The following is a 64,113-nucleotide window of genomic DNA, read 5'->3' on the forward strand; positions in this document are numbered from 1 at the left end:
CTACAGCCTACAACAAAGTGTGTTGTGAAGTGCTTGGATTTTTGCCAATATGATCGATAAGAAATAGAACTTTAGAGCAGTTTTAATTTTGCATTTCCTTGTTACGTATTTCTTATGTGTTTAAGAAAAATTTGCCTTTTTTTTCCTTGCTGCCTTTTGCTGGCATAGTATTGATTTTTTTCTTCTTAGTTTTTAGAAGCTCTTTATATTTAGGGATTTTACCGTTTGTGATCTTAGTTGCAAATATTTTTTTCCCAGCTTGTCATTTGTTATTTATTTATTTTTTTGCCACAAGAGGCATTTATTTTTATGTAGTCAAATTTATCAATCTTCCTCCCTCTTATTTTTGAATTTTGAGTCTCGATAAGGGAAGTTTATCCCACTCCCAAGTTATAGAACAATTAACCAATTTTTTTTCCTTTTATTTCTATGGTTTCATTTGTATATTTAAACCTTGCATCTATTTGAATTTCATTTTTGGTTTATGATGTGTTTATCAAGTTTTGCCTTTTTCGATACGGCTGCCCAATTAGTAGAATGTTGACCTTTTCCAACTGATTTGAGATACCATCTTTATCACATATAAAATTTTTATTTTATTACATCAGTATTAAAACATGTGCTTCTAATTGCTACTGATTTTATTTTGAGGTGAGGTGATAGAGTTCATTACAAGTCTTCAGTCTTACTGGGTCTTTCTGTGAGGCATTCTTCAGTAGCAGCCCCTTTCTGCCTTATTAGCTTTAAAGTTAAAATTCTGTTTATCCAGTTATCAGGATGTTCTCAGTAAGTAGACCCAGACTCAGGGGTCCCTATGCCATTGTCTAAAACTAGTGCAAAGAGAAAACAATGAATCTAAGGTGGAGGAGAAAAACATAAACATTTGTTAGGTACTTATCACATGTCTAATGCTGGACTAGACACTTTGCCTGTATTCTCTTATCTCATTTAGTCCTTACACTAATTCCGTGTCGTGGGAATTGCTATCCCCATTATACAAATGAGGAACCCGTAGATACAGGAAGTTATTCTATGACCAATACCAGCTAAACACAATTTAGGAATAAGGAATTAGGGAAAAGCAAAAGAAAGAGAGCATCCCCTGTCTTAAAGAGTAATATTTAGGGAATTCCCTGGCGGTCCAGTCTCAATGCTGAGGGCCTGGGTTCAATCCCTGGTCAGGGAATTAAGATCTCACAAGCCACGGCGTGGCCAAAATAATAATAATAATAATAAAGAGTAATATTTAGTTATTGTCTCTAGCAAAGGGGGTAACTTAATTTGAAAATTTCATCTGGACATCTGAGACTTAGTCTCCCTCAAACCACTTTGGAAGGCACAGATTTTAGTATTTTTCTAATGGGACACAATTTTTATTTCACAAATTAGGGCCTGGTTCAAAAGAGGCATCCTGTCTTAATTAAAAATTGTGACCCATTGTTTCAGGGGATTGAAAAAGACCTGGCAGAATTATTTTTTATGATAAATGTCACTTCAAGGTACTCTCACAAAGTTTAGTCTCTACAGTTAGGCAAGATAGCTTTTTAAAAAATAAACTGTGAGGCATTTGGGGAGAATATAAGAAGTTGTTGTTGCCTTAGTTTTGGTTTGTTTCTGTCTGAAAATAAGATGTAGAGCAGAAAAGGTAGGGAAAAATTAGCATATTTGAACAGGTCTAGAGTAGTGATCTATGGTGACAAATTTGCTCATGAATGCATTGCAGGAAGGAGAAGCGCTTCTCTCTTAGAAGGTGTAACACTGTAAAAATAGAACCGCATTTCATCTAGATCAAAACCCCATTATAAATATAGCAAATTACCATGACTTCAGCCAGGGGAAGTAACAGGAGATTATGTTGGGTTAAATTAGTGACCTCGTGGGTGATCAGCAGTTCAAACCATCCGCTTCCTCTGTGGGGAGACTCTCTACTTGATGTGTGCTTAGTCTGTTGGCTAGTATGATTTTTCTCTCTTTTCTTTTTACCTAATGAGAGATGCTTGGAGCCAGAGAATTTTGGTTTGGTTTTTCTTGAGTCGTTTGAGAGGAAGTAAAATAAGCATCTTTCTGATTTCACCTCCAAAAGGTAAAACTAAGAAGGATCATTAAATAGAGATTTCTTGGTTATTCTTTAACTCCATCTTCCAATGAGCAGAAAGAAGTAAGCGTGGAACGCTCTCTTAAGTTATATGTAAGGAATGAGACAAGATCCTACTTTGGTCTCTTTAGGAGGCAGGAGCCCAAGGTTCTAATCCTGTCTCACTAATCAGTTGTGTGGACTTTGATAGCTGACAAAACCTCTCTGGGCCTCCGTTCCCTTTCTAAAATACAAAAGAATTGCTCAAAAATCAGTGTTTCCCAAATTGTGTTTGTTAGAACAATAATATTCCGTAAAACAACTGTTTTGTAGTTTAAAACGTGCTCCATTTAGAAGCTGGAAATAATTTAAAACCCAATTCACCCAGCTTACATAACAACATAGGGATCTTTACCTCACTTAACAAGGAGTTCTGAAATACTCAGCAGCTTAACAAAGTCATCAAGGATGAGTTGTACTCTGTCTCTTTTCTATTGCATCCTCACCACATTAGCTACGATTCCTTGATGGGGAGAAAATAGCTGTGGCAGTTCTAAGCATCACTTCTTGTTATGGCAACATTATAGGGGAGGCAAGATGTTTTCATTCTGAGTGTCTCTTTTTATCATTAAATCTTTCCCAGAAGCCCTGTAGGAACTTCCCCTCCTGTCTCAATGGCCAGCATTATTATTTTTTATTTTATTTTTTTCAAGTATAGTTGATTTACAATGTTGTGTTAATTTCTGCTGTACAGCAAAGTGAGTCAGTTATACATATATATATGCATTCTTTTTCATATTCTTTTCCATTATGGTTTATCACAGGATATTGAGTATAGTTCCCACTGCTATACAGTAGAACCTTGTTGTTTATACATTTTGTATATAGTAGTTTGCATCTGCTAATCCCAAACTCCCAATCCATCCCTCCCCCACTCCCCTCCCCCTTGGCAACCACAAGTCTGTTCTCTATGTCTGTGAGTCTGTGTCTGTTTTGTAGATAAGTTCATTTGTATCATATTTTAGATTCCACATATAAGTGATATCATATGGTATTTGTCTTTCTCTTTCTGACTTGTTTCACTTAGTATGATAATCTCTAGATCCAGCCATGTAGCTGCAAACGGCATTATTTCATTTTTTTATGGCTGAATAGTATTCCATTGTATATATGTACCACATCTTCTTTATCTCAATGGCCAGCATTGTTTTATGTGCCTGAGCTGAAACTGACCACTGGCAAGGGGAGTGGAACCATGGCTGATTCAAACCAATCATAATTCTTCTTTATGGCTGGGGGGCAGGCTTGCCTCCCCTGAAGCACAGGACTACACAGTGGGGGGTGGATACTAGAACAAAAATCACAGATCTACTAGAAAGGAGGAAGCCATTGGCCAATGGTCATTGGGTGGGCAACCGTCACAAATTGCTTTATGTGGTTAAGTGAGTTTGATCTTCGCTGGGTTAAACAAAGCCAAACAGATTCCTTTATAAGAAGACTTTTCAGAGCCTTTACTGTGCTAATGTGCATGATCTCTATGAGGGAGATATAATGTTCAACCTTTTCCAAACTTATTTGACCCCAGAAAACTTTTTTTTTTTTTCACGGAGCATCCATTAACATTTCTAGGTCACCAGTGTTCCTCAAAATTTTAGGAAATGCTTGAGATGAACTCAGAGATCCCTCCTAATGATCATATTCCATGGTTATCTATAAAACTGGATTCAGATTTGTTGAGAGGCAAGAAATCTATACATATAGCTACTGTATTGGTTAGGGTTTCTGCAGCAAACAGGTGATACATTCACACTGGGCAATCTGAGGAGATTTAATAAGTGAACTCCTTCCAAAGCTTTGGGGGAACCACAGAAGACAGTGCAGGATCCCTCTAGGCTTGATGAAGTGAGGGAAGCAAGTAGATTCCCGAACTAGAGAGAGAGAGAATTGCCTGATGGGAGATGTGACCTCCAGTCGGGGGACCCAGTCAGTTCCTAGCAATCTTGCACACACATCCTCTGCTCGCCTTCCGGGAATCCACATTCCCCAGCTGGAAGCCAGAGACAGGGCAAGGCAGCCTGCTGATTGTTTCCGAAGTGGCAATGTTCCAGGGCACCCAGCAGGTAGGAAAGGGGGGGAGAGTGAGGAGGGGCAATTGAAAGATAATGAGCACAGCTACCCAACATCTCCTTTTTTCCTAAATGTCCCCCTGGAATCACCGTCGTATAACAGTTGGAGGGGCATAGCATTGAAGCCAGACAGACCCAGATCAGCATCTGGGCTCTCTCCTTACCTGGTTAAACGCTCGCTCTCGGTAATCTCCTAAGCCATTTTGTAGAGTTTAGAGCAGCTCTTTTGTGTCAGATGTGCATTATAATACCTACCTTGCAAGAATGTTATGATGATTAAATTAGATTACCTATATAAAGTGGCTCATAATAATAGGTCCTTTCAAATGTCATTTTTCTTTTACCTGTCTTCCCTCTGCTATTGGCCAAATATACATTAAGAAACTACCATAGGCTGGGCACCATGAATGTCGACAATTTTTTGTCCACAGAATGCGTTTGGCCTGTGGATTGGGGTGTCGTTCTACATCAGGTAGGACTAGATGACTCATAAGGTCCTTCTACCTCCAGGAAAATATAATATTTCTAAATATTATTTCTAATTCAGCTTTAATGATAATGTTTCAACTTCAGCTATGTTTTGAAAAATTTTGATTTGTGCTACGTCAGGGCACCCAAACCTGTTAGAATCACCTAGGGAGCTTTAAAAAAAAAATGCAGATTCCAAAGCTCTGCCTTTAGGTCTGCTGAGACCAATCTTTCAGGACAAACCTGGGAATCCCTGTTTTTGAAATCCTCTCAGGTAAATCTGACAATCAGCTAAGTTTGCTTACCTCTGCTTCACATGGTATCAATACTATAATGTTGGCATATTCATTTGCCTATTGAGTAAAAGGCCCTGGAACAATGGAAACAGTCGCAGTGAACATCCTTGGGGAGGATTAACCTGCAAACATAGACTCAAAGTAGCACAGTACAGCAGTGTGGTTTGATCAGCCACGACAAGCACCATCACTGAAGCGAAATTGTTTTTCCTCTGGGTTGTTTTCAGTTTAATAGCTTGGTGAATGATTTGTCTGAGCTGCTACAAAACTGTAAATGACATGCCTCATCTTGATGTCTTTGTACATTAAAAAATCTCTTAGAAATCAGGACATCTGGCTCATTTCCCTTCTTCTAACTCCACCACTTCCCTTCTCTTCCAGGACAATTCAGTCCTGAAGTCATTAGGCGGGGTCTAGCAAAGTAGGCATCCGCAGCGGGGGCTGGTGGAGGAGCTGTGGAAGCCCCAGAGAGGGGTCTCTGAGCCCCAGCCCTATGAGGTGGCAGTGCCCCTAGAAGGGCTGCCCAGCATGAAGGGTCTGAGCCTGAGTGGGCGAGGAGGGTTACTATCCAGCACTAAGTGTGTGGCCAGGGCTTCCAGACAGTGAGGGGGTCAGAGCCCATGCTTGGTGAGTAGAGCATCCACAAGGAGAGGTGGGGGGCACAGAGTGGGGAGTCAGAACTCGAGCATGAAGAGAAGGACATCCTCAAGGAGAACAGGATAGTAGCAGAGATGGGAGATGCTCACATACAGGGTATTGAGTAAATCAATGAATATGTTAAGGATAATGAAAGCTGGATTTCTCAGAAAAGGTAGTTACAAGTACAGAAAGGGGGAAAACTAGAATAAACACATGGTTTTCAATAGATAAATTTAAATATATCCATACATGGACATATATATATACACTTGTATGTATGCATTCTCATATATTCCCCGGCTCTGTCTACTGAGATAACTTGAAAACAATGATGCCCCCAAAGCAATGAGTACACCTATTCCCTGGATTTTGGCTTCTAAATACCATTTTCCACTAAAAGGAACCAGGGATCCTTAGAGAAATGGCTGATTATAAGACTGGGGCAGAAAAAGTTTTAGATGAACCTGGAATATTTTGTACCAGAAAGCAAGCAAGTTCTCGAAGCTTGAGGACAAGAAGGACACAAAAGCCTGTTTCCACAGTTTGATCATCAAATTAGCAGCTGATTAATTTGACAGTAACAGAGTATAACCCAGTGACTAACATAGGATAGTAACAGATTGTAGCCTGTTTAATAACAGAGGAAATGATGAGTCCATACAGGTATCAATCAATAAGTAACTTGAAAGTTTGATGAGGAACAGGTTATTTACATAGTTTTAAAGCATCTCCCCACAAAATATTGACTTAGAAAGCAGAAAAGAGTAAGTTTACAATGGAGAAGTTTGGCAGACACCACCTTCATCAAGTGATCAAGGTGGATATCATCAATAATGGGATCGATAAAATGCAATGTGACAAACAAAACATCCCTGACGTGATAGTCCTGTCAAAGTTTGCATAACCTGAATCCAGCCACGAGGAACCATCAGACAAAGCCAAACTGAGGGACGGTCTACAAGATAACTAGCCTGTAATCTTCAAAAATGTCCAGCTCGTGAAAGGGAAGGCACTGTATGCCAAACTGAATAGGATGAAAATGAAACATGTGATTCTGAACTGGATCCCCTGGGAGGTTTGGGACAATCGGAGATAGATGGATGAAGTCTGAGGTCTGCAGTACAAAAACGTCAATGTTAATTTCCTGATTTTGGGGGTTGTGCTGTGGTTATAGAGGTGGGTGTCCTTGTTTGGAGGAAATACACACTAAAGCATTTGTGGGGTGACAGGACATCACGTCAACTTACAGTGGTTTAGAGGGAAAAGTGTTTCGTTCTATCCTTATGCCTTTCAGTAATTTTGTGATTGTTAAAAAAAATGGTATTGTGAGAAAAAAATCAGCCTGGCTGGATCTGGCCCCTGTAACAAATTACAAACTCATAATTTTTATGCGTGTGGTAGAGCAATGGGCGGGGGTGGGGGTAGGTGGTATTATTTTAGAATTAGTTTATTCAGGTCCAAAGAATGAGAAATGTCATAAATGTTAGGGGGGGGGAAAGGACATGTCACATGTCACTTTCACACATGAAAGTGAAGGGAGGAAGTACGACTTGGAACAACCACTAGAAACACAAATACATATTCTGCTCTTTATTAAATAATTTTTAAAAGAGCATCTATTAGGTCAGTAATCGGGAAATTGAACTCATTATTTTCTTTTGTACGTACTTTTGTAATGAAGTGTCCTGGTAAAAACATTGTCTAGGGGGCTTCCCTGGTGGCGCAGTGGTTGGGAGTCCGCCTGCCGATGCAGGGGACACGGGTTCGTGACCCGGTCCGGGAAGATCCCACATGCCACGGAGCGGCTGGGCCCGTGAGCCATGGCCGCTGAGCCTGCGCGTCCGGAGCCTGTGCTCCTCAATGGGAGAGGCCACAACAGTGAGGGGCCCGCGTACCGCAAAAAAAACCAAAACATTGTCTACCAGGTCAACTCTTGTGATTTAGCAAGACAATTAGAAAAAAATGGAAACTTTGGGTCTGCCTTGAACTAGCACTTGTGTGTTAGGGCATCAGTCTTGGGACCTTCACGCTTATCTGACTCACTCATTGTTTTGCATAACTTCTCCCAGACAGGGAATGGGCTGGTTACAGCTTCTTAAAGTGCATCTTGAAAGTAAGCTCCTAGGATTAGAGACCTTCTTTGGGTCCTTTTCATCCCGAAGTTCTTTATTTGGAAACCAGAAAGAAAGACAAAAAAATGTTTTTTTAAATAGTTCCACTAGAGCCCAGCATCTAATATCTCCTGTTCCCTTTACCGTAAGATGTTAGCTGGTCACATTGACCCTGACCCCAAGGTTTAGTAGAATTCTCCTGCTCTGAAATATCACAGGCATAATAGGTTCTTTCTCTTCTTTTTTCTTTTCTTTTTTTTTTTTAACTACAAAGCTTTATGTCCATGGGTTAGTCCTCATTTGTTGCTCTGAGTCCGGGGCAGATTACACTTGGAGGACACCATCTTGCATTGCACTCCAAGGACTTTTTGTTGTTGTTTTCCATGTGATGGTAATTATGCTTCTTCCCACAGGCTTCTCCACTGAGGTGATGATGAGGCTGCCCTGAAATCCCATTTTCTGTTGCAATGAGCGCTACACAATGCTCTCTGGTATATGAGTGAGCGCTCCTTTTAATTTTGACGGTTGTGCCTTTTCCTTCGTCTTTGTTTTCGCCTCTGAGTACAACTGTGTGATGTAGCTCATGCAGCTCTTAGAGCGGGAAGCTGAAAGAAAAACATAGCAAACACGAACTTTTAGTCTGAACAACATTGCACCCGTTTATTTGAAACACGTGGGTTGCACGTGGTATTTGTAGGTCCGAATGTTAATGTGTTAAAAAAATCGAACCTGAAATTCACTGATGTGTATACATGGTCTTGAACGCCCTGTCTAATTTTTAAAATGTCTTCTTATGTAAACTATATGCTCATAAACCTGAAATAAAATATACAGACATCTCTGCTATCAAATAACATATGTATCGCTGGACAAAAGAATACGTTGCCTTTAGCATAATTTCATACTGAAAGTAAGAGGGCTTATGGGGAAAAGAGGATTGGGGCGACCCACTGAAAGCCTATGCAACTCTGTACACGGAGTCTGGAAACAGCTCCAGAAGGTAGCTTTTAAGTGGGCAAAAACAATAGAGTTGAAATGCTGGATTTGAGGGTGCTGAGGGAAGGAGGATGGAAGTGGGGGTCAGAGCCCAGGATAAAGTGCAACTTCCCACAGCTGTGGCAAGCCCCCCACCCCGCCCCAGGGAGTCGGGGTGGGGGCAGACCTTTCTGGGGAGGGAGTCCTGAGTGCAGATGCTCCTTTTGTTTTTTTAATTGTTTTTAAAATTTTATTGAAGCATAGTTGATTTACAATGTTGTGCTCATTTCTTCTGTATAGATACTCATTTTAAACTTTCTTAAAGGTGAATTACAAGGGCTTCTGCTTGTTCAGCAGCTGAGCTGAGGGCTTTTCTTTTCCTGCTAAAGGTTATAACTCTGCTCCCACTCTTCTCTTGCCCTTGCCTGGGAGCATCGGCGTAGGAAACAACCCCAATTACACGTTATACTGACGTCATTCTCCCCCTGCCAGTTGTGGGAGGAGATGGATGTTATAGAAACACGCGTTGTGCTACAACAGCCTGTATGCAGCTGACACACATTTTCCCCTCCCACACCCAGGTCTCGCACAGACCTCTCACTTGTGCCCCTCTTCCTGCTACTACAGCTAGTCTTTCTTTCCGTTTCACACCCTGCTAGGTCAAAACCAGAAAAAAAGCCAGAGGTGTTGTAAAAGAAATGCTTCTTACAAAGCCTCAATAAAACCAATAGGAACTAGTGGAAAAGCTCACTGCATTTTCTTGCAACTTTTGGCAGGTGGAGTAAGTTAAGTTGCATGGAGGAAACAGTGGTTGGAAGGTGTAAGATTCTTGTTTTGCTATATTCCTAGCTTCTTTCTACTGGATCTTTGTCAAGAGTACACACACACACACACACACACACACACACACACACAGTCTCCTTTTAGACTCTTTTCATATTTTGCTTGAAGAATTGCACTGAAGTCATCCAAAAGACCTGAAACATTTCTGCTTGAATTAGTTAAGCCTTATATTCATTTATTCAATACAGATTTATCCAGCACTCCATCTGTGCCAAGCCCCAGGCTAGGATCTGGGGGTACACATAGAGTAGGTCCAGTTGCTCACCACTTGGAGGTGTACTGTGGTAGCTAAATTAACACACCAAACATGAGAGTCTGGCGTGGGAAGTGCTTCACTGTAAAGGTGTATATAGGATACTGTGGCACACAGGAGGATTCTACCTGTGTGTGACAGCAAGAACTCAGGGATGGCTTCCCAAAGGGGCATACCTCCAGCTACCTGAACTTAACTGCTACTTTTTGTTTTTTAAGAAGTATTTCCTCAAGTTCTACAAGATGATTTATGTGATTTGCTTTTTCTTGTGCTAAAAATCAAACTTTGATTTTTATTCTCCTCATTAAAGGCAACAAGTTAACCTCATTTTTCAAATCTCAGGTCACATAGTTGACTTACTCTGGCGATTTTTCTCTTGGGATGATGTTTCTTCATTATTTGACCTCGATCTGTAACTTTCTAGAGTGTGCTCTGAAATTTCATTTTCTGCAGGAAGAGAAAATTGTTATTGATTTCTGGTGCACAGAGCATCATCTGTTTTCAGAACTGTACGTTTTGAGTAAGAGCATACCTGTTTTTATACCATAGTGGGCTTATCACTCGCTCCCCCATACCTCATGTCCTCATTCGTTCAACAAATCATTTTTTATTCTCTACTGCGATTCCTGCAGGCACTGTGCCAGGCAGTATAAGAGCTGCGGAAGTCAAATGACCGCAGATTAGAATCAAGTACTGTCTTTTGGGAAGAAACAATTCCAGTAGCCCTTAAAGAGGTATGGGGGCCGGGGAAATTTCGAAACAATAGGATGGCATTTGCCTATTGTGCAGATACAGCTGGAAAGCCAGACCCTGTGTTTAAGTATATTTATGATGAAAATGTTAGTGCATCTGAATATCTCGAGACATTGATATTAAACTAGGAGAAGCCGTACTTTTAAGAGGGTCATAGCCGTTCAAAGATGTAGTATTTTGCCATGGGACATCATGATTTCTCTGTTACTAGAGGTATTCAAGCCGTACGTGGTTAAATCAGCAGCGTCCACGATCTCACCAGAATGCAAGTCACGCGTGTGATTTAAAAGTTTCTCGTGGTAAAAAAGTAAAAAGAGTAAAAAGAAGCAGGTGAAATGAATATGTTTTATTTAACTAGTAGATTCAATATAGTATTATTAGATGTATTCTTGTGTGTGTGTGTGTGTGTGTGTGTGCTGAGTCTTCAGAGTTGGGTGTGTGTTTTATCCTTACAGCACCTCTCAAGAGCAACCAGCCACAGTTCATATGCTGACTAGCCATATTGTGGCTACTGTATTGAACAGCCCAGGTCTAAATAACCACTCAGAATTAAAGAGGGGATTTAATCCTGGCACACATTTAGGGAATGAATACAGCAGATGGTTATTCTGGGTAACTTCTAAGGTCCCTTCTGTTTCTGATATGTGTTGAGTCTGTATTTTAGTAGATATCTTCCATGCTAGCTAAATAATTTTGTTTTTGTTTCCAGTGAAATAAACTTTTAAATCAGAATGCTTAGGGAAAATTACTAACGTATGGTTGACGGAGGCTGAGTGCGTTCTTACAGTGTAAGAATGGGACCCAAAACAGTCTATTATATTCAACCTTTGACTGACCATTCCTAGAATAGGAGCTCCTTAAGAGCAGGGACTTGGTCTGTCTTGTTGGCAGATGTGTCCCCAGTGCCTGGAAGAGTGCCTGGTACACAGCAGGTGCTCAATGAATGCTTATTGAATGGATGAATGAATGAATATGCTATTTGGTATCTTTTTGTGAGTAGAAGCCTCCACAGTTTAATGCCAATTCCTGGAGCTACTCTAGTTTCTCTTGGTCATGCACTCTTTAACTATAGTTCCTAGAGAATCACATCCTGTGTTTCCTGCAAAACAAACGGTTGCTTATTTGAATGACAACACTCATCAAATAGATTGTACAGCATTGAATGGAAAAGCTTTGACAGAATTTCCCTTTGGGCTGGCCAATTGTTTGAGCATCTTGTAGCGTCCGTCAGGTTCTCTGCCCACTCACCTTTTTTCCATATGACGTGTGCTTTCCGAAGCTTCATGATGAAGAGCTGGACGATGATGAAGAGAATGAAAATGAGGAAGGAGACGAGGCTCAGCAGCAGGATGCCGCTCTTTCTCGTCTTTAGACAGTTCGAGGGTTTTTTTTTTTTTTTTTTTTGTCCCTGAGGAATATACACAGTATTTGCAAAATATAGTAGAGGCTAATACACAGCTGAGAGGAAGAGACAACAGAGAGCTTTACCCTGAAAGTAAAGAGATTCGTGTCATTTATTCTCTGAAAACAAGCAAGCAGGGATACAAACAGACAAAGCAATTGTGTGGGATGATTTGAAAAAGGTGAGTTACATAGATATCGAGCTAGTTATTTTTCATTCCTAGTGGAAACGTGAGAATATTAAATTATAGTCAGGGGATTCAAATTAGATGTAAGGAATGAGTTTTCAGCAAAGTGTAGCTAAGTAGCAAGAGAGATCGTTAAGGAGTTTGTGAAACTATGCAAACAAAATGGAATTTCATTAATCTTGGCTAGGTTAAATGTGGTCCTCCATGAAGGCGTCTGGAGATAAACCAGATGAGCTCTTAAAGATCCTTCTAGAATTCTGATTCTACGGGCTCTAATTTTGCTAAATGTCATTCACGGTCCCTGTCATCTCAACCAACAAGCCATTGAGGAGTGTCAGCTACGCGTAGAACATTGTGCTTAGAGCTGCATAAGGCAGAATCCCTATGTTTTCGGGAGAGTTGTCTATATATGCAAACAAACAAGTTAATAGAAACAAACAGAATTAAGGTATCTGTGCCAAATTCTAGACCCGCGTGTGTTAATATAATGATGTGTTCAGAGATTCTGAGGCAGGAGTGGTGCCTGAGTTGGTCAGGAAAGTGTTCAGTGAGGATATTGGCCTTGAAGGAGGGGTGAGGAGAGGAATGATGCGGATTTTCCTTTCATCAGGGCAGTTATAGGGTAAACAAGGGCAGGGCAATCAAAATGGGATGAGGTTTTCAGAGAAAAATGTGTATTCTGGTCAGGACCTTATAGAGACAGGACTGCAGAGGTAGGTGGTAGAGAGCACCTTATGGAGGGTTGAGGGCTCACATTCCGTGCTGTGGACTGTGAACCATAGCAGTTTTCTGAACATAGGCGTGAAGAGTGCAAAGGGATATTTTGATAGTAGGTGCTGAGAATGCACAGCAAGGGGAGAAACTAAAGTTACGATACTTCCAGCAGGACATGATGAGGCTCCGCCTCGGGGAGGTGGCAGTGATAGTGGACAAAATACCTAAAAGAGAAGACTCCAAAGTCCTTGGGAACCTACTGATTTTATGTGTGTGTGTGTGTGTGTGTGTCCACACACACACACACACACACACACGCACAAGAGGGAAGGATGTCACCAAGGTTTGGGGTCTATGTGATGCTTTGGACAAGCTGATTTTCTGGGAAAAAGTGCTGTTCAGTTTTCAGAAGACTGAAAAGTGCTGTTCAGTGCTGTTGAGTTTGAGGAGATGACAGAAAATTCAGCCAGAGATGTGTGGGAAATGGAATGAAACAGGGACTAATGCTCTGGAGAATGTTCTGGAAATGCAGGTATGGAAATCTTCTGCCTGGTGGCAACAGAAACAATCTTGGGAATGGAAAAACTCTTTAAGCATTAAGGCATTAACCAGGGATGGAGAAGTAAAATCAAATCTACATAGAAGAAGTCAGAAAAGGAAGGGACATGAGCTAACGGACATGAGAAGGAGTGCTTAGCAAAAGTAACAGGAGCAGGCAGAGTATGTCAAGGAAGCCAGGGAGACAACTAAGTAAAGGGCCAGGGAGTGACTGACCAATAGAAAGGTCAAAAATAATGAGGACTGAAAAAGGCTATTGGATGTATTGATTAAGAGGTTAAAACATCAAGTGTTTATGCTAAATAAATGAGTGCTGGGAACACTTACCAGTGGCCAAGTGAGAGACTTGAGTGGTTTGTTCTTCCTCTTCCTTGTAAATCTCTGAGGTACTAGAATCTTCCATTACTGCAACTAAGGTGAAAGTAAGACATGATATATACATATGACTATGTATGTGCCGTGTAGTGTGTATATATGCACAGAGTCATCCCAAAGCAGCTTTGGAAGCCAAATTAAGGGATCCTCATTAAAAAAAACAACAATGAGGTCATTAGTTCATACTGACTTCTTCCAAAAATAGCTGCAAATGGTCAGGATAAGTTTGCCTTTTTTTAAGGTAAATGTTTATTGAACACTACTCTGTGCCAGGCCTTAAACTGACCATTTGGTATATATTCCTTCTCACTACAGCTCTGAGCAAACAGAGGTTTTGAAGAGTTAAGTAAATTGTCTAAAGTCCTACAGCAAATAAGTGGCAGAGCCAATATTGAGACTCAGAACCCCAAATTTCAACCAGTATTTTATGCTTCCTTCCTGAATCAGGCCTATCAGTTGAGACAGTTTTAGGGTGCTTCAGGATAGCAAATAAACACTGAAGAATGGCATCCCAAGCCTGATGGATAGAAAATCCATAGCCCGAAATGCACAAAGCAATGATTTTTATGTTGAAAATCGGCTCAGTTGTCATTCAAACCTATGCTTGCTTCCCCCTTAGAAGTGGGATGTACTATGATGATTTTTGCTAGGTAAGAGAAATTATAAAAATGAGATCGTTTTTTCCGATTTTGTTATCTTCCCTTTTCTTTTTTTTTTTTTTCCTCTGCCATCTCCTGGTTTTTAGCCCATTGCACAGCGCCACGATGTGGACCCCAAGGGGAATGAAACCACCCCTTCTATTGAGAATGGGTATTATTAACAGTAATAAAATTGTAGAAATTGAAAGCTGAAAGGAATTTTAGAAGCCATATTTCTTAAATCTTATATATGAAAAGCAGAGGAGAAAATTGAGTTATTCAGTAGTGGTGTAAACCAATTTAAAGACAACTAGATTCTAAACATGTTTAAAAATATTGGATTATTAAAGCAAGTGAGGTGGCAGTTCCACTTCATAGTATTTTCAGTTTCCATCGCCCTGCAGAAAAAGTATGTATGTATGTGTGGTACATATGTACTTATCAGTGTTTAAAGAACCTAAACATTTGCTTTTCAGAGTTATTCATGATAAACATTTTAAAAATGTGATCTCATACTCAGAACTATGAACATGATAGTGATATGAAAGCACTTCTCCCACCACATGACATTTTTATAGAGACACTATTTGAAACAGAAAGGGGACATATAGGAATTTATGCCTTTCAGGATGAGGCCTGTCTTGCTCAAAGCACCATGACAACGGCATGCATGCACTCATTCATTCATCCATTCATTCATTCACACTGCATTTTGTGAGTATCTGCTATTGCCAGATGCTATGCTAGGTAAAATACAAAGATAAGTTAAATATATGATCATTGCCCAGAGCTAACCATCTAGTGCTTTACTGTCTAAAAAAGCTGGTATTATAATCCAGGTTTTCTAAATTCTTCTCCATTTATAGTTCAATCCTGTTATCAAAAACTATCTGAGTTCTTGACAACCAAGTAAGTGGTGAGCCTTCAAGGGTGATTTTGTTATTCAATGACAACACCAAAATTCCAGATTCTGCTTTTTGCTCTTTGTTGTTACCATGTCTTTATTTTGTGTTTGGTCTGTTCTAGATGGAAAAACAAGTCTCCTATAAATGAATTCAGCATTGCCTTTTACCACAGAGGAATTCAAATGTCACAATTGTGTGTGTGTGTGTGTGTGTGTGTGTGTGTGTGTGTGTGTGAAAGAGAGAGAGAGAGAGAGAACTTACAAGGTGTTAGTTACCCTGAAGCCCATCCCACTAACTGATAGGGTGCTTCTCCAGGTCACCATAACGCTGGAGTCAGTTGCAAGGGGTCCTCTATGGTCTTATGACAAATTAAAAGAAAAAAATGAAAACTTAGAATTGGAAAAGTGACCTTCCCAAAGAGGCATAATTTTTTTTTTAAGTTTTAATGTTTTTCGATACTTACCGGTACTAGTGGACTGCTGAGGGTCTTGAGAGGACGGAGAGCTTGTCTCCAGGGCAGCTGAAACTGTCTCTTGATCAGTAACTAGAAAAGGGGAAAAACAAAATTCTGCAACTACAGAGAGCAATTTTACCCACACTGTGCTCAGTACAATAGGTTGGAGAGTATATTTGACTGCTACCTGTTTGTGGAGGTTCTGCAGCAACCTCAGAATTGTGTGTTCTGCAGCTCTTGCTCTGGTGTTTGAATCTGTGTCCCGTTGATTGTCCACCTGCTAAGCTGCCTGGCTTAGAAGTGCAGCAGGCTGGACCTCCATGGAGTGGTGCCTTCGGCAGTGGTGGGCAAAGACTATTGGCCACCTTTATCTGTATCCATCTACCTATCAATCCCTCTGTCTGTCTGTCTATCTATCCAAGCACATATCTACCTGCTTATTTATTAGGTGGCTTTGGAGTCAGTCTCAGACTGGCTTGAATTCCATTGCCGCTCCTTGCCTGCTGCTGAGTGAGCTTGGACAAGGTTCCTAATCTCTCAGATGCTCAGTTTTCTCTTACCTGTAAAATGGAGATACTAACACATGTGCCTCTTGGAGTTTTTTGGTGAGAATAAATGATTTCATTTGAATAACATGTTTAGCACAACACCTGGCTATTTATTAAACACAGTGCTTACTAAATGCTATTGTATGACATAAAACAATGTTTAGGAATGTTTCCAGAGGTTCAGCTTAGCATAGATTTGACCAGTCAATGAACAGGCCTGTAACCATGGAGCTTATAAAAATGGTGCCTATTCATTTACAAATATCGATACTGATATGTAATATCTTTATGGAATCTACAAGTGTTTCTCAGCCTTTTATTTAATCAAAGAATTTTCTGTGCTTTTGAAAATTATTTTCTTAATCAAACATTAAAATTTTTTGAAAACTATAAATGTGCCTGAATCACATGCCAAGGGCTCTGAGAAAAGAAGAACCACTTAGGAAACACTAGAGAAATAGTAATATAGATGATAAGTAAGCTCTGTGGCCACAAGGAAGCCAGAGAAAACTGAAGAAAGAGTAGAGCTGCTGGCAATGAAAAGAAGGAAAACCTTGAAGGCAAGTCGAATAGAAGTGCTGGAAGCAAATTATAAGACGAGCATAATATAGCAGCTACTGGGGACATGTAGAATAAAATTTGTCAATCATGACTAAGATCTAGAATAATGTATACTACGTGAATTCAGACAACCATATAGTTACGTACAAAACAGGTTATATATATTATATGTACTATATATATTATACACATTGTATACATTGTGTATATGCCATAGTGTATATATACAATTGTGCATATATGTACAATAGTCTGTATGTGTGTGTGTATATATATATATATATACACACACACACACATACACAGACACTGGAGTTTGTATTTACTTTGATTTATCCTCTATTTAGCAAAACTGCTAAATAGATTCATTTAGACTGAATGTTGTTTTGATTAAGTGGATACTGGTACATGATGATTTATCTCCCTGGTTGGTTAGAATGTCATAGACCTCTGCTATCCAATATGGTATCCACCAGCTATATGGATTATTTAAATTTAAATTAATAGCAAGTAATATTAAAAATTTACTTCCTCGGTTGCACTAGCCACATTTCAAGTCAGAGTTTTGGAAAACCTGTATCCACCACTGTGAACTTGACAGGTTCCAAATATTTAGGCTTCTGATGAGATTAGTGATGATATTAATGAATGTGATTTTGTTACTGAAATGTGCCAACATTTGAAAGATTTGTATCAATCAGTGAATTAGTATTCTCCAAATGACCAAGGCATGATGTTAGGAATAGTGCCTGGATCATTTAAATAGCAAATTTGTTCGATGGATTTTAATGTAACAAGAGTATGAAAAGTTCATTGACATGGTTCTAGAGTCCACAGAGCAGCTAACCTTAAAGAAACTACCTCTTGTCGAGTTTTAGTGTAGCGCTGAAGAAGCATATCCACAATTATCTGAAAAGGCTATTCAAATACTCTTCCCTTTTCCAACTTGGTGTGAGGCTTAATATTTTTATATAGTTTAAGCAAAACAACATATTACAAGAGCTTGAATGCAGAAGTTATGAGAACCTATTGCTATTAAACCAGATAGTAAAAAGATTTTTAGGGCTTCCCTGGTGGCGCAGTGGTTGAGAGTCTGCCTGACGATGCAGGGGACACGGGTTAGAGCCCCGGTCTGGGAGGATCCCACGTGCCGCGGAGCAACTAGGCCCGTGAGCCATGGCCGCTGAGCCTGCGCGTCCGGAGCCTGTGCTGCGCAGCGGGAGAGGCCGCGATAGTGAGAGGTCCGCGCACTGCGATGAAGAGTGGCCCCCGCTCGCCACAACTAGAGAAAGCCCTCGCACAGAAACGAAGACCCAACACAGCAAAACTAATAAACTCCTACCCCCAACATCTTCTTTAAAAAATATATATATATATATTTTTAAAATGTAAAACAATGCCATTTTTCTATTTTTTGGCATTGCAAAATAGATTTTTTTCCATAAAAATATGCCATTTCTCTTTATATGAAGTAGGTTAATTCTTTTAAAAATAAATAAGTAAACATTGTTCCTACCATGCAGAGTGTGGAGATGAGAGGGTCAGAATCTTTATTGTAAATATGTCCCTGAGCATCCTCAGCTAGCAAACTTTTACTTGTCGGATTTCTAGCATCTGTTGGTCAATGTAGGAGCTAGTCAAAGAGAAATATTCATAGGCAGTTGGAAGCACCAACAGGTGATCCTGGTGTTGTTCTGTGAACACTTACTGGGGATCTGGCAGTGGTGCTAAATAATTGACAATCAGATCATAAATAAAAGTCAAGTGTTAGCCTGTTATTATTATTAGAAACATTTTATGGCTCTGATTTTTAGTCCTATAGAACTATGACCATCAAGGAGGGGAAACTGTGATTTCCCCTTCAGCAGTAATTTTTGTAGATGGCTTGAACAATTGCTGACAAGTAAAAATACGCTTTTTTGATATTGTTGGTTCTTTTATTTAAAATCCGAAAGTCTTTCAGAAGCATTTAGATAAATAGAGCCTCATTTTCTCTTTGGCGACCCTCTCACATTCCCCACATGCTCCCTTCCACTGATGGGGGTGGAAGCTGGGGACCGGAATGAATGACAAAGAGGAGGGAGGGACTTCCCTGGCGGTCCAGTGGTTAAGACTCCGCCTTCCAATGCAGCGGGTACAGGTTCAATCCCTGGTCCGGGAGCTAAGATCCCACATGCCTCACAGCCAAAAAACCAAAACAGAAAACAGAAGCAATATTGTAACAAATTCAATAAAGACTAAAAATGGTCCACATTAAAAAAAAAAAAAATCTTAAAAAAACCCCAAAAAACAAAGAGGTAGGAATATTTGCGTCAGGTTACAGTACAGTCTGGTCTGTGGGTACTTGAGTCTTCTAAACCCAGCTTCCTCAAGACCTGCTTTTGGTTTGATGAGAAAGTGAACGGTGGCAAGTATGGGGTAGTAAGCGGGGAGCTGTTAGCCACAGCGCCAGCGCCCACAGGGCCACGTGACAGTTTTCCCACAGAGAGGTTCTCCTTAACAAGTGCCTTTCCTCATTGGTTAGTTCATTTGATAAAGAGCTTTTCAACAAATGCACTGTCACCCAACAGCTTCCTCCTTCACTAGTGTGAGTGAATTCTTATCCTCCAGGAATCTCTTTTCTCACTGAGAAGAACTTTTATAAAGTAACGAAGGGTTGGACTCTTATTAATGATAGATGTGTGATTCATGCTTCTTTTCTTTTTTTTAAAGATTTTTTTGATGTGGACCATTTTTAAAGTCTTTACTGAATTTGCTTCTGTTTTATGTTTTGGTTTATTGGCCGTGAGGCATGTGGGATTTCAGGTCCCTGACCAGGAATCGAGCCCGTACCCCCTGCATTCGAAGGCGAAGTCTTAACCACGGGACCACCAGGGAAGCTCCCATGCTGCTTCTTATAGGATACTTCTTGGCTCAAAAAGTTTTATATAGTTTTTAAATTACTTCTTAAACTTTTGGTGAAGGAATCAGAGAAGAGAGATTCTGAAAATGGAGGCAACTCCTTTTCACATTTAATGTTTGATGTTTTTTTCTTTTAGTTTTTATTATTCTTATTTTTCGGTGCTCTGCTCAGAATATTAACATGGGTAAACTAAGATCTCCAAAACGGTCGTAACAAAATAAATCTAAAGCATAATCATGACTTAATGTGACTACATGAGTGTTATATTAACATAAAATGATATTGACAAGTTTAGATTTATTTCAGTTAGTACTGTCTCCTTTTGGGTTAAGTACAGAAAGATAGTATGCTTCACATGATCTCTCCAAACACATGACTGCAATAAAACTGTTTAAGGTCAAGTTATGCCAGCTGTCATGATCAAAAAGCGACCATGACACTGTTTGCATATGGCAGTCTGCTAGGCTTTCTGCACAACGGGGGTTCCTCTCAGTGTTGGAACAGTTGCAACCCTGTTGGCTAGCGGGAGACATTTCAATCATTAAAGGAATTTGCTATTAAAGAAAGCTCTGTTGACCTGAGCTCACTCTGAAGGACCTTTCCTAATCCATTTAATTTTGTTTGATAGTGTAATATAAAGGTAAATTTAAAATAATTAAAGACAGTCATCGGTGGTTCTTACCCAAATCTTCAAACCGGAAAGGGGCTACCAGTTTTCTTCCTTGCAGGCCTTTGTGTCGGATAATGCAGCTCGCTGTTGAGTTTTTGCCGTATGTGTGGACTCTGAGTGTGCTGGTGCTATTACACTTCTTCCCATCAGTTTCATATTCATGGTGGGTTTCACCTATGGAGCAATTTGACGAGGCGTGTGAGGTTGTGGCTGTTTAATGCTGCTGGACGTGTTTGGGTCTCTGAGAGACCAATGGCCTTGACATCTTGGCAAACCTGTTAGTCTTCTAACCTCACTCTAACTTCCCCCAGCTGCCTGGGACATGCTTGACCCTAGTCCCAAAGAGAAGCAGATGAGTAAGAGTGGATAAGTTTCTATAAACCCTGCACTACTGGAAAAAAAAAAATATCCAAAGCTTATCATGTTTACACGGGAAAAGCCTAATGTTGTGAAACACAAAGACCTAAGACCTTACTCAAGTTGAATGAATAAGGCAAATAAAAGGAGAGGTCCAGAATTGGCACTGGACTGAATCTATGGTTACATAAAATCGAATGGAATGTCTGTTGAAATGTAAACAAACTAGAAATAGTTCCCAAGCACCACAGTTGGTTTTCCTGCTTCAGTTAAAAGGCTCAAAGCTTAGATTCCCTGTTACCAAAATATTTTTGTCTGTCGTAGGCAGTATGACATAGTACTCCACGGTATAAGCAAGTTCATATATGTTCCAATTACATGTATTATGTTAAATGTATTTTTTAAATTTTATTTATTTATTTAATTTTGGCTGCTTTGGGTCTTTGTTGCTGCACGCAGGCTTTCTCTAGATGCGGCGAGCGGGGGCTACTCTTGGTTACGGTGCGCGGGCTTCTCATTGCGGTGGCTTCTCTTGCTGCAGAGCACGGGCTCTAGGGCATGCAGGCTTCAGTAGTTGTGGCTCGCGGGCTCTAGAGCGCAGGCTCAGTAGTTGTGGCGCATGGGCTTAGTTGCTCCGCGGCACGTGGGACCTTCCCAGACCAGGGCTCGAACCCATGTCCCCAGCACTGGCAGGTGGATTCTTAACCACTGCGCCACCACGGAAGTCCCTGTTAAACGTATTTTTAATTTTATGCCTGCTACAAAGTTTATGCTCAGAGGTAATAGCTATATTGTACCTTTTATTTTATGAAATGTTATGAAGCCATAATAAATATTCCACTTTAGTTTTCTACCTTGTTTTAAACAAAAACATGTAACCATGTTATTTGTGTAGAGGCTTTCAAGAGTAAGGCACGGTATTGATTGGTTAGTAAGGATAATTTGTCTTGAAACAACTGATGAAATGTTGAATGGTGTTTTCTGGCCCCTTCTGCCACCAGAGGGTGCCAGAACATTGAAAAATTCCTTAGGCATATAAACAGGAAGGAAAACAAAGGAGGAAAGAGAACCATTTCTTCACTTACCTTGGAGCTCCATGTCATCCCCTAAGAGCCAGGTTATCCGTGGAGGGGGCTTACTTCTCACAGTGGAGCATTTCAGTAGGACATGTTCTCCATTTTGCATCCTAACGGAAACTTCCAAGGTTGGAGTGACAGGAGTTGCTAGAAGAAAATTGATTTTTCTTTGCTTAATTAGCTGGTCTATAGATGTCAGCAAAGCACAGAGCCTAATAATCCGCAGGGATCGTTGTAGGGGGTGGGGTCTAAATAATGGGCGTATGTTTTTACTTGACCTTTCTCAGAATATAGTTAAAGGGCTTTTAGGTACTTGTAAAGCTACTCTGGCTGTAATCAGAATGTTCGTCGCCCACTGTGTGATTAGTCTCTAGAAATTCCCAGGCAGACTTTGTTACAACAGTAATTATTAAACGTTATATATGAATGTCTTTGGCTGATAGAACACTAAGTGAGGAATAGAGGCTTGAATTCTAGTCCTGTCTCTGTCACCAACTATTGTAAGCGCTTGGGTAAATCCTACAACTTCTTGGTCTATCAGTTTCCTTGTCTGTGACATGACTGGTTTATGGTCTCGCTGTTTCAGGTCTAAATTTTCATGAGTCTAGGACGCACCTCAACGTACATTACCTCTGTCCCCTTCTAACATCAAAGATGCATTTCTCTTATAAAGGGCCCACCGGCCCTTTTTCTTTCTACTCCTGTCTTGGAAATCCTTTTCAGTTAGGCTTACTTCTTCCTCTTCCCTATTCTACCTCACACTGTGGTCCAGAACTGCACTCTTTCATGTTGATTTACTCATCCATCCGCCATTGAGACATTATGAGGTCAGTTCCAAGTATGCACTAGATGCCTTAGATGCTGGGAATGCAAATAAGGAAAAGGTAAGGCCCGCCAAGGAGATATAGTCTGCTGATAGACTCAGCCCCTAACCTGTTAATTGAAAGGCCAAGTGTTAAGTGCAATGATAGCGGTAGGCATGGGGTGTTATGAGAGCTCAGTAGGGCACACAGTCAGTCTGAGCCCGAGTGGTATTTGGGGTGGCCAGTAAGGTGGGGAGAAGGTGATCCCTGAGCTGAGTCACATTGGTTCTCAAAACCCCTAGGGAGCCACTCCTTCCTAGAGACTTAGTCAACACGCCTTTACTTTATGGCAGGTACCACACTCTAATAATTCAAGCAGAGAAGTCTAAGAAATTCTTTGTGTGATATGTGGATTTATGTTATTTAGAGAGCACTGAAAAGCAATGTTTTTAATTGATCTGTTCTGCCACGAAAAGCAAAAAGGTAAAGAGAGTGAGACTTACACTGAACACAGCTGACCATCTGCAGAACTGAGCAAGTTCCCACTGGTCGGGAGCTGTCCCTTCCTATCCGTGCCTCCCGATCCCACACCCACCCACCCGCAACAGAAGAGAGGAACCTGTTTTGCAGAGGATGTGAGCTGATTGTCCAGTGCAGTTATATCTGAATTCATGCCATCTTAGGATATGCTGTCAGAAGTTTCTGTTTGATGTCCGTATGTGTTTTGTGCCTTCCTAAACTAGTGTGCAAACTCCTTGTGGGCAGACATTGTGCCTAATTCATCTTTGATTCTCTGCAGACTAGTACAGTGCCTGACACAGAGTCGCGGCTCATCCAGTACTAGTTTTCTTTCCTTTTAGTTCCCTGCAGAGAAAATTTAGTTGATGCCAAAGACAGATTTCACAAATTCACATTTTAGTCTGGGGCTTGCCACTCAAAATGCTGTTTTCCTTTCAACAAAAGATGGCAAAGGCACCCAGGAAATGCCTTGCTCTAGGCACCATTTTTTAACCAAAATATTAAGTTTTAAAATGATGTATCTCGTTTCTAAGTATATTGTTCCCAGGCTGGGTTTACTGGCATTCGGACACCTACCTAACACAATCACTTTCACTTCCTTTGTTCTCACGGAGTTGCCGTAATGCAGACACTTGTACACGCCTTCATCTTGCTGTGTTACATTCAGCACCCTGATGGAGAGCTGATTGGAGGAGTAATGAAGAAGCTGGTATTTGGAATTTTTTAAAGCTGTACAGGAGGGGAAAAGAGCTATTATGAGGAGAGATATCAGATGAATGCAGACTCTCAGTGGACTGATTATTCACAGAAATAGCTTTTGATTTTCACACTTTAAAGGAACAAATGTCCCATCTTGAACTGAGTTGCTGTCCAAATTCTGGTGTTGCCAGCTGGAGGCCCTGAATAGTTCGAAGTTAGCTTAGGAAATGAAATATTTTGATTCTAGGATCTGTGAAATAAGCAATTTGCTTTATTTGTGCTTGTAGGAAATTAAGAGCCCTATGCTGGCAAAGGGTTCAGGTTGCAGGAGGATATTAAATAATTTTGGTTTTTACATTATGGAAAACGCCCCACTAGGATTTACGTCTTTGAAATCTGATTCATTTGTGATTGTCTTGTCACAGTGTATGTGAAGAATGGAAAATAAATGCACTGATATTCATTGCTCCAGCTAGGTGCTTGTTATTTTTAATATTTAAAAGTTCATTATTATTTGAAGTTTCCCAAAGATGACAACTTAGTCCTTCCGAATGTTTAAGGAATGGCCAAAACAAACAAACAAACAAACCCCAACAATAAATCCCCCACAGCTCCAGAAAGTTCTAGCCAATAGCAAGTGTTCCCTTTGATTCTATCTTGACCTGGGATTTCCATCTCAGGTCAAAGGTCGCTTAGCAAATCAGAGGCTCCTTAAATGAATGGTTTTATTTGCTTCTTTTTTTCTAATGTTAAGATTTATAATGTGAACAAGCCTAAAATAGTTAAATTGTGAATGGCTGACCAAGGAAGGTTGTTTCTCATCTGGAATAATTGTTATGTGTCCTGGGACACTGATGTTACCTGAGCTGGAATTCAGGTGGTCTCAATCTGAGTACTACGGACATTTGAGTCCATAATTCTTTGTTGGGAGGGGAGACTACGCTGTGCATTATGAGATGTTTAGCAGCATCCCTACTCACTAGAGTCCAGATCCCCTTGCCTCTCCCCAGTTATAACAACCAAAGCTATCTCCAGACATTGCCAAATGTCCCCCGGAGGGCAAAAAGTACCCTTGGTCGAGAACCACCAAGCTAGATGGAGGCACATCCTGTTGCAGAAATTTGAGAAAGTCCATCTTCTCCCAGTTTACCCAAAACAAAACAACAGAAAGCATTATTTAACAGAATTCTCTCTACTTCAAGTTTCCTCTCAGAACCGTTAACAATTAATATCTACTTATTCTATCGGAATTTGGTTGATTTAGCTTAAAATAATATAGTTATTTTACATTGAACCTGTCAATATTTAATAACATTTTCAAAGCACATCAAATTTTTTTAGAGGCTCTGCTTTTATAAAGCAGAATGAAATTTGCTGTGTTGGAGACTTTTCCAAACATTTGACAGTTAGGAGTATTAAATGGAGATACAAAATGGTCTCATAAAGGGGAGGGTTTCATAAAATCCTGCCCAAAGAGATGAACTAAATAGACTATTAAAAATCCTTTCCCACAAGAAAAAAAAAAAAAAAAAAAGTAACGACATGAGGTGACAGATCCTAGCTAAACTTATTGTGGTATCATTTCCCAATGTACACATATATCTAATCATTATGTTGTACACATTAAACTAATACAATGTTGTATGTCGATTATATCTTAATAAAATTGGGGAGAAAAAGAGTCGTCTTCCGTCTCAGGCATCTAAGACTCAATCTGTATTTCTGAGAGAGGAAGATTGCCCTCCTTTTCAAAGTAATACGTCCTGTCAATTCCTATTGCCTGGTGATCTAAAGGTTTTGTTAAGACCAACAAGAGAAGGGGAGCCATCTGGAAGAGGCTTTGAGATGTGGCTTTGGATTGCTCAGATGGAAAACAAAGCAGCTGGCTCCAGATGCGGGGTGATGTGTTGGCTGCCTGAGGACCAAGGGCCCCCAGCCTGTTAGTCTGCTACCCGTCTGTCATCATGCTGTTGGTGGTTTTCATGGTCGCTGAGAGTCAAAAAGTGACATGGGGGTGAGGTGGGTTGATGGAAACGTACTTTGTCATTTGAGCCCCCTTTACCAACCATTTTGGTGGGGTTTCCATTTCAGACTTCCTGTCAAAAAAAGCAGCCACGTGTGAAATAATAGGCTTCTGGGTGCTATTGACATGTCACAGTGGGTAGAGCCAAGCCCACCGTTTGGGTGACTCATGCCCGCTTTCTGTCCCACCAACCTGTCTGTCTGGAAAATCCCTCCGGTTGAGGTCTGGCGGTGATTTACTTTTCCTTCACTTACCGGAATGCTCACTGAAGAAAATGGTGAAGCCCGATGGGGCCAGCCACTGCAGGGAGGTGGTCTCCGCCTGAGAAATGACACACTTTAGAGTGAGTGTCTGGCCTTCCTCCACGGTGACGGTTTCCATGTGGTTGGTCCGAAAGGCTTCTGCAGAGGAAGAGAATTGGGGACAGTCAGGCTGGCACGGGCCACACCACTCCCGAGCTGAGGCAGGGGTTTAGACTCAATGCAACCTCATTCATCATTTGGTCATTTACTACACATCTTAGAGAAACAAAACGTAAGTCAACATCAAAAAATGTGAGGAAGGGTGGGAATGCAGTGTGCAGGGGCAGTAAAGATGTCTCTCGAAAGAGGTCTGAATGAAGGGGTGGGTTTTGATGGGAAGAAAGTTGACCGTCTGTTAGGCATTTGCCCTATGCCGGGAATTGCCCTATGCCTATGGCATCCTGCCATATGCCGGGAATTGTGTCTTCCATGTTACCAATATTTAACATAACTTTCAAACTAACCCTCTAGAGGAAGAATTATTTTGCTCACTTGACGATGAGGGAGTAGAGGCTCAAGGTCATAGAGGTCCTGGGGCTGGCATCTGTGCCCACGAGTGCAGGCTTGCAAGCCCATGCTCACGTAACTAGGTCAGACTACCTAAGTGATGAGATCCCGGAAAACTGAGCCTTTCTGGACTCTGTTTATAAAACAGGCGACTTGTGTCTTCAAGTACAAATTGGGGGTCTTGGATTCTAAGAAAGACTGTTATTTCCCATCGGGCTCTTGCGAATTATGGAGCTGCCCATCACGGTGAGTAGGTACGCCCCACCCGCAGAAGGGCTTCTCCACCAGAGGGAAGATGTTCTCAGATCTCTTCCCATTTAATATTCCACAGCAGCGCTTTCCCCAGGCAAACGTGAGAGTCTAATTTCCCCAAATCACAAACCCCAGAGAATGAGAAACAATTGGTTCTAAGCAGCTACAAAGTTATCCTCCCAAAAAAGAAACTGATAGAAAAATAAATTGGCTTTACTGCCGACTTGGCACATTTATTGCCATTTGTTATTTCTTCAAGTTTTAAATTAAAAAAATTTTTTTTTCCTGAGGACGAGACAATTCTTATCAGTGAAAGTACCAAACACTTCCATAAACAGAAGAATACTGTGGGGTTATAAAATATGAACAGCAAATGCAATGAGTTTTACTGCATCATCTTAAACCTTAAAAAAAAAAAAAAGAAATAAAAAAAGAGAAGCAATAAGAGAGTTTATTTCCTTGTGATAAATTTCAAATATTAGGAAAAGCTCTTTGGAGAGCTCTGGGAATTAACTGGTGCAGACTTTTTAGTTTGTTCCATTCCTAGGTCATTAATTTTAACCTAGCCTCTGGCAATAAGAACCCAGAATTACTGTATTGTATTCATTTTGACTTTCATGGGAAAACAGTTTGTTTGAGTCCTAAGGGGAAAACGCTCATATCATCAGCCAATACTGTGATGAACAACAAGGAATCAATAAAAAGAGATTATTTTCAAAAAAGCATTGAGTCATAGGCCAGAATTCTGCTTAGGCAGGTCATTTGGAAATATTCTCATCTATAAAATCAACCTATAATCGAGTAATAAGGCTAATATTAGTAGAGATGCTTTGAAATGACAATGGAATTTCTTCCAAGGTTAAGCAACTTTTGAACCAAGAATTTGAATCTAGACCTAACTTGCATTGCTTCGTTCTAGTATGATTCTTGCTTTACTCTCTAGTTCTCGTGCATTATCTTGCTTCCCACAAACAGACTGAAGTTTCAAGAGGGCAATAACTATATTTTCTATTTCTCTAAAATTCATTCCTTACAGAAACTATCACAGTGTGAGCTTGGAAAGTAATGGTTTAATGCCAGCTTTCATGATGACACTATAATGCAGGCAATGGATAGATATCTATGCTCATCTATTGTTAGTAAGAATACTGAGAGGCAGGAGGGAAGTTACTACATAAATAAATGATAGAATAAAAACTAGTGTTAAGCAACATCCCCTAATTTCATCCTTCGGGCCAGAAATTGACACTTAGAAGTTTTGCCAATGTTCTTAACCTTTGGTAAAATGATTGTCTAGACAGGAAGCCCACCCACATTTGGGGAGAAGGGAGTGGCGAGATTTGTCTGCTGCCTGTTTATGAATAAATGTTTCCCATTTTAAAGGTGTATATCATCATTGTCTTTTTCTTGGGATGCGTGCTTATGAATTATATAATGTCATTTGATTCTCACAGTGTCTTAAAAATTGTACTAAAAGGTAGTATGGCTTTTTAGCATAAGCTAAAGAATTTTATCTCCCTCTTGCCTTTGAGAGTTCAGGATCAGGCTGCTGACCACAAGAATAGGTGCCTGAGTTCCAGATGGAAGGGGCTGTGTTTGAGGCATAGTCGTTTCCTCTACTCTTGGCTCCTAGCCTTGCTTTTGGCTTTATAAGCCTAATTATCTTGCAGTGCTGTTGTGTAGACCCCGTGTTTGATTCAGAGACAGGAAATCCTTGTAGAAAGGAAGACTAGCCCAGTGAGAAGCCACTGAGCCATATTGCTTCAGTGGTAGTGCTTAAAAATATTGTCTAATGTGTCTAAGTCACGTCAAAGGATAGAAAAGGAGCACAGTGGGTACCTAAGTTTTGACGGCACGTCTTCTAAGAAAAAAGTCCCCCATGATCCTTTTGTTGCCATTGAAAACTACAGTGGAACTCGTCTTTAAAATCTTTCTTCACCTAAGTTTAGAGTCAAACTTTCACGTTCTTTGTCAGAGGGATGGGGTGAGGGGTACCTTCTTTGCTCACCACTTCCTCCCCTACAGGTGCTAAAGACATGTATATCTTTATTCACCCTTAGGCTTTCTAGTGTAGACCCTGAGTGCCCTGTGCCTACTTGGTAGTTCTCCCTTTCTGGGCTTCAGACTTCTCACCCACAAACGAGCCCAACGTGACTCCCAAATGCTGGACATACAGAGCTTGACAGTGAATCGCTGTGATGTCTATCCTGGAAGGTCACCACTCACTGCTGGTACGTCATGTTTACTGAGTGGACTATTGACTGCTGGGCTTGGTCGTTATCTCCACGACTGGGTTTATCCATCCATGCACAGCCATGTGTTACGAGGCCGCTAGTTAAGCCTGGAGCTATAGACTGTGACTGTGTGACTGGTTTATACGTGGAAAGGGAAACTGTGACCTTCAGCATCATCTCCAACCCCCACCGCGTGAACCAGTTGTCCTACGAGTGGAATGGCTTCGCGCCAAAGTACGCGTGACCGACCCTTAAGCTGAAGGGCCAGCGGCAGCCACAGCTACCTACCAAAGCACCCGTGGGTAAAACCTGTGCAGTTCCTAAGAGTCCTTGGTTTTTCCGAAGGTTTGGGGAGTTGCAGTGTGTCCACCCTTACTCTAGGTCATCATGGCAGACTGAAGAAAGAGTAAGATATTCTTTCTTTTTCTTAGTAGCCCAATTATTGCATGCAATAACTTTTAAAACTCTAGAAGGGAGCCAGTCTGTCCTGCAGGGACCCCGAATTCAACATGTCCACTTGGAATTCATCATTTGTACCGTCCCTTGTGCTGCACACACACCAAACACAGACACACCACCTGCTCCGTTCTGGTAGTTCTCTGTAGCCCTCGGTGTCATCCCAAACCACTGCATGCCAGGTATCTGAAAGGCACCCCAGCGTCTTCCCTCTCCAGAACATCTCTTTAATCAATTCATTCCTCTTTTTTTCACTACTATCACTGCCTCCATTGTGTCTTTCTTGGACCATTGCAATAACCTCCTTCTAGCCTCCACTCCCTCTAATTTATCATCCTCGTCTGCTTCAGAATTACAGTTAAAATGTATAAATTTGATCGTTTGATTCCTTCATTAGAATATTTGCTCTGGCTCCCGCTGCCTGTAGGAATCAGGCCAAAATTCCAGATAACTTGACTCCCATCTTTTCCTCCAGTCTCATTTGCTGATATTCCCTTCCAGACGCTCCATGCAAATGGCTACTTGTTGTTTCCAGAAAGTTCCAGGCTCAAGAAGATACTTTGCCTTTGTCCATGCTGTTCTCAGCCTAGAATGCCTTTCTTAGCTCCTTCAAGGCTCAAGTCAAATTACACCACTTTTGTCAAAGCTGCCCAAGCAGCCTTTATCCTCTCCCTCCCCTCAGTAACCTCCTCTCTCCTCCAGATCCCCAAAGGCTTTGAATAAACTTCTCTTACAGCACTTCACACATTACTTTTTTGGTTACAAGTATGTCTCTGTGGATAGATTACAGACTTCTCATACAAAAGTTGTTTGCTAGTCATTCATTTTATTTTCCCAGGGCCTAACACAAGGTAACATGTTAAGTATTTGTTCAATCAATGGCTAATCATGAGTAAATGTATATACTCAGTAATAAATATTTTAATAGGATGCTCATTTTGTTATGTTAAATAATAAAGATGAGCTAGGTTAAAACCAGAGACACACAGTGAGTTCATTCTCAAACCAGAGCTGTATTTGCTTGGCTCTCATGAGGTTAGCAGGCAAAATATGCTGCGATTCAGATCATTACAAAAAGACATTATTATTATTCTTTAGATAGATTCGATAGAGAAAATTACGAGTGTGCAAATGAATCAGACTTTCTCAAAATCAAATTATTGCCAGTATAGCTTTAAAGAATCCGTCTCAACAACATGTGAGTAAATGGATGACTCTTTCCTGGTCAGAGGACCCTACTCAATTTGCAGCTGTTCTTTGTTTCCTGCATCCTACTCTCCACTAAACAGCCAGAATAGAGGGTGCAGACTGGTGGCTTTTCATCATCTACAATATAGGTAAATGGGAAGAATTTGAAAAATTCTCCATTCTTACTGTGTTTTACCCACCCTAGGGGCTGCCAGTAGGAGCCTTGAAAAGAGGGCAGGCTCCAAGATTATGGGACTTTTTTTGGGGGGGGGGGCTATAAGTTTTTGGCACCCATAGAAGTTGTGCAGTGGAAGGAGGTATAGTGATCTTCCCATAATTCAGTTATAGCTAAAAGCAGCTGGCAATTTATGTTGCCCAAACTGCTGATTTGCTGCCTTTTTGCTGATAAGAAAGCAACATGGTCAGCTCCTTTCCTGTTTGGGACTCTGACGGGCACGAGTAAGCTTAGGATAGAGTGGGCAATTGGTTCCCAAATACCATTGAGCCTAGATGCCCTCTGGCTGGCCCTTTGGATGAGGGTTCAGTTTGGGATTTTTCAAGAATGAATCTTCCAAATTGTGTAAATTATAGCTTTTCAAATTTTTGATCCACATTAAGAAACACATTTTCTATCAACCCAATACACACACACTCACTGAAAACTTTCATGAGATAATACTTTTACTATGTGCTTTGCTGATATTTACATTGTCATTTACTAGCTGTGAAAACTTGGGCAGGTTATCTAATTTCTTGTAACCTCAATTTTATCATATGTAAATTAGGGATATGAGTACCTCCCTATTTTTGCTAGGATAAATGAAATAACATAAAGTACTCAGCACGGTGCACGATACAATAAATATGCTTCTCCCCTTTCTTTATAAATAGTATTTGAATAATTTATATCCTAAAAGACTTATCTTAGGTTTACCTCAGGACATGAGTATTGCAGTTTTTTATTTAAAACATTATTTCTGTGAGCTATTTTTTTTTTTTTCCTTCAGTACACGGGCCTCTCACTGCTGTGGCCTCTCCCGTTGCGGAGCACAGGCTCCGGACGCGCAGGCTCAACGGCCATGGCTCACGGGCCCAGCCGCTCCGCGGCATGTGGGATCCTCCCGGACCGGGGCACGAACCTGCGTCCCCTGCATCAGCAGGCGGACTCTCAACCACTGTGCCACCAGGGAAGCCCTCTGTGAGCTATTTTTATAAGGGAATAACTGAGTCCTGAAAAAGTGAAGGTCAGTTAAAGGCTTTAAACTTTGGAATAATTGAAAGCATTCTAATTTTAGCGCCTAAATGTACTTCTTCTGAAGGTATTAGCTCTTCTTCAAGACACTTATTGAAAACACTGTTATTTATTACAAAAATTGAATCTTTATTAAGTGCCTCAGGATGCAGGGACCAAAACAGAGGGCACTAATCGAAGTGTATAAGATAGGAAATAGAAATACTATGTAAAATAGGACATCTAGTTTTTAAAAATACTATTCTTCAGACGCAGTTCCGTGGTGAATGAAGATTTAGAAGGACAGCTGCTTAGAACACAACAATACATTCAATTTTGGAAACAGACATTCAACAAGCAAGCAACACTGTCTACGTGTAATTTTCTTTGCTAGAAAATGATACAAGTTGCCATCAGAGATTCAGGGACAATACATCCTGCCCCCACTTTTGGGTAGGAATAATTTGACCTGCGCTAAAAAGGTAACCGTGTCTTTCTTTAATGTTCAAAACACTACATTAGAATTAAGCATCAAAAAAATCACATTTGAAAATTATAATGAAATGTAAAGTATAACTGACTCAAAAAATAAGCACAAAGTTTTCACGGGGATCATTATGATCTGAACGAATTAAGAGTTATATAGCACTTTGCCACTTTCAAAGTACTTTCACATTTGAAATTTGATCCTTGTAACAATCTAGTTTGGTAGATCAAACATTGTTATCATTTTCATTTCAAGATGTGGAAACTGTTTCAGAGAAATTAAATTATTTGGCTAAGGCTTATACAACAAGGAAGTTTTTAAAAATCCCAAACAGATGCCCTTTCAACTGGTATACCCTTAAAAGACAGAGCCAATAAGCTTGTTACACTTTGCCATAACACAGATTCCACAGAGACACACACTACAATGACCCTTTCTAGACCCTGTAGCCACTGAACAAGAGATTCAATAAATCCAGTAACATCCCTCAGATATGTGATTTCGGCGTGTCGTGGAGAGCAGCAGATTTACCTGAGCTGTTTCTGTAGTTGGTCCTCCATGAGAGCAGTTGACTGACTGGTAGATAGATGTGCCCAAACATTAGGTCAGCTGAACATCAAAAAACATGAGCTCTGAGTCCTTACCTTGTAAGGGGAACCAAGCCAGCAAGCTGCAAAGCCTCCACCACATATTGTGCTGTGCTGCTGTCACACTCTGTCAACTTCCTCTGGATTCTGAAATAAATAGAGCAGACTGGTTTCTTTTGAAAGGGAGAGGCAGTGGCTCTGTGACCTCATGTGTCTCACCTCCTCCATCAGCTCTGGCAGCCCCCCTCTTAGTTAGCTGCCCCCAAAATACCTCCCGGTGGAACATTTAGGGGACCACGTGTGTCACCTCGATTGTGGAGAGGGGTGAGTAATGTGTTGGTGGCGCAAATCTTTCTATTGCACGTGGGTAGTCCTGGTAAGTCAACTAGTTGCAGGGCTTTTGGGGAGAGGAGGGAGTGCAAGAGATATTAAAATGTTCCTCTGTAGTGACGTCACCTTGTTTTCACTTTTCTAGTTTATTAAACAATTAAAATTAGGCAATTTTTGCTGAATCCTTGTGAATATATTTCTAACTCTGGAAACAATTTCTAATGGTTATCAGGGGGCAAAGTTCACTAAATCACAGATTTACTCATTTAAAAAATCTGTGTATCCATCTACCCACCCATCCACCCATCTGTCATTCACCCAGCATCCATCTCTTTATTTATCTAGCCATCTAGTATGCACCGCTCTAAGATATGATCAGATGTGAAAGATAAAGCCCTGTGTTTAAAGAGAATATGATCTTAGTGGGGGTGACAGTATGCAAATGAACAATTTTTGGTATTTAATTCTCATTTACTGGACAAATTGAGATAGACTTTATTTCATTTTTCTGGGGATGCCCAGCAAAATACAGGTAGACTTATGTTTAGAAAATAGAGGTTAGTCTGCAGTGTTTAGAAAATTGTAAAGGAAATCATATTTACTGGTTCTAATTGAAATTAGTGTTAGTACTCTTAAATGTGTTGATAGTTTGGGTAGGGAACATTATATCCATCAAAAATGTCTTTCAAATATTTTACCTATTTTAACAGGTAGAAAGAGAGTAAAAAACTGAGAGAAATATTGTTTCCTTGTAGAGTTTAGCAGGATATAATGTTCTCTTTCTCAAATTGAGGTTATAAATGCCTTGGGCCCCCAGCTAAAACAAAAGCAGATGGGTAGGGTCCGCTCCAGATTGATTAAATGAGAATTTCACTGGAATGAGGAGCTATTGGTATGTCTAACAATGTCTCCGGGTATCAGGAGGCAAATGTGAGCAGCACTGATGGTGAGGGTTTTCTGGGATTGAAACCGTGAGATGTGAGAGGTAGCCCTGTCTCTGCTACCGGCTGGTGTGGCTATAGGGCCATAGAAGGTTCTCCATAAATGCTTCTTGAATATATTGATATGTATGGGAGCAGGGCATCAGTAGGTTGCATCGTACCATTTTTCAAAACAGAGAATTGAGGAGATTGGTTGAGATGACACAGTGAGTTAGTGGCAGAACTGAGAATACAAACCAAGACTTCTAAGTATTTGGTCTGATTTCTCTCTTTTCCCCCATAAGATTCCCTCCAGGGACTTCAAGTTTTTATATTTAAGGCTCCAAGGCTGTCTAAGCATTTGATTTTCCTGCTAATGTCTTGTCCTTGCTTTAGAGTGACACTTGATCTGTCTGTACCCGCTTAAGAAAGCCCAAGGAAAGTGCATATAAGGTGTCTCTGGGCCTCCCTTGGAAGGTGTGAACTATAGCCTGTGACTCGTTAATAGTTTCCCACGATTGTTTTCACCTAGAAGAGTACTGTTCCTTATAGAATTTTCTAACACTTCCTGTCAAAGCACGTGAGGCAAAGGCTGTACTTTTCCTCTTGACACAGTGGTGTCAGATGTGCCCTCATAAAGCCAGAAACATGTCTGGACTTAATTACTGGTTGATTTTTCAGATCTTGAGCTTATCATCTAAGTTGAATGTATGAGGAGGTAAAAAAAAATCACTTTGACAAGAGACAAAGGTAGAAGTGTTATCTTGGGAGTTCTCATTTTAAGCCAATGGGAAAAAAATCTTGGACCCGGTCTGAACTAAATTCAGGTAGGGCCTGGAGGAGGGTCACTTTGCTTCTCTCTTTTCCAATAGTGGTTTTCTGTAATTTTCTATTTGGTAAAAGTGTGGAGAAATAGGTGGAAGTAACAGAATGAATACAAGACTCAGGTGACCAGAGAATAAAACGTTCTGAGACTGAACTAAATTTACAGTGTAGTTTGTCCCAGACCTACTGATTTAATGTGGTTTTAGTGCAATATCTGTGAATCAAATGGTCTTTTGAGAATGGATTCGCATGAAATTTGCCGAGTGTTCGTTTCACTTTAGGCAGGTAGTCTTTCTCATTCTCTTTCGAAAACACAAATCTGATATGTTATTCTTCTGCTCAAAAACCTTTAGTGGTTCCCTTTTGCCTGAAGGTTATAGTGCAAACTCTTTAGCAGGTCATTCAAGGCCAATCACACCCTGGCCCCCATTTCAGCCTCCTTTCCCTCCATTCCCCATACTCATAGCAAATTCTTGTCCTATTTCAAGCATCCAGTACGTCTGTATCGTCATGGTTCACACTGGGTTGTAGTTGGTACTGCCCTCTCTACCTAAAATAGCTTTCTCTTTCTGGGGTGATTCTATTTGTCTTCTGAGGCCCAGATTGATTCGGCACTTCTCAGAGAGGAATAGCAACTAGTGATTAAGAATGTGGACTCTGGAACCAGTCTCTCTGGAATCAAAGCCTCGGTTTCCTCACCTGTGAAATGTGTAGAATGACAGCACCCACTCACATGGTTGATGTGGGAATTAAAGGACAAAGGATGCATAGTAAATACTATATGAGTTAGCTGTTGCTATCCTCTAGTCTCCCAGAAAAAAATTCAGTTCTCCACTTTTCTTTGCCCCCATGATAATTTCTTTGTTTTCATCATACTAGCTGTTATTCTAATTTCTATTATATTTAGTTCAGTATCCATGTATCTCCCTTGCTAGCCTCTGAGCCCCTGAAAGAAGAGTTTGTTTCTTATTTAGTTTAGTGTTCCTGAAGCCTGGCACAGACCATTTCATAGTATAATTTATTTTTTATTCTTCTTTTAAAAATTGAAATATGGGCTTCCCTGGTGGCGCAGTGGTTGAGAGTCCGCCTGCCAATGCAGGGGACACGGGTTCGTGCCCCGATCCGGGAAGATCCCACATGCTGCGGAGCCGCTGGACCCGTGAGCCATGGCTGCTGAGCCTGCGCGTCTGGAGCCCGTGCTCCGCAACGGGAGAGGCCACAACAGTGAGAGGTCCGCGTATCACAAAAAAAAAAAAAAATGGGACAGTAATTTCTTCCGTACTTATCCAAATAACCATGCCTCATTCTTCTCTGCACTGTATACAGCAGGTATTTGCTATGGTTAACATGGCAAAAATATTCCTTCTCAAGTGTTGGTTAATATGTAGTCCTCCCAAATCATCCACCATGCCCTTAAAGAGTGAGTCTAATCACAGCACACTACATCAGAGTTTCTCGAGCATTAACGTGCACATGAATCTTATTAAAATGCAGGTTTTGATTCTGTGATCTGGAGTGGGGCCTGTAATTCTGTATAATGAACATGCTCCCAGATGATGCTGAATCAGCCAGTTAGTAGATCAAAGTTGGAACGGTGAAGTGCTAGGCTATTTCCTGTAAGTAAGGGGTAACTGCACACTCACCAGAGAAGGAACAGAAAGGTAAAAAAAAAAAAAAAAAAAATTTGAAATATGGTTGATTTACAACATTGTGTTAGTTTCTGGTATACAGCAAAGATATATATATATGGTACACATATGTATATATGTATACCTTTTCCAGATTCTTTTCCATTATAGGTTGTTACAAGATATTGAGCAGAGTTCCCTGTGCTATACAGTAGGTCCTTGTTGATTATCTATTTTATATATAGTAGTCTGTATCTGTTAGTCCCAGTCTCCTAATTTATCCCTCCCCTCCCTTTCTCCTTTGGTAGCCATAAGTTGATTTTCTATGTCTGTGAATCTATTTCTGTTTTGTAAATAAGTTCATTTGTATCATTCGTTTAGATTCCATATATAAGTGACATCATGTGATATTTGTCTTTCTCTGTCTGACTTACTTCACTTCGTTTGATAATCTCTAGGTTATCTGCTGCAAATGGCATTATTTCATTCTTTTTTTTATCACTGAGTAATATTCCATTGTATGGATATATCATATCTTCTTTATCCATTCATCTGTTGATGAACATTTAGTTCAATTCCAAGTCTTGGCTATTGTAAATAGTGCTGCAATGAACATTGGGTGCATGTATCTTTTTGAATTATGGTTTTCTCTGGATATATGCTCAGGAGTAGGATGGCAGGATAATGTGGTAGTTCTATTTTTAGTTTTTTAAGGAACCTTCATACTGTTCTCCATAGTGGCTGTATCAATTTACATTCCCACCAACAGTGCAAGAGGGTTCCCTTTTCTCCACACCCTCTCCAGCATTTATTGTTTGTAGAATTTTTGATGATGGCCATTCTGACTGGTGTGAGGTTATACCTCATTGTAGTTTTGATGTGTTTCCCTAATAATTAGCAATCTTTTTTATTATTATTTTTTTTTGCGGTACGCGGGCCTCTCACTGTTGTGGCCTCTCCCGTTGCGGAGCACAGGCTCCAGACGCGCAGGCTCAGCGGCCATGGCTCATGGGCCCAGCTGCTCCGCGGCATGCGGGATCTTCCCGGACCGGGGCACGAACCCGTGTCCCCTGCATCGGCAGGCGGACTCTCAACCACTGAGCCATCAGGGAAGCCTTAGCAATCTTTTTAAAATTTACTCTTTAATTTTTAATTAATTAATTTTATTTATTTATTTTTTGGCTGCAGTTGGGTCTTCATTGCTGTGCGTGGGCTTTCTCTAGTTGTGGCGAGTGGGGGCTACTCTTCGTTGTGGTGCGCGGGCTTCTCATTGTGGTGGCTTCTTGTTGCAGAGCATGGGCTCTAGGCTTGCGGGCTTCAGTGGTTGTGGTACGTGGGCTTCAGTAGTTGTGGCTTGCAGGCTCTAGAGCACAGGCTCAGTAGTTGTGGCACATGGGCTTAGTTGCTTGGCAGCACGTGGGATCTTCCCGGACCAGGGCTCGAACCTGTGTCTCCTGCATTGGCAGGTGGCTTCGTAATCTCTGCGCCACCAGGGAAGCCCCATAATTAGGGATCTTGAGCATCTTTTCATGTGCCTCTTGTCCATCTGTATGTATTCTTTAAAGAAATGTCTATTTAGGTCTTCTGCCCACGTTTTGACTGGGTTGTTTGTTTTTCTGATATTGAACCGTATGAGCTATTTGTGTATTTTGGAAAATAATCCCTTGTCAGCCGCACTGTTTGCAAATATTTTCTCCCATCCCATAGGCTGTCTTTCTTTTGGTTTCCTTTGCTATGCAAAGGAAAAAATTAAGTTTAATTAGGTCCCACTTTTTTTTTTTTAATTGGGGTATAGTTGTCTTACAATGTTGTGTACGTTTCTACTGTACAGCGAAGTGGAGTCCCTGTGCTATACAGCAGGTTCTCATTAGTTATCTGTCTTATACATATTATTGTATATATGTGTATATGTCAATCCCAGTCTCCCAATTCATCCCCCTTGTTTATTTTTGCTTTTATTGCCATTACTCTAGGAGATGGATCCAAAAACTATAGCTGTGATTATGTCAAAGAGTGTTTTGCCTATGTTTTCCTCTAAGATTTTTATAGTATCTGGTCTTACATTTAGGTATTTAACCCATTTTGAGTTGATTTTTGTATATGGTATTAGGGAATGTTCTAGTTTCATTCTTTTACATGTGGCTGTCCAGTTTTCCCAGCACCACTTACTGAAGAGACTGCCTTTTCTCCATTGTATATTCTTGTCTTCTTTGTCATAGATTAATTGACCATAAGTGTGTGGGTTTATTTCTGGGCTTTCTATCCTGTTTCATTGATCCATGCATCTGTTTTTGTGCCAGTACCATACTGTTTTGATTACTATAGCTTTGTTATTTAGTCTAAATATCATAGTTATTTTAAAAATAGCTTTATTTAGATATAATTGACATAATGAATTGTACATATTTAACATGTACAATTTGATAAATGTTGATATATGTATACACCCATGAAATCATCATTACAATCAAAATGGTGAACTATCCATTGTCCCCTAAAATTTCCTCCTGCCCACTGTAATCCTCTCCTTCCCTCTTTACCTTCCCTCTTCAGGCAACCACTGATCTACTTTCTGTCACTGTTCTTCCATTTGGCATGATTATTTTGAGGTTCATCTCAAAATAATTTGTCGAGGGTTTATTCCTTTCTGTGGCTGGGTAGTAGCACATGATATGAATTTACCACAGTTTGTTTGCCCATTCACCTGTAGATGGACTTCTGGTTGTTTACCATAGGATAGAGTTAAATAATTATTAAATTGAGTCAGCTGTAGCAAAACTTTAAATAAGGGGAACCTGGTGTGTTTCCACATCTTCTTTTTGTGATAATCTCCTAATTCAGAGATAAAGCTCAAGGTTAGCAAGAGATGTTAAAGTAAATGCTGGTCCTTAGTTGGTACCTGGAGTGTACACTCAGGTGTGATACCCAGATTCTCCGTCCATCCCCCAGAGGCTGGGAGGCTGGGATGTGTCAGCTGGCTCCTTCTCTGAGAATTGCCTTCAGTGGGGAGAATCATTTTGCCCAAGTCACACCTCCTCCATGGGGCCCCTCCATGGGCCCCCTCGAGAGGGGCTGAAAGTTCCTGTGCCCTTGCCTCCAGGTGGAGCAGCTCTAAAGGGAAATGGTCCAGCTTCAGAGCTCCCCTTGGGATCAGGATTAGCTGAGACCTTTGTTGCCACAGCACCCCATTTCAGCATCTCTCTCGACCCCATCTTGCTTCCTTCACAAGTGTTGTCCTGAGAGTGTGGCTATAAACTCCCGCACACAAATCTCCATCTCAGCATCTGTTTTCCAGGGAACCTGACCCACAACAGCACCTGAAATAGGTTGTCAAATGAGTGAGTGAATGAAAGGATGAATTAATTCTCCATCTGAGATAGAAACACTGCTCTTTTTCTCTGAGCCTAGAAGGATGCTTGTCTTACAGTTTTTTTCAGAGCATTAAAGATCTTACTTTATTATTATTATTATTTTTAAATTTTTATTTATTTATTTATTTATTTATTTTTGGCTGTGTTGGGTCTTCGTTTCTGTGCGAGGGCTTTCTCCAGTTGCGGCGAGCAGGGGCCACTCTTCATCGCAGTGCACGGGCCTCTCACTGTCGCGGCCTCTCCCGTTGTGGAGCACGGGCTCCAGACGTGCAAGCTCAGTAGTTGTGGCTCACGGGCTTAGTTGCTCTGCAGCATGTGGGATCTTCCCAGACCAGGGCTCTAACCCATGTCTCCTGCATTGGCAGGCAGACTCCCAACCACTGCGCCACCAGGGAAGCCCAGATCTTACTTTAAATTTCCCTCTGGAAGATGATGAGTATATCTTATTCACCCATGGATTTGCTATCAACTGGTTGCCAACCTTGTGAAATGTCACAGTGAACCACTGGACTCAGAAAGAACAAATGGTCCGTGGGGGAAATGCTGCAAGGCAGGCTCTAAGTGACATGCCCTTGTGGTTTTCATGGTCCTTCCCCCTCTCAACACCCCCACTTCAGCCTGCAGCCCACAGGAGGCTCAGCAGGGGAAGGGAGCAGTTTGTGCCTGCTTAGCAAGTGGAGGGAAACGGTGAGGTCAGAGCATAGTGGTCAAGGAGTGACCTTCTACCTATTTTCTCATGGAAAAATGTCTACTGGCCAGGTTGTATGTGGGAGGTCTCATAGCTGATAGCCCATTTGTCACTTTGATCTGGGTTTCATGAAATCCCCATGGTATGTTTTCGTACTCATAGGAGGTAGCATTTGATGGTGTCGTGGTGTTGGGACAGATTTGAGAGAAATAAACATCATCACCCTGATCAACCTAGGTTGTCAGGAAGAAAACAAATTCTGAAAAGGAGATTTATCAAGTAGGTGAAAGATGGACTATTTTAAGGGTCAGAAAGGATAGGGGATTTCCCCATCCACAGAAAGAAGCCTCTGGGGTTTTTGTTGCAATTACAAGAGGGGCCTAAACTTTCTTCTTGACCTTTCATGGCTCCTGTGAAAAATCTGTGACCTTTCCCAAAGCCAGGGCCAGAGGTGGCCTGGCCTGCATTTCCCAGCAGGTGCAGGATGCCCAGTTCACACCTTGTCGGGATTCTCCAAGCACTGTTGTCGACTTACACAGAGTGGTTGGGGAGTTTGCAAACCAGAGCAGCAGCCTCTGTAACTAGTTATTGATTGAGAAAAGGGCTTCCTAGGAGCAGCAGAGCTTAGCAGGATGAATAAGGGGTGGTGGGGCAGACATACCTGGACTTGTCCACTGGGCCCCGTCACTAGCAGCCCTGTGGTCTTGAGAAGAATACTTGTCTCTTGGTATCAGTGTCCTCATCTGTAAAATGGGAAGAATAATGACAACATAAGGTGACTGGGAGGTATGAATCAAACACATTATCCATCGTGCCCAGCATGGCGGCACATCCAAGATCCTCCATAAATCTGCAGACCTCAGGGAGCTGGGGCTGCATCTTGTCCCCACAGGGACCACAGCAGGTGAGACGTTCCTGGAAAACGAAAGGGCCAGCTCAGCTTTTGTTCTTAAGGCTTCTGCCTACAACCTAATCAAATGGATCATTCTGAAAACAGAACTCAAGTAAGAGCTGATTTCAGAAGGAAATTGTGGTTTGGGGGAAGGTACCGCAGAAAAGCGAACTCCAGCTTCAGATCTTAGCTCACAGATCTCCCAGGACAAGTGACTTCCCTTGGTGTCTTCATGTGCAAATGAGGAGGTTGGATGAGAGCAATTGTTTTCCAACTGTGTTCTGAAGAACCCATGTATCCCCCAGGTGCCTCAGGGTTCTTCAATATTTTCCTTAAAATTTCTTTCAAAAATATTTCAAACTATTTGTCCAGGAACCAGCCTGACATGGCTGGGATCTTAGCTCCAACAAATCCAGCCATGTGACTTTGGGCAGGTTGTAGAATCTAAGACTCAGCTTCCTCTTTTGTAAATTGGGAATAATAATAGTATCTTTAAAATAGGGTTGTTGAGAAGATTAAAGAGGTTTACGAGATAAGCCCTCACTAAGTGCTGGCTGTCATTTTGCCACCTACTGGACATTACCAGCCTCTTCATTTGTTATGCAGTAGGAATGGTTTCTGTGCTGGACTCTGGGCTGAGAACAAAATCCAAATGCTTCACCGTGGTCCACAACAGAGGCCAGCAAAGTTTTTCGGTAAAGCACCAAGAAGTAAATATATCAGGCTTTGAGGGTCTTGTGTCCTCTTGTACTCACCTCTGCCCTTGTATCCAGGAAGCAGCTGTAAGCAATAGGTCAATGGATGAGCATGGCCATGTGCCGATAAAAGTTTATTATAATTATAAAACTAAACTTAAAAAAACTAAAAAGAAACTAAAAAACGTTATTATAGAGACTGGAATTTGGATTTCCTATAATTACTGAGTTGTGTCCTGACATAATATTTGTCTTTTTTTTTTAATTGAGGTATAGCTGATTTACAGTGCTGTGACAAGCTGCTGTACAGCAAAGTGACTCAGTTTTACACATATATACGTTCTTTTTTTTAATACTCTTTTCCATTATGGTTTACCCCAGGAGACTGGATAGAGTTCCCTGTGCTCTACAGTAGGACCTTATTGTTTATCCATCCTAAATGTAATAGTTTGCATCTACCAGCCCCAGATTCCCAGTCCACCCCTCTCCCTCCCCTCCTCTCCCTTGGCAACCACAAGTCTGACCTTTATGTCTGTGAGTCTGTTCCTGTTTTGTAGCTAGGTTCATTTGTGTCATATTTTAGATTCCATATATGTGATACCATATGGTGTTTGTCTTTCTGAGTGACTTCAATTAGTATGATAATCTCTAGTTGCATCCGTGTTGCTGCAAGTGGCATTATTTTGTTTATTTATGGCTGAGTAGTGTTCCGTTGTATGTAGATATGTACACCACATCTTTATCCAGTCATCTGTCGATGGACATTTAGGTTGTTTCCATGTTTTGACTATTGTGAATAGTGCTGGTATGAACACAGGGGTGCTTGTATCTTTTTGCACAATATTCTTTTGATGTTTTTCGACCATTTAAAATTGTAAAAACGTTCTTAGCTTGTGGGCTAGACAGACACAGGGCTGTAGGCCAGATTCTGCAGAGCCCTGGTGTACAGGGCCCCGTGTTTCTGGGTCTGCCTTCCTCTCCAGCCTCATTTCCCCCCACTTCCTGCCATGCTCATGAAGGTTTAGCCTGCTGACCCCCTTTGTTCTAACCCTTAGCTGCTTCCCACGTGGGGGCTTTTGCACTCATTTTGTCTCCCCAGGAGCCTCCTCATTTAGCTCTTCACCACAACCAGTTTCTACTCAAGCCTCCACTGCTGGTTTCATTGCCACTGCTCAGGTACACCAATGCTGGCCATCCCATCTCAAGTAGCATCCCCTGCCCCGCATCCCTTCCAGATGTACTATCATATAACCCATTTTTCTCCTAAACAACATGGATCAACACCTGTAATTATCTTGTTTACTTGTGGATTCATTGTCTATCTCCCAAATTCATGAAAGCAGGGAACTTGCTTTTTTTTTGCGGTACGCGGGCCTCTCACTGTTGTGGCCTCTCCTGTTGCGGAGCACAGGCTCCGGACGCGCAGGCCCAGCGGCCATGGCTCCGCGGCATGTGGGATCTTCCCGGACCGGAACACGAACCCCTGTCCCCTGCATCGGCAGGCGGACTGCCAACCACTGCGCCACCAGGGAAGCCCCGGGACCTTGCTTTTTGATTTGCCGCCATACCTCCACCTGCCACCTGCTAGGAACATTGCATTCAATCAGTGTTGTAGAATGAAGGATAAGTCCACAACCTCAGGATCTTAGTATCTTAATTTCTCTCATACGAGTTAATAATACCTGATCTCCTTACCTTGAAAAATTGTTTTGAGGATCAAATGAGAATGTGCTTTTAAAACTATAAACAATTATACTTGGGGAAGGTGGTAAAATCATTAGGGCAGCCTCTTAGACAAATCACAGAATTCAACAAACACCCCGACTTTTACCATCCTCCTCTTACTACAGAAGCTAAATTATGGGGCAAATAGTAAAGTGACACCAGTATGAATGAGGCTGTTTTATTCCTTGTCCCTGATATTCCCCATAGACAAGAGGAATGGCTAGATGAGGGATTTTATCTTGGCCTTAGCAAAAGCGATTTAGTTATCAGTATGTAGTATCTTTTTATTATTAGCATGTAGTATTAGGTATTTTATATTATCCTATTTGATGCTCATAAGCATGCTATAAAAAATCATTATGTGCCCATTTTTCCAGGTGAAATGAGTTTAAGGGATCTAGTAAGTAGCTGAGCCAGGATCAGAACGTGGCTCTACCTGACTCTGGAATTAGGGGTTCTTCTCTGGTACAATATCAAGTTCCTCTTCAGTGATACAAAGACTTTCTGAATTGTCCCATCAATACAATGACAACCAGCCAGCTACATAAACTTTGGCATCCTTTCATGGTCAGGAGCAAGCCATCTGGGTTTTACATGTTTATTTTGGGCAAAATGACGCATTCTCTTTCTTCCGAAGGAAAACTGCTTTTTGGTCCTCAAACAACTTTCAAAAAAAAAAAACTTTTTTTGCTTATTTAAGCTTAAACAGATCCAAAGCACAATGATTCGTTTTCTTTGGATGTGCAGGCAGCCTGTACATATATCACAAAAGGGCAAAATGAGCTTGGGAAACTGTCAAGCAGAGAACAGCTGAGAACCAGCCACAAGGCTAACCACAGCTTGGTCTTTTGTCAGATCTGAGCGTTAGCTGTTAAGTTTCCTCAGTAAGTAAACCGTGCGAGGGTAGTAGCCAGTTGTGCCAATGAAAATCTGTGTTCATGTTCTCGGTATACATTTGCATACATGGCTTATTTTAAAACCTATTAGCTTAACATATCATTACTTCAGAAATGGGGTGTATGGCTTTTAGTAGTGTGGAACCCAGTTTGAACTGGAATTGTCCTCTCTCTGACCCAGATTCTTTCTCTATGCATCATTCCTGGTACACCTCCTCCGGGTGGGTAGTGGTGAGGGATGAAGCCTCGCACGTGGGGCAGAGGAAGCATTTTGGAGCTCGCTCTTTCATTCCTGGGTGGGTTTTCACCTCTCCAGCCAGGATGGCTCAGAGAGATGCCCAACCAGAAGGGACCAGAGGCCCACGGTGCTGCCGGAGCCTCCTCTCATTTCCTTCAGCAGCAAGTGCCCCTCTGAGGGAAGGATCCCACTCTTCATGGACATTTATGAAATAATAATGACCACAGCAACGTCTGAGGACATGATAGGAGTCGAGACCACTCAGTGTAATATGAGATCGCTCTGGATCGACTGAGGACACAGTTTCTCTTTATTAAATCATCTAGGAACCACTTAAATGGAGCTGCTCATGGAATGGAATGAACTCATTACAATGGTGCCAGAGCTGTACAGAGAAGAGCACGCAGCCAGGAAAGCACAGATGCCACAGGTAGTTTACAAGGAATTCGGCAATACAATTAGGTGTGGTTTCCTTTTTTATCATTACAAACCCTTTTCACCAAATAAATATGCCTGAATCACATAGAAAAATAATGATACAATAGCCTTATAAATGAGAAAGAAACCAATACACCTCCCCAAACAGCAGGTTTAAAATGGTCTCTGTGTAACCAAAATGCTTCAGGATGGTGTTCCCATCTTGCGTGGCAATCAAAGAAAGAACCAGTACATATTTCCCATTATACATACATATGTATCCTGTACAGAGTCCAAGAATAGTTGAGCAGCTGCAAAATTCCGATTTCTGTGTGAGTAATGGCAGCTAAATGGTGCAGTGTAAAACATTTGTAAGAACTGATGGTATATTAAGTTCTGACTATTGATCATCATAATTTTAAGCTTACATACACTGAACAAAATAGTATATGTATTTAAAAATCAAGTGATTTCCTCTGCATTTAGAGGCGATTTTTCCCCCTTCCCTTGAATTTTTGTTACAGCTAGTCACTGCCCTAGGAAAAGTCAATGTGTTGCAGTATGAAAGAGAAGCAAATCCAAAGTGAATCCTATGTTTAAACATGAAAAGCATCTGCCATCACCTAACAAAATATCCCCCCATCACCTTAGTAAAGTGAAACCTAAAATAGATATTAAATCGCTCTTTTCTCTGCCCTCCTCTGCCTGATCTCATCCCTCACGGCGAGGCAGCAAGATTGGCGTCTGAGTTCTCACACGTGTGCAGTACTACAATTTAAATGCAAATAACCCTGCGCCTCATTATCTGAGAAGTTGGTGCAGACGGGACAGTTGTGACTGTGCCTGCGAAAGGTAAAGGAGGCTCATCTGTATTCCAACACACGCGTGACTTAGAGTAAATTCAAAAGAGCAATTCATCACTGCTTTCAAATTAGACACCGGAGCGGCAGAGTGCCTAGGTTACGAGGAATACCTCCCTTACCACCCAGGGACGCCTTTCTACAAAGGCAACGAGATAGGAACCTCTCTGCAGTTCTTCAGTCAGTCCCCAGTGACACTAGGTAATTGAAATAAGAGACTTGATTTAATACGAACACAGCCAGTTGAGCGGAAAAGATACATTTATGGTAATGCTAAGCACAACTGAATGACAAATCTATAGGCATTCCAAATTCCACTGACAGGAAAATGACCACAGCAGCCTAAAATGCAAGAAAAGTATCAACAATGATTTACCAAACTGACATCACTCCAGAAGACATTTTTAATTTTTTATTATTTTCATTTTTTGCAAAATTGTCTTTCAAATATAAGATTACTTTAAAAGAATTCTTTGGTTAAAGTATAATTAAAATAAAAACTAGAGACTCCCCCAAGCCTTTCAATACAGGGTGAAAAATACCCCCCCCCCCCCTTTCAGCCATCAGATGGCCATTTAATCAGCCATTCAGATTCTATGAATCTAAATGTAATGGAAAACACTGTATTCTGAACTCCTTGCTGGGGTGAAGCAATAAGCTCCTAGCTACCACTGCAGTGATGGAGAGGGAGCCTGGGAAAATGAAACCCCCAGCTTGTGCATTAAAATGTGCCAATTATTCTAGTCCACAAAGGAATAGACGTGGCATTTTAAAATCACTGAAACCCAAGTCTATCTGTGAATAATACTGAGCCATTAGCGGGTTGATGTGGCACACTTGTGCAGGCAGCAGACTGTTTTGGACTTTCAATCCCAGATTAAATCCTTTAGTTAATTTTATCTCAGTTTATTTCAGATAACTTTCAACATTAAAAAAAAAAAATTTCCTCTCTACAGGAAACCATTTGCTTCTTCCAATCTGGCATTTCCTTCCTTTCTCCCTTGCTTCCTTCCCCGCTCCCTCCCTTCTACCTTCCTTCTTTCTCCTAGCCCCCCCAAAACATTTAACAAGCATCAGCCTCAGTTCAAAAGAAACCAGCCTGAACTTCGAGTTGTAATAGCAATTTAGAATTTTTAAATGGATATGAAATCATGTAATACAGTTGTCTCTTCCTTTTATTACACATAGATTCAACACAATTTCCAAAGAATTTCTCAACTGGAGCCCAAGTTTAGTTTTTTAATTAGGTAAATGTGAAAAGAGAATTTCATGAGAATTCAGATCATTCGGGCCATTTTGATCAACAATCTGGATAAAGCAGAGGAATAAACGCGTTGACTCAAGGTTTTCCACCCTAAATTATTCAGAAGATTATTTCAGATCTTTGCCTTCCTTTGCTCACACAGATGATGGCCTAAGGCTTTGTCCATAGTGGACTAAGGACACTGGACCGTAGCCCAGCTAAACCAACCTATCAGGTCATCAAAGGCTTAAGATCATGGAGAAGGAGAGAGGGATAACCTGTTCTGAACTTTGTTCTATACAAGTACAGACCCTGTCCAGAACACACTGCTACAGTTTTCAAGGAAATCGAATATGAGACGTTCGAGCATTATTCTGAGCACTGAAAGTCCATGAAAATTTGTGGAGAATCAAATAGACATTATAGATCTGATTACCGTGGATTCACCTAATTACAGATAAAAGAATGACTGGCAGCGACACTGCATTGGCCATACTGTGACTTTTCTCTTAAAACCTTTAATATGAGTATTTCCCCCAGTTTAAGATGAAAACTTTTATATTAATCAATCATGTCAGCACAGAGTTATTTCTAGACCCAGAAGCTGGATCAGTGTTTGTGCAATGCTGGAAGAAATCAAGATTTGTTTCTTAAAATATAAAATTCATGATATTTCTCTAAGTGACTTAAAAAAAAAAAACTCAACAATAATCCTCTTGCAGATTAACATACAGAGCCAGCATCCTTTCACTTCCTCTTCTTTTCAAGGATCATCAAATTCTAGTTTCAAATAGGAGCGTAGATCTATTTTTATATCCCATATGTTTTCTCCTTTGGGTTCTGAAGCTTGTTTAATGCTACAATATATACTGATTTGTTTTACATGAATGTTCTCTTTAAATGGCTGAGATTTCATTTTGCACATATATTCTACAGAGTGAACTATACCATGCCAGACCATTGTCTGCTGCCGTCAACAGTCAGCTAGCTAGTCACACAATTAACTAGACATTGATAACTGATGTTTTGGTTTGACTGTCATTTGTTTTTCTTTTAAATAAACTCCCCAGGAAGCAAGTGTGACGAGATACCACACGATGTGGCTCTCCCAACTTTCCTTAAGTAGCCCTACCTACCTCTTTTAAATTACCACAGCAAAACAAACAAACAAATAAAAACGACAGCACAAGCAGCAGTGCAGTCGTGACTGTCATCATTTAAGTTAGTTCCCTGACTTTATAATACATCTCTGGATGTAACTGATGCATTTGTGGGTGTTCCGTTATGGTTGACATGTACTGTAAGCGTACAATGACCTGACCCTTGGTATGGTTTGTAACGACGTCCATATTGCACAAGAATGAGCTTCTTGCTGACTCTAAGGATGTATTTCACATACATCTGAAAATGTCAACATCCTTAACCAGTTAACATGGTCTAGACTCTCGGGGCGAAGACGAGCGAATCACGGTGATTCAGAAGTCCTGTGGCTCGTTAGGCTGTGACACGAGTAACTCCTTTGATATATTTGGCAAGTTCGTTGCTCCGACAATTGAATACTTCACAAGTTTATCTTATCTTCCTCCTGAGTATCCAAAAGTGCTTTTGGAGAGTAAAAATGCTGTCTCCCCATTTCACAGATAGATAGAAGCGAGGGGGTAGGACAGTAGCACAAAACTGTAGTCAGCTTTTCTCTAGAGAAAATGTGATGTGGCGGTACCAGGGTGAAGGTTAGAGTCCTCCGGCAGATGGCCTGAGCCAGCAGCACTGGTGTGTGTGGGGGTCATACTGAGGGTAGAAATTGATGGGAAACCGCATGTTTTCTAATCACCTTAAAAGAATTCCGCAGCTTGGTTTTAACTGGAACATGGAGTTAAAAAGAAAAGAAAAGCCCATCACTGGACTGGCAGCTTGGTGTCCCTCCAGCTGGATTTTCCTGCATCCTTCCTCAGAGTGGGCTGGCAGCTCTCTTTGGGAGGACCCAGGCTCCTTAGCACAGATGGAAGGGAGGAAACATCCTCTGCTGTAGCAGGTGCCCCTGTATAGGAAGACAATTCTTGAAAGCCTTGTTAGCGAGGCAAGAGTCCAGGGAGAATGAATTTTTTCCCCGAATCAAGTCTTTCTCTCCTTGACGTGGTCTCATCCTAAGAACATTAAAGCCTGAAAGGAAATATGCTAAATTATTCTGAGCTGTCCACTTAGGATGTGGTGCAGACTTTCCCCACTGTTACTAAGTACACAAAAAGACACTTCTCCCAAAGCCTTCCTCAAGTCTTTTCTTCTTGTTCGCTCGTGCGGTTATTCTTGCAGCAGCGTCTCTCTCCAGTTGAAGCCCCCAGTTGGTCCATGGGTAAGAGGGAGGATTGGTGGGTCTGTCAGCTGCCAGATTCCAGTTTCTCCTAATTCTTCACAGGAACAAAACCCCAAGTAGGGGATCTGAAGTAAGATAGTAAAGAAAGGGAAAATAGAAAACAGGTTGAGTGCTCTAACTTTTACCTAGACGAAGGAAAATTCAAAGGAATGAATAAGGGCTTTGTAGGCAAGCATCCCCTCCAAAATATTGAAAATGAAATGGATAAAACTGATAAATTAGAAGGAAGAGTATTTACAGTGCGAGAGGATTCTTCGGAAGGATTCATTAAACGGTGAGCGCCTCTAGTGCAATTATTTATAGATGGTTTCCATACAGCACGGGAGGAAAAAAAGGAACTCATGTATAAAGCTAAGGTGCTAGGAGTTCATTCCTAATTACAAGTCAAGCTGAAAATGCAGCTCCAACATTTCAGAAATTATACTTGGACAATGGGAAAGATGAATTAAGTTTTAAGAATTTGTTTTATCCTGCTTTTTCTTTCATTTTTTGGCATGTGTATCTAACATTCAGAGCTGAAGCTGTGCCCTTCCTAACTTCAGTAGGCATGGCATTTCAAAACTTATTTGTGTGTGTGTCCAGACTTGCATTTATGAACAAGACAAAAATCTCTGCCCTCAAGCAGCTTACAGAATAATGGGAAGGACAGACACATAAGTAGGTTTTTTTAAAAAATGAGAAAAGAATTGCCATCCAGTTTGAACCGGGTTCTCTGGGGACAGTTACAGGAAGCATATAACTCAGCCTGGAGGGAAGTGTATGTGGGAGGGTGGCTGATGGGAAAGCCTCTTCCACAGGCATGAGAAGGAAGAATCCAGATGTGTTGGTCAGCCTGGTGGGTTTTCTGTCTCGCTGCCTTGTTCCTGGGTTTGCCTTTCAGCCTCATCATTTTGAATCACTGCTTCCTTTGGCCTATCCGCCAGGACCTCTCTTCCAGCTGAGCTGTCAGATGCCGTGTTTTGGCCCACATACCTCCCCCGTATCCGTTCCATGGTCCCACAGGGAAATCCAGACAATTTGCTTATGATTCTTAGCTACTTGTTTTAGCTCTTAGAAGCTAGAACTAGCTCAAACACATCTTTTTCTCTTACCCAAGGCCTGATCAAGCGCCTTAAACGGAGCCCCATTCAATACATCTTGGTTGAACAAACCAATAAATGTACCTTCCCAGCTCCAAAGAACTTCGCTATCAGCCAGCACTGAACCATTCTGAAGCTCCAAGGCCCCACAGGCCCCTGAAATGCAAGCAGGAATTACCTTTCGGACCATTTGTACAAAGTCCTTGGAGTTCTGAGGTGACAGGCCCTGAAGTTGGCAGGTACACGCTTCAAGGGAAGACGCGTGGGCCACAATCAGGATGTTATTTCCTGGGGGCAAAAAAGCAAGGGCTGAAAAGACTGTTTCTCTAAAGACATATGTAAACCTTGTAAGTACTGAAGCCAAGTGTTCCAGGGAGAGGCAAACATTTTCGAGAAGGAGACAATTCGGCCAAAAGCAATATTTTGAAAATGCTTTGTATTGTTAAGGCAGCCTAATGTCATTAAAAACAAAAAACAAACAAACAAAAACAACAGAAAAACCCAACAACAAACCTACTTTTAATCTTAAAGTAATTAGATTCACAGGAGGTAACAAATACATATTTTACATATTAAATATACATGTGTATATTTTATATATACATATTATATAATGTATATACATATACACATATACATACATATATATACAATATGTATCTTGCATATATACTATACACACACACACTAGGTAGGTCCCATGCACCCTTCACACAGCCTCTCTGACAGTAACATCTTGCCTAAGGTACACTATCAAGACTAGGAAATGAACACTGGTATAATCCACATAGCCTATTCAGATTTCACCAGCTTTAGCCAAGTCTATCACATGTGGAGCTTCTGGGAACCATCACCTCAATCAAGATACAACACTGTTCTATGTCTACAGGGCTCTCTGCTGTTACTTCTAATATATTATAGTTTTTGATGTTGCCACTGTAGAGCTGTGAGCACTTGAGACTTTCTGGTTGATAGAACACGCTGAGTTTCTTTGCAGTGGGGATGGGTGGTACCACAGGGGTGGTCATGAAGTGAGTGGCTTACAAGTGATAACTGAAAGGCGGGAACCATCCACAATACTGTTGACCAGGGCTACCCACTGTTAACTTTCTGGTGTATGTAAATCTAGCCTTTGCTCTATGAAGATAAATATTTTAACTTTTAGTGGGGGATGGGAATGTGCAGACTCTCCTGTAATCTGCCCTTTTTACTACAAGTATTACAGTCCTACACATCATTAAATATTTGAGTTCAATGATGATAAAATTCACTGGCAGACTTGAGTCGTATAGCACACTGCTCTTGGTTGGTGGTAGTAGTGACGGTAGGTGTATTTGTGTCGGTGTGTTTGTGTGTAGGTGTCCATGCTCCTGGATCAAATTATAGGCAAAACAGTGTTACGGTAAAGAATTTCTGGAAACTGTAATAGGGAACCTCCTTCAGAGAGTGGCAGATAAATAGCTGAAATGCAGAATTCTGTTATTTCATAGAGTAACTAAGTCTGATGTATTTCCACGGAATATCTACCATTTGAGGTACTCAAGAGAATAGTACAAATTTAACATGAAAGTATCTATAGGAGAGTCTGGAAATATTTTTCCTTCCTACTAAGCAAGTTTGTCAAAGCACGTTGAACCATCTTGAATAGCCGATTAACCATGGTGGAAAAATGATCAGAGATTTAACTATGGAGTCCAAAATAATACCTACCTTTACTTTTACATTCACTTATTATTTCCTTTGTTACTTGGAAACTTCTACCGATGTAGGTGTCATAGGATTCTGAAACCACTAATTTGCTGACTGGAATGTGAGGTCTGCAAATAGAAAAATGAACAAAGGCATTGAAAACATTTTGATCCCAAGACAAAGCAATTGACATTACTCTAAGTTTTATTTCAAGAGCTTTCTGAAGTTCCCATATTTCTGTTTATCCATTTCCCTAGAAAGGATGGAGGCATAGGGAAGAGTATTTCAACGATGCAGAAGTGGGGTCCTAATATGCAGAATGTACAGAAATAAAGGCCATTTGTGCATGCTGTCAAAGTGACCAGCTGAAAAATGAAACATTCAGTTCAGGTTTCCCTTGCAGGATAACTCATAGCAGTTTGACTGATTTTACTGACAGTCAGTCCCAGGTCACATAAATAAGAGGAAGCCAAGCAGAGGTTAGATCTCTTTATCTATTTAAATCACCAGAGATTTCCCAAGCCTCTAGTAGGCTTGCACACGATGAGCAGTAAGGGTAAGTTTTACTTAATCTTTTTCCAGTTTCATTGGGATTTCATTGATGTATAACATGGTGTAAGTTTAAGGGTATACAATGTATTGAGTTGATACATTTATACATTGCAAAATGATGACCACCACAGTCTTAGCTAACACCTCCATTATGTCACATTTTCTTTTTGATGGTGAGAACATTTAAGCTTTACTCTCTCAGCAACTTTCAGGGATATAATACAGTATTGTTAACCATAATCACAATGCTGTACATTAGATCCCCAGAATGTATTCAGCTTTTAACTGTAAGTTTGTACCCCTTTGACCAGTCTGTCCCTATTTCCCCCTCCCCACTGTCCCATGGGTGTCCATGCTACACTACTGTCTGTTTCTCTGCGCTTGGCTTTTTTAGATTCCACATATAAGTGATATTATATGGAGATATCTCTGTGGGATCTTGTTTTCATTTCCCTTGGATATACCCCAGAAGTGGGATTGCTGGATCATATGGTAGTTCTATTTTTGATTTTTTGTGGACCCTCCATAGTGTTTCCATAGTGGTTGTACCAGTTTATATTCCCACCAACAGTGCACAAGGATCCCTTTTCTCAATAGAACTACCACATGACCCAGCAATCCCACTATTGGGCCTATACCCTGAGAAAACCATAATTCAAAAGGAGACATGCGGGCTTCCCTGGTGGTGCAGTGGTTAAGAATCTGTCTGCCAATGCAGGGGACATGGGTTCGAGCCCTGGTCCAGGAAGATCCCACATGCCGCGGAGCAACTACGCCCGTGTGCCACAACTACTGAGCCTGCACTCTAGAGCTTGTGAGCCACAACTACTGAGGCTGCATGCTGCAACTACTGAGCCCACATGCTGCAACTACTGAAGCCTGTGTGCCTAGAGCCCGTGCTCTGCAACAAGAGAAGCCACTGCAATGAGAAGCCCGTGCACCGTAACCAAGAGTAGCCCCCGCTCGCCGCAACTAGAGAAAGCCTGCACGCAGCAATGAAGACCCAACACAGCCAAGAATAATAAAATAAATTAAAAAAAAAAAAGATCTCGCTGTGATTTACGTCAAAGAGTGTTCTGCCTATGTTCCTCTCTAAGAGTTTTATAGTGTCCGGCCTTACATTTAGGTCTTTGATCCATTTTGAGTTTATTTTTGTGCACAATTGACTTCTGTGTGTTGATTTTGTATCCTGCAACTTTGCTGAATTTGTTGATTAGTTCTGACAGTTCTAGGATTTTCTGAGTCTTTAGGATTTCCTATATATAAGATCACGTCATCTGCAAACAAAGCGAGTTTCACTTCTCTTCCAGTCTGGATGCCTTTTATTTATTTATCTTGCCTGATTGCTCTGGCTGGAACTTCCAGAACTATGTTGAATAGCAGTGGTGAGAGTGACCATGCTTGTCTTGTTCCTGATCTTAGAGGAAAAGCTTTCAGCCTTTCACCATTGAGTATGATGTTAGCTGTGGGCTTGCCATAAATTGCCTTTATTATGTTTAGATATGTTCCTTCTATACCCAATCTGTTGAACAATTTTTATCATGAAGAGGATGGTGTACATTGTCAAATGCTTTTTCTGCATCTACTGAGATGATCACATAATTTTTATCATCTTTTTTTCTACTAATGTGGTGTATCACATGTATTGATTTTTGTATGTTGCACCATCCTTGCAACCCAGGGATGAATCCCACTTGATCATGGTGTATGATCCTTTTGATGTGCTGTTGAATTTGGTTTGCTAATATTTGTTGAGAGTATTGGCCTGTAGTTCCCTTTTCTTGTAGTATTCTTATCTGGCTTTGGTATCAGGGTAATGCTGGTCTCATAAAATGAAATAGGGAGTTGTAAGGATAGGTCTTTAAAGGAGATATTAGGTCCACTGGATTTGTGAGCTAATAACGCTTCACCAGCCTTTCCTTTTCTTTCTTAGTTTGAACACAGACCACATACCGGGCAGTTGGAGAAGTCCAGGGAACATAAAGATGAAGAAAACCCAATTTCTGTGTTTGAGGAGCTCTCTGTGTGTGGCTGGGGTGAGTAAGCTATTGATGTAAATGATAATTATGACACGATGTACAAACGCATATAAGACGATGGTCAAAGCAGGGACCTCCGATCCTGGTGACCCTGAATGTCTTCAATCCCAGTCACTTCTGTCTTCCACCTTCCTTTGCTATTTAGTTTTCTGGTCTATGAGGTGTTTACCTTGTTTTTGAGTACAACTCTGTCATATTTTCTGTTTTCTTATTTTGTCTTTCATTGTTGGTATTTAGTGCATGGAGGTGCTAGTGAGTTCTCCAAGTGAATTCTCATGGCATCTGCATCAGAATACATTGCTGCTGCTACTAAGATTTACTGAGAGGTTCCCGTGTGTCAGGCTCTGCGCAAAGCGCCCTACTTGCGTTCTCTGAACAGAGCCCACCTAGCAACCCTTTTGCAAATTCTGAGTTTATGGATGACAAAACTAAGGCTTAGAAAGGCTACAGCTGACTTGCCTTTGCTTACATCATTAGCAACTCTTAGAGCCCGGATTTGAACCTGTGTCTGAGATTAATACCTATAAAGTTATCCTTCAACCTGGATGGCTTCTGACAGTGCCCTCCTCAGAGCTGCCCTTCTGTGCACTTGGGTTTACTGTCTGGGGAGGAAGGGTGCTGTTCCATTTGAAGGTAACTTGCCTTCATCTAAATAACATCCTCTCTGCAAGCAAACTATTTCTCCTAGAAAACAACCTTCTGAATCTTACAACACCCTGGGCGATAGGGAGAAACAGGAATCCCCACTCGTTAGGGATGTGCCTCATTGTTCTGGAGCAAACCCTTTCTTCTCATCCCTACTTCTCATCCAGTTGCATTACCATTTACATCACCTGGTTTCCCGGGACCCCTCCCCCAACACACACACACACACACACACACACACACACACACACACACACACACACACTGTGACAAGAGGCCTCTTTGTTTCAGGGGGTCACTGCAAGGGTGAAACCACACTGTAATGTACAAGATTTGCGGAAGTGAAGAGCTGGTAGATGCTAGAATCCAGTTCCTCCTGATCAGTTCTTGCCTTGAAGTTGAACCTATGAATGGCTTCCACGTTTGAACGAGCCCTGAAGGGGATGGGACAGTCAAAGCTTTCTCACTCCCGTCAGCAGCATCCTGCTTCTAGCCGCAACTGCAGGACCCCTGTACTACTCTGAGACTCAGGTGGGCCTCCAACCACCAACTAGACCTGGCGGCCAGAGCTCTGGGTGCACAGGTAGTACCCTTGGGATAGTATATTCTCCCGTGTACACTCTTCTCTCTCCAGCCTCTACTTTGGTCCAGACTATAGAGCAGGCTTCCGCCCTGAGTCCCACACCAAAGTCTGATTTGTTGTCTCTCTAATACTCCAGATCCGTGGCTCCGCCATCCCCTTTTCCCTGCCTCCCCCAGTCAGGGTGCTGTTCTGAAGTCTCATGCAACTGGTGTGTATTTTGTTTTTTCTACCTTGCTCCTTCCCGCCTAGCTCCGCTGGGGCTGCTTTCCACACCCAGCCCCCAGGATGGGTCTTGTTGCCCGTGGCGGGCGCTTGGATATTGGTCACCAGCCTAAGCCCACCTTCCAGCCCCTCCTCCCTCCTGTTCAAGGCGACAGGGAGGGGATCTATGAGAAGTGCTTGCCTGACTTATAATACCCTGCCTGTCGGTTCTTGCCCCTCTGCACATCACCTCGTTTCTTCAATCATTTGGGCACCACTACCTGCTTCAGAAGCCCCGCTCACTTGACATAATTAATTTCAGAGTCAATTTGACTCTAGGGGCTGTGCCTCTCACATGCTTGATGGGTGAATTTCACGACTGATTTATAGAATTAGAGGCTTAATCTCACCACCAACCACCCCAAGCCCCAACACAAAATAGTTGAATAGAACTTTGATTTTTTTGTAGAGGAAAAGGAAATCTGGAATATGAACCGTGTCCTGACCCCCAGGTTCCTGGCATTCATCCTTCTGTTCATACTGCTGGTGGGGTATGTGTCTGTGTGTGCACTGAAGGGCTCAGGTAGAATGATTCTGGGGACCTTTGTAAATAGCTTGGGAAGAATTGCAGGATGCACTTAAAGGGGAATCTGAAGGCTAGCTGGCCTGGGCGGGGCTGGGTGGTAGGTGAGGAAAGTCATTTTACCAATGTTGGCAAGTAACTTGTTCTCTTTCCAGGGCAGAGGGATGATGGCTGTTGGCATAGGGACAGTCATTTATGGCTGCTTCCCAAGGAACAGCAAAACAGTGGCCATAGAGTAGATAGGACAAAATGCGAATTATTTCAGTAGGGGATCTGATTGATTGATTTAATCTTATTTTTGAGGAATGCTCATTCCTTTAAGGTAGGAAGTAGGACACATTAATTAATTAATGGACTTATCTGAGGTCTTATTTGCAGAGCCAAAAATTAGTATATGGAAGAAAAGATATTCTCTCCTACCTTAGCCAGAAACTGGGTAGGTATTTGAAATGAAAGGTCAAGGGATAGCACATGGAAGAAAGTTTTGCTTATATTGGTCACTTGTTCCAAACTCTGTGTTTTTTTTTTTTTTTTTTCGGTACGCGGGCCTCTCACTGCCGTGGCCTCTCCCGTTGGCGGAGCACAGGCTCCGGACGCGCAGGCTCAGCGGCCGTGGCTCACGGGCCCAGCCGCTCCGCGGCACGTGGGATCTTCCCGGACCGGGGCACGAACCCGCGTCCCCTGCGTCGGCAGGCGGACTCCCAACCACTGCGCCACCAGGGAAGCCCCCAAACTCTGTTTTAAGAAATGCATCTAATTAATTCCCCACTGTAACGGTTGTGAATACCTGTCCTTCTTCAAAGACATTTTACAAATGTCTGGGTGGATTTTTTTTTTTTTTTTTTTTAATGCCGTTCCCGGACCGGGGCACGAACCCGCGTCCCCTGCGTCGGCAGGCGGACTCCCAACCACTGCGCCACCAGGGAAGCCCCCAAACTCTGTTTTAAGAAATGCATCTAATTAATTCCCCACTGTAACGGTTGTGAATACCTGTCCTTCTTCAAAGACATTTTACAAATGTCTGGGTGGATTTTTTTTTTTTTTTTTTAACGCGCAACCTAAAACTTTATTGCACACTGACAATCAGATATATTTTAAACACTTAATAGGAACAACTAACAAAAAGATTTAAACCAAATACAGGGGTTAGAGAGAAAAATATCATCGCTTACTAAGAATATTTAAAATAAATTTTGCTATAAAGAACACAAAAAGCATTTTTCTTTATCACGGCACTCAGAAGCTCTGAGTGGATTTTTGGCGGTTAATGTAACTATGTTACAATACAAACAAACACTTCTTCCTAATAACAGTCTAATGGAAAAAGCAAAGGACTCTCTACTATAAAGCAGATCACACGGGGTCTGGCACACAGAAAATGATCAATAAAGGTTAGTTATTATTATTGTCAGATGTGTCCACTACGTGTATAACTTTCGGCAGCCCACAGAACTCGCTCATATAGGAAACTGGCTTGCCTCCATCCTGGGGTTATAGCAATAATGAACGAAGATCGTTCAGAATGCTTTGAAAAATCGAAAGCGACAATCCGAGGCGAGACACCGTCATTTCCCTTTCCCAACAGGCTTCTGAACTGCTTTATCATTAGCCGGCGTGTGCTCCTGGCATGCGAAGTGGTTTTATTATTCACTGAAATCAATGTAGTAAAGTCAGAAAACCCTAGTGCACGTGACGGGAGACATACTCCACACCAATGCCAAATACAAGGGAATGCTGGCTTTCTCCGTTTTTTTTTTTTTTTTTAAATCATAGCTTGACTTCCACCAATATGGACAACTGGCTGTGGGCTACATCTGGTCCTTCATCTCCTTAATTAGCCTGGCCTGGTGGAGAACGGTACGTCCACATTGGCCTTAGGAAACAGCGGTTTCGGAGGGTTACCTGTAGGTTGTATCAACACTCAGGTTGGCTGCAGCTAACTCCGATGGAGGTATCCACGCAGGTAGTGTGTTCCCAGCAACCCATTTTGTCCACTCAAATAAACCAGGCTCTACGCGGATCTTCAAGTGATTTTCTTGTTGTAAACCTTAGAGGGAAAATAAGATGAAGATGAAGGAAATATCACCATGTTCTCAGTGGAAGACTAAATTAGAGGCCAAATTGTTACAAAAATGCTCATAAACCTTCTATTCTCTTTCCTAGCAGATGCTATATATAGCTTAAGGAAGGTAAAAGTATGCAAGTTTGGACAAGAGTTTTTAATTTTTGTGTTATAAGCACGTGAGTTTAATATTCTGGCCACATCACCAGGATGTATGCCGGCTTTAAATGGTATCTGATTAAAGAAAAAGTCATTATCCATGTAATTTATTACAGTTCTGTGACTACGATAATTCCTCTTTCTAAAGCAAGTTCCAAGATGTTCTTACCAAGAAACTTCAGAAATTCTTAGCATCCACTATTTTACGATAGCTTACATTATATTTGCGTATCATAGAGATTGTTCATTTTCTCCACTAGAAAATCCAGTGTTGAATATTTACCAATGCCGGTGCACAAGTCCTGTGTTTTGCGACTGTGTAACTGTCCTCGGAGTGGACACTGTCCCTGTTTAACTCTTTGCATTGCATTTAGCCCAGTTTTTCCTTGCAAATGTGATAGATAATGCGTTTGAATACATAGATGCATTCTGGCTTACTTAAGGTTAACGAATAGAAGTCTCAAATGTAGTGTAATTTCCTTGTTGGCTCAGCTTTTTCTGGCTTGTTTGTTTGGTATAAGTAAACAGTCAACCCTGTTTCTTCTAGTTTTCCTTCCAGTGAAATGAGTATGGAGATTCCTGTAACACAAGCTTCCACGGATTTTAGGGTAAAAGCTGAATGTCTTTATAACAATGGTACTTTTGAACTTAATCCAATTAACTAAAGAAACAAGGGTGATTAAGATTTACAGACACCTAGGAGCACCTTTCCCTGTTGTAAAGAGGCAAACAGAGCAGAGTGGGAGGAAACAAAGGAAAAAAAAAAAAGGATCACGCTCTGTAGGCTCTAAATTACTGCCAGAGAACAATATTTTACAAGCCTCTAATTCATCGAAGAGAGCTTTACATTTTCAAGAAAAACATGATTTGTACATTCTCTTGATCTCACTTCTGCTGCCAGAGTAGGATTTGGGGACTTTTGCAAAGTCATCTTCCAAAAGAAAGAATCATTGCTAAACAAACATTTCAAATTCAAAGCTTTCAACTGGCTGATGTCCCCCGAGTAGGATAATTTGTGTCAGGTTGCCTGGAGACGGAGGGATGGGCTAGCTGACCTTTATCCAGTCTCACCTTTCAAGATGTTGTACGCAGTCTGGACACAGCGCAGGGACGGGGAGCAGTAGACATGGTCAATGATGGTGTTACTCTCTAATAAGGCTTCACCTGCGAAGGAAACCAGAGAAGAAACCATCCGATGATTTACGAAGCCTCAACTGGACTCTCAGTGTTGGAGAGGGTGCCAGACAGACCCTGCAAACCTCTCTTTCCAGGTGGGCGCTCACATAGGGCCAGCAGTTTCAGTCTCATTTTCAACAACTCTCCTGACCAGTGTTTCTGTGAAAGGCCAAGGGACACACCCTTCTTGTCTGTTTTCTTTCTGTCTCTCTCTCTGGTCCTAACAAGCAGTAAAATGCCCGTTTTTCTCTCATGGACAGAGTCTGAATGCCTTAACAGGGCGGTCAAGGTCTTCCATGAACTTGTCTGTCTCCATCCCGCCAGCCTTGTCTCTCGCCCTGCTCACAGCTGATGCTCTAGAAACAAGACGGCTTGTTTCCTCCGCACTCCGGACGCTGCTTCTCAGGTCTATGACTTGATCTTGATCCTCCCACTGAGATGCTGTCCCACCTTCCTGCTAACTTCTACTCTATTCTCCTCTTAGGTCTTCTTTTGTGCTCCCGTGGTACTCTGTACATAGGTCTTGAGTAACAAGAATACTCTATATTATTTATCCACTCACAAGCTTCGCTGAGGGTGGGGACTCACGCTTAGGTCCCTAATACCTAGCGTGGTGCCTTGCACAAGGTAAGTGATCAAGTGATGTGTGTTAAATGATTGAACAGGACAAGGCTGCTGGCTCTGTGTGGCAGGTATGGACTAGACCTGCAAAGAACTGAGCAACTTGGAGACTGGTTGGCCTCTATATTTTCAGCCACTCCTGGGTTGCCTTCTCATCCTTGCGCTAGAAGCTGACCTGTCTGCCGCACCAAGCCTGACCTTGCCCCATCACTGGACCATCTATCTGCCCCTTGATAGGGATCACACCTTGTTCACTTTGGCAAACCGACGCAGTACCCTGGACCTAATGGTCACATAATAAATCCCTTTTGAATTGAGGAAATATAGTACTTGAAGGAAAGCCCTAGGCAGCATTCTGGCATACCCACTGGAGCCAGTCTTTGGAGGAAGGAGCCAGGAAAGGCTGTGTGATCACTCCAGGACACTTACCCACGAGTCTTGCTTGCATACATCCAAACACGGTGATTGGAGCATCTTTCTCGTAATCTCGGAAACCACCACTCCGCTGAGGTAAGCTATGAGGCATGTTCAGGTTAGTGCGTACGTAGCGACCTGGAAAGAAAAGTCAGGCCAAGGTGACATGAGTTTCCTATTTCCTTAGGGCTTCCATTGCTGGTCCTGCCAGCCCCTCCACTTCCATTCCTTTTTGGCCACAGAGACTGAACTGAGCTCTCTAGAAAATATTGAAGCTGACCTCCTCCTTTAGTAGTGTGTCTTGGAATCCACGCTTCCATTCCGCTGACGAAAGTGACAAGAGATAGGTTTTAAGTGAAAGTAACAACCAGACACTCTAAAGCAGGTAGGGTTTTCTGATGTGTAAGCCTCCCTATCTTAAACATGCCACCCAAATGAAAATGGAACCAAAATGAGCTAGGGTGACTTACTAGAGAGAGGTCTGGTCATGGAATCAAGACACCTGTCTCTGCCGCTGACTTTGCCATGTGGCTGTGGGGCAAGACATCTGCCTTTTTTGGTCCATGGTGTCCCAGTTTATAGAACGGGGGCAAGAACACTTCTCTCTCCCCTAACACTCCAGACAATCCGGAAGGACTTACAATGTAACAGATGACAGGCATTTTCTACAGCACAAGTAACCATAAATGACTCCATCTAGATAAAAGTAGCTTGACTCTGCCCCCTAGAGGCCGTGACAGGTATGCCAATGCTGAACAGGCCCACCAATTACTGACCTTTGGCGTCGAAGCACTGGGATAGCCAGTGCTTCCCAAAAACAACATCCATCCTCTCACCGTGCCGACACACAAAGAGGCATCTCTTCTGAGGGCCAGGCTGGCCGCTGATCCTCAGAGGCTGCAGAGAAACAAAAAGGCTGTAAGTGGGGACACACACACAGACACGTCTCAGAGCTGGGTGCCAGGTGAGCTGCGCTCTCGAACAAGTTTCACTAATGTTTGAGTGGGATAAGCCCCTTAACTGCCTCGGATTTAGGCTGCCCAATCTATAAGATGGGGGTGGTAAGCCTCATCTACTGACCTCGCAGGTCATTTTGAGGCTCAGATGAGATGCACCGCAGGTGCTTTGCAAAAGAAAAAGGGCTATGAAAAATGGTTTTATTGTTACTGCTGCGGCTGTTGGTAGGATTAGTATCTGGCCAATACTGAAACACGAAGACCACCTGAGTTACAGCTCAGAGGCAAAACTAGCCAGGATGGAGAGACGGCCATGTAGCGGGACAGCTGCTTCCCCTAACGAGATGCTTCCTCAGGGAGCGAGGACTTTTATTACCACAAATACATCTGCCTCATCTCCACCGTGTGGTGGTCCGAAGTCTACTCCGGCCAGGAGGTCCCGCTTTGCCCATTCTAATCGCGGGTTAGGCTCTGTTGTCTGGCTGCACGCAAGACGGTGTTCCCAGAAGTGGCTCGGGGAGGGCAGCTGCTACCTCTGGGTGATGAAATCGGCAGGTCTAGTCAAAGGCTTGTCCAAAGGGCTCTGGTTTCTATGACTACTGCAGGGATCCTTACAGATGTTTCTACGTTCCTTCTTTCTGAGGGAGTCAGCTGTTCCCAGCTTCCTCAGTGCTGCCAGCTCCTACTGGCTTCACATTTGCCAATACAGTACATACACTTCACAAACTCCTCCGTTCTGTACCCTTTCTGGCATATATCGGACATACACTGAGCATTCACTATGTGCCAGGAACTGTGCTAAGAACCGTATCCTTATTTCCTTTAATCTTCACACTGGCCTGTAAAATAGATTAGATACAGTTGACCCTTGAACAACTTGGGTTTGAACCATGCAGATCCAACTAACACACAGATTTTTTCCCCAAAAGTCAATACTACAATAAGATCTGCAGTGTGTTGAATCTGAGGATGCAGACCCGTGGATATGTAGGAAGCAAACTGGGTAGGTGGAAGGCCAGTTGTAAGTTGCAAGTGGATTTTCCACCGTACGGAGCATGGAGGGTCGGCATTCCTAGACCCCG

General features: G+C 41.7%; 2 protein-coding genes across 2 annotated transcripts in view; both read right to left on the reverse strand.

Moving 5' to 3' along the window:
• Positions 1 to 8,188: 8,188 nt before the first annotated feature.
• On the reverse strand, positions 8,189 to 33,276 carry CRTAM (cytotoxic and regulatory T cell molecule). The gene is made up of 11 exons (XM_007457040.1): positions 33,231 to 33,276; positions 26,184 to 26,330; positions 23,784 to 23,936; positions 21,895 to 22,032; positions 20,465 to 20,626; positions 15,781 to 15,861; positions 13,727 to 13,810; positions 12,445 to 12,465; positions 11,787 to 11,912; positions 10,146 to 10,232; positions 8,189 to 8,319 (listed from the first exon to the last, which is right to left on the reverse strand). The coding sequence occupies exons 1-11, from the start codon at positions 33,274 to 33,276 to the stop codon at positions 8,189 to 8,191; spliced, it is 1,176 nt and encodes a 391-aa protein (XP_007457102.1).
• A 16,470-nt stretch (positions 33,277 to 49,746) lies between these two features.
• The window catches only part of UBASH3B (ubiquitin associated and SH3 domain containing B), a 140,418-nt gene continuing 126,051 nt past the window's right edge, over positions 49,747 to 64,113 (reverse strand). The window contains exons 8-14 of the mRNA XM_007457041.1: positions 62,852 to 62,972; positions 62,091 to 62,213; positions 60,936 to 61,028; positions 59,546 to 59,690; positions 53,062 to 53,168; positions 51,530 to 51,639; positions 49,747 to 50,337 (exon numbers count right to left, since the gene is read on the reverse strand). Of these exons, the coding sequence (XP_007457103.1) occupies positions 50,200 to 50,337; positions 51,530 to 51,639; positions 53,062 to 53,168; positions 59,546 to 59,690; positions 60,936 to 61,028; positions 62,091 to 62,213; positions 62,852 to 62,972 (837 nt within the window). The 3' untranslated portion in view covers positions 49,747 to 50,199. The remainder of the gene's footprint in view (positions 50,338 to 51,529; positions 51,640 to 53,061; positions 53,169 to 59,545; positions 59,691 to 60,935; positions 61,029 to 62,090; positions 62,214 to 62,851; positions 62,973 to 64,113) is intronic.

The sequence above is a fragment of the Lipotes vexillifer genome, unplaced genomic scaffold, assembly GCF_000442215.2.
Source record: "Lipotes vexillifer unplaced genomic scaffold, Lipotes_vexillifer_v1.1 scaffold986, whole genome shotgun sequence".
NCBI lineage: Eukaryota > Metazoa > Chordata > Mammalia > Artiodactyla > Lipotidae > Lipotes > Lipotes vexillifer.

Coding starts and splice junctions, on each gene's coding strand:
- CRTAM (XM_007457040.1), bottom strand. CDS start 33,276: ATGTGGTGGAGGCTTTGCAGCTTGCTGGCTTGGTTCCCCTTACAAG. Junction 22,033..23,783: donor AGTGAAAGTGATTGTGTTAG/GTAGGTGTCCGA, acceptor ATTTTCTTCTAG/CAACTCCTGTCACTCCAACC. Junction 15,862..20,464: donor TTTCCGGTTTGAAGATTTGG/GTAAGAACCACC, acceptor CCCCTTTTCTAG/TTACTGATCAAGAGACAGTT.